Raw genomic sequence first — 72,089 nt, forward strand, 5'->3', positions numbered from 1 at the left:
CATGTTCCGAAGCCCAAAAGAGGATGGAGACCACCTGATGTGGTTTGGAGAGTTAGTATACCTTTTTTCAAATTCCAAGGGTTTATTGCAAGGCTATCACATCACCCATGCATGCCTTAAGAGGGTGACATAACCCTTCTTGATGATGACATCTTGGTGGAGGAGATGTTACTTGGAGATGTACTAATGCACCTTGATGATGTCTATTAGAGTGAGGATCACTCTTGCACCCACTTTGTTAGTTGATTTATGGATATTCGAATTTTTGGATGATAATGTCATGTTGGAGAGCCTTTCCTCCTACACATGTCAAGGATTTATGACATTTTTATTATAATTTATCATTTGTAATGTTGTATTTAGGTCATTTTGTGACCTACTAGCCTAGTTGAATGCTTCAAGAAATTTTTTTATTATGGATTTTTCATTATAAATTAATGAAAAAAGACTTAGTTTCCCTTTTCTAAACAGAGGGTGTTGATACCAATTTTCACCAATTCTGAATCTGGTATTAAGCTACAAAATTACTCTCCCTTGTTGCTTGTTAAACCTGTAAAATTGTCCCCAATTGTTTTTTTGGCTTATCCTAAGACCAAGAGTGAGGGAGGACAACATATGAGGATTAATGAGAATAAGGTTTTATAGTTGAATTCATGTTTCAATTAAATAGAAAAACTTGAAAACTAGGTGGCATGCATGTTATTGTTCTGTTTCAAAATATATTTTATTCACATGTGCAATGAAATGGTTTATAAAGGAAAGTGCACACACCAATATAACATATGTGTGTGAGAAAATGGAAATGCAAAAAGTAATGTAGTAAACCATGAATCTTATGGCACATATTTAAAGGGATTTGTTTATTGGTTGAAAAAATTTATCATAACACCATAATATACAAAATTCATATCATATGAATTCTTGGTTATGAATATATGCATTGTGGCATAGTGAAATATATGGAAACATTTCTATTGAAAAGTTCGCCATGATTTCGGTTACCATTTTTATATTTATTAGATGAAATATGTTATATTTATATGGTTTTATTTGGAAATATAATGCATATATGGTATATGGTGGAAAAGGGTTCACTATGGAAACTTATGTCTTGACCTTACAATGATTGTGGCAGATCTGTTGTGCACAATATGCTTTGCATATGATAACTCGACATATACATTAAAATGGAAATATTAAGCTCATAGTGTAAATTGTGCTCGCAATAGAATTATGAAGAAATTAAATCTAAGGCATGGCTAACATAATTAGGGAAACAACCACTCCTCATATCAATGGTGTGTATCCTTAGGGGTTATGTGATCAACAATCTTGGTTATACTTTCCATCTGACAAGATTTATAGGGAAATAAAATGCACGTGCCTTTGGGAGTCCCCAAACGTGGTAAGCTTATGTTGCGTGTCAAGATCATTCCTCCCAAAAAACTCGAGTCCTTCTTTCTACATGCTCTTAGCTTTGTAAAAAGCCTGCACGCCCATGAATTTCACCTTGATTCTTGTCAAACAATTGATGATAAAAAGGAGATTTTTAATCTCTCCTATTAGCTTAGATGGCTAACACGTGAGGTTTTGGAGGTTTGTGTAGTACACAAAAGAGGTAATTCAAATACTCATCATGGTTAATTATGTAATGTGGTTATGTTTGAATATAGATTAACAAACTCTATTTTCCCCTTACTTAACCCTTGTAACTTGTGTTTCCATTTTTCACTGTTACTGAGTTTAATGTTGACAATATGGCTTTCCCTATCACTGTAATTCATTTTTGCCCCAATTACAATGCTAGACCCATTCTTGTTGAAGATTTCTATTCAACATTTTCCCTAACAAAGTATATCTCTATTTGTGAAGCATTTTCCATTTAAAATGAAGGGCCGAATTCAAGACTTTGGATAATAAGAACCCTAGCATATGATAGAGCATCTTTGTGATGATTACAAGGAAAATTTGACATTTAAAACCTTCTGTTCTAACCAAATTAGTAGAAAATTGATCTAAGTGAAGAGATTTTCCTCTTCTTGTGTCTATGACTCAAGATATCAACATTAAGCCATTCACTTCCTCTCTTCACATTTTACTATTTCCTAACCTTTATAAACACTTCCTCCATCTCTCTATTTCACAGACCCAAAACCTCAAATTATTTTCTTTACCTTTGATACGAGTTGGCATTAACCTCAAAGTTGAATCTACTTCTTGATTGTAAAAAAATGTATTATTCAACGTGAATGGGTTACAACAAACATAAAGGAATTCTAAAAATGGTTATTTTGGGCACAACACTGAAAAGGATGTCTGCAAATCATGGTTTTGTAATAGCCTATCATACATTTTGTGACAAGGAACGAAATTTTATTTTCATTAAAAGGAAACCCTCACAAAGAATGTCTAAATCCCTTCATTCATCCATAAAATTATTCTTTCATAGTCATTCCATTTCGTATTTCTAAAAAATTCCAAGCCCTCCATACTCCATATAATGATTCCTCCCCTCTTTCATTGATTTTCAAAAAACATAATGGTTACCACGAGCACAAATTTCATTCTCTAGTCATGGAAATTACCACATTGGAAATCAAAATTATTTTTTCTTCTAAAGTCAAATCTCATTTCCCTCATTCATAGATTCATGGGTCTTTCCACCTCTACATATTTTCTTGCAAAAGTTCCTTCTCCCTTGAATCGATATATTCATGTGAACATCTAAAGGACTTGATATTGAGAAATTCAAATGGAAATTATTATCCTCTTCTTCTACTATAGTGAATAACGGACCTCAAAAAAATATAATGAGCATTGAAAAAATCAGAAGTTGTTTTTCAAAGGACAGTGAACGCTTCAATGTAAACATGCTGAAAATATTTTAAGTATGGAAGAGGAAATAAAAGATTGTATAGTTCTATTTTATTCCCTATTGCATACACCTCTCCATACACCCTATCCATAACCATTATTTTCTTATTTTCTATACATAGTTCATTTGATTTACCTTTTAAATGTAGTATATTGTAATGATTGAAAAGGGAAAAGAGTTGATACATAAAGTGTTTGTTATACACTTATACTGGCACAAATGAGTTTCTTTTCTCATGGATCAGGCAGAGGGGGTTATGCTAGAGGTTTCAAGCCTTATGATACATTGAAAAATAGAAGAAAGGGGAAGGAAAAGGAAGTTGTTTCAAATGTCAAACATTTAGATTTTTTTATAGGTCATCCAATGCTTATAGATGAAGACCTTTTTCTTAGAATAAATTCCCATTATGTTCAATTTGTATATAAAATTTTAAAATAATAGGGCAGTTGTTGAAATTTTGGAACTTCATTTTAGTTTTTGTTAAACAAATGTTTTTTATACTTTGATGACAATGGGAAAACGATTATTTTGCGCAACAGAAAATACATGTGTGAGCAAGTATTTTTGCACATACATACATACATACATACATACATACATACATACATACATACATACATGTTATAGACAATTTTGTGCCTTGCAGCATCAAGCATGAATTGTCAATAATCCAAGGGATCCAAAGTCTCTAAACATGATGTTCCTACCCCTAGAGGAACAAGGTCAGCAAACCAACAGCTCTCAGATCAGTTCTCCACCTGAAAACACTCAAAAACAAGCAATCCTGAAATCAAAGCAGGTGCTCCACTAGGCTTCTGCGCTGAAACTCAACTCCTCCATGGTGTACCTGCGTTGCAAAGCAGGTAGAACAAAGGCCACCTGCGCTGAGCGAGATGGGACAAGTGGCACACTGAGTCATTGCTCTGGAATCTTCCAAAAATGACACTTGGATCAGGGATTTCGCCTTGTGATGAGTCAGAGGCTCTGTTTCTCCAAGTGGAAGCAAGGTTCTCCAAGTGGACTCAAGAACTGAAGATCAACTGAAGAGAGAGAGGACACAAGGCAGCTACACATCAGTTGCAAGCTGACTCATCCTTTCTCAATTCATCTATATATTGAGCTCTCTCCTATGAGCTCAGGAGGCTGGAATTTTGTGCAAAGTAATGATATGTTGTTGGTTTCACTATAGAACTATTGGGTGATTGCTTGAAGGAGGTGAAGAGGAGAAATTCTTTCTGCTGGGAGGTGTTGCTGGATTGGGGCCTTCAATGGTTGTAACACTCTCAAAACTTTATTTCTTCCATTAATAAAAGCTATTAAGGTTCTTCTATATGCACTTGTTTCAATGATGTGTTGTGATAATTGTATATTTGATTTATGCTAATCCTTGAATCAGTTATGATTGCATGCTTCTTGTAGTTTCCTTCTTTGTTATTTTGCAGGATCTCATTGTAGCTGGGCCAGCAAAAGAGCAAGGAGCTGGGAGCAAGCAAGCAAAGAGAAGAGTTTGGATTCGACATTAAGCGCAAGGCAACGGTTAGTGCATTTCTTCATTCTCTCTTGCTTTCATAAAGAAGTAAACCTTAAGTAGTTTTCTTTACAGTTGTTGCTGAGGTACTATCACCCTTAGAGTGGGATAGGGTCATCCGAGTCGGATACTTTTCCCTACAACAAACTGGCGACTCCGCTGGGGATCGTATCTGTTTGATTGTTTGTAGTATTTTGCTATTCATTTCCTGAACAAAAGAGTACCAAATCGAAAAGCTTTTGACTATATCAAAAGCGAAGTAGAGGGCAGCTACTCTAGCTCATTTCTGAGCATGTTCATGATTTGAAGAGCTGATTTACAAGGATCCTTGTAAGCTCTTAGTGATAGCTTTTCATCTTCCTTGTCATCCCTTAGTGTGTGCTTGATTGATAGCTTCTGATTTGAGCAAAAACTGTGAATTTTTGAGAAAATTGTGACCCGGAAACTGAGAAAACGCAACTTTCGTTTTCCAAAGCAGGTAGTACACAGGCTACCTACTTTGCAACGCAGGTCCCGAAGGGGTTACCTGCGCTGAGAGCCAGACTGGCTGTGCAGTACCTGCGTTGGCCCAATTTTGCCTTGTGCATTTGGGGTTTCCTCCCTTTTTCTTGCCTGTTTTCACTATAGATTTTGCAGCCAGTTACCAGTCTTGTACCTGTTCTGAAACCAACCTTACTTGCCATCATTCCGTCTCTGTTATATAACGAATTGTACTTGTTCTTTTGTATTTCTTACATCATTTACAATTTCCCATAACGAAAGTGAACTAGTCTTGCTTTGGCCTCTTAGATCTGAACCTGTGTTAGGCATTTTGCTGGTCTAAAGAGTTAGCTTGTTTGTTGTCCATAGCTGATTAGTCTTTTTACTTTCGTCATTATGGTTTGATTTCATGTATTTCGAGTGATTAAACAAGTAAATCTTAAGGCGTCTTTTGATTTTGGACAAGCTTGTTTGTTTTCGCTTTAAATCGAAATCAAAGTTAAATAACAACTTTCTTTTTGTAATACATCAACATTAAGAAAGGGAAAAGAAAATACATGCATTGTGCATTTTGCATTTGAAAAAGGTTTGCATGATGATTTAGGAGAAAGTGCATTAGTTTGTGCTGTATGAACTGTGTGAAAAGATTTGCCTTTCTTCTCCCTCAGTAGTTAAGATTTTCATCAGTCAAAAAGATTTGAAAAAGCTTGCTTCTCATCTTAGGCTGCATTTAGGATTTTTGTCATATACATCTCGTGGTGAACCTTGAAAGGCAAACTTTAAAAAGATCAACTTAAAATATACTGAATGAACCTAACAACGCATTGAAACATAACACAAACACATAGAGGTCTAAGCTAGAGACGTGTTCCGGCGTCGTTAAACGTAGTGACTGTCGATCTCTACGAAGGTGGGTGATTCCTCCTGAGAGTCGGTGGCACTAATACGGACTTGTGCTCCCACGTACCGTCGAGTATATATTGGGAGACCCCTATAGGCATATATCCTTTATCCTTAGGAAGCCGTGTCGGCCGCCCTACTGATCGCAATGCAGTGAACACATCATTCACGAAGATTGACCACACGTACCGTAAAACGTATTCCGTGGTTTTGCGAAAGGTTTGGCACACCCTCTGCCTAGATCTCCAGAGCAGTTTCTTTTGGCCTTTTTCAAACTCTATAACTGAAAAAGTCCAACCGAGCATTTGTCACTTCGGGCTCGTTAATACATCGAAGGAGACTAGAGTCATCTTTAAGCTTTTTCTCGACTCTTAAAACATGAAAAAGCAAAGTTATGTTTAAAAGCGTCTAATAAAATTCATTCAAATCGGAAACGCAAATTTTCCCCTTTATATTTTAGTTGATCGAGTAATCCGCAATCGTGGAAGAAAGTCAATTGAATATCCGTCGTTCTCGGAGGCTTGCGAGTCAACCGTCTTTGTCTCCGGAATCGAAAACAGTCCGGACAAAGCGAGCTCGTCGAACCAGTTCAAAATCTCCTTTAAAAGTTAGAACAAGTGTTCCAACAACATCTGAGATTCTGGTTACTCCAAACATTTCCGGAAACCCTGCCTCTATAGAAGAAGTTCAACCGCCGCAGAAGGACAGTAATACTGATCCTAGTCTGGGGGCAAATACTTGTATAACTGAACCAGTTCCATCTGTAACTGGTCCAGAGAGTTTTGTTCCTCAAACATCTGTCGCTGTTGATACAACCCCTTCTTCGGCACCGGAAATCTATTATGGACCTGACGGTCTTCCTCTTCCACCTGGTCTGATTGCGATAGAGGAAATTATAGAGGAACCGCAAGTATCCACTCCAACTGATTTTGGAGTAGGGGTCACTCTATTTCCTGCTACAACAGAAGTTTGTCCATCACCAGTGGAAGTTCCTGTAGAATCGCTAGGCAATCAATTGGATAGACTCAAAATGTCTGAACAACCGTCGACATCTAGGACTGTGTCAAATGACACGGCGACGGCAGAATTACCTGCTGCAAATCCAACAATGTTCGCCGGCATACCATCTGTCCCAACTAGCTCTCAGTCGCTAGAAGGAGTCCACCAAGGGACTATCTCGGCAGTATGGTCTGTTCCTGTTTGTTCCGGAGTAATGTCTGGTAACTCTTATGGTGAGACTCAACAAATTGACCCTTTTGGGAATCAATTTAGGCCATCCAGTCCTCCAGGACAATCAATTGCCTTGAGTTCTGGATTACCACCGTATGGGGGGCAGTACGCCCTTTCATTACCCCCTCCGGGAGGGTACCCATACGGGAGTTCTCAACCTTATTCAAGTTATGGTGGAATTGCAACGAGTAGTTGGGTACCTATGCTATCCCAGCCACCAAGAGTTGTATATTCTATGCAACAGTGTGTACCTGTGATGAACATCCCAACTACACCGGCTATTGTAACCGTGTCGCAAGTTCAAACGATGCCTGTTGTATGTCAACCTCAGATTTCTCAGGTTCTCATGCAACAGCCCCTTGACCCTGCGACCCAACCACAATCGCCTACTGGTGGGGCGACACAAGTACAATCGGGTACAATCACCCCACATCTTGGTCCAATGGTTAGTATAGAACAACAACCCATGGTATCGCAACCATGGATAGTGCAATACCAACAGCCATAATTCCAACAAGTGTACCAAGGTTCTGAACAGCAAATCTTTGCGAATACTGGACAACCATATATCCAAAATGGTCAAAATCAACCACTTTATGGTGGTCAAGTCCATCAACCGTATCAGTCATACCAACATCAACTCCATTATGCTGGTATGCAAAGACCAACTGTTCAGGCAATTCCATCGTACCCTGGTTACGCTTCCCCTAACTTGAATCATCAGTTACCATTCGTGGCGACTTTAGAGTTGCCTGATTTACATCGGTTAACCAATGATCCAATTGCTTACGCCCCATGGTGGCCAGTGATCCCGCACAAACTTCCATCCGACATTCCTAAATTCAATGGAAATCCAGGTGAAGACCCGTCGAATCATGTGATGACATTTCATCTATGGTGTTCGTCGAACACTTTAAATGATGATTCGATAAGGCTTCGCCTCTTTCAGAGGAAATTGACAGGTCCAGCGGCGAAATGGTATATAGAATTGCCAAGAGCTTCGTTCGACAATTTTAGCTCCCTTGCCACGACATTCTTAACCCACTTTCAATTACCGATAAGGTATGAAATGGGAACAGAGATATTGACCAACTTCAAACAGACAACCGCAACTCATATATCAGATCATATACATGAGTGGCGACGTCAACGAAGAATGGTTAAAACATATGTTCCTGATCAGCTTTTAGCTGAGTGGTTTATAAAGTCGTTACTTCCGGCCATAACGGAAGATGTGGCGAAGGGAGGAGTCGTAACAGAAGAGCAGGTTATTGCTCGTGCGCAATATTTGGACTTAGTATATACTCAGTCCGGCACGCTCTATGACAAGATACCAGACGCCCCTAGACCGGAGTTTTCAATCCCTCCTCCTCCTAAATCGAATAGTGACTCTCATGCCGGCGATGGCGTGATTGACACGGCAAACTCGAATCCGAAAAAGGCCCATCAAAAGAAGGCCCGTAAAGATTCGAATCAAAATGCACATGAAGAAGTTCTTGCTTCGGAAGTGAATGCCGTATCGACAGATAAAGGCAAAGAAACCAATCAACCAGGAAGCAAGAAGAAGCAAAACAAAGGGAAGAAAGATCAAAGAAAGTCATCTCCTCGAAAAACTCCTCATAGAGAGGAGAAACCACCTGGGGGGTGTCACATATGTGACGATGATCATTGGACGGCAGATTGCCCGTACAAAGCTGAGTTTAAAAGATTCGTAAAGAATCCGCATACTCCAGCTGTGTTGACTGATCCTTTTCCCGATCCAAGTCAAAATCTGGTTGATAGTGGAAATGCTTCCCCATCACAAGTTATGATGTTGTCAAGTTTTAAGCGCCAAGATGATGCTTTAATTTCAACATTAAACAAAAGCTATGGGAATTCGCAGTTGTTGAATGGCGAGAGAAAAGGTCGATCAGGCAGTTCGACAACAACTTCGACAGAAGTTATACCGCCATCCAATACAAGAAGCATTCCAACAATCCATGGAGGCAATCATCCTCTCCAAATTATCGGAGTGATTTTCCTAAAAGGCCCTTCTTTAATGGGCACTGTTGCCCCACCACCGCCAAGTAATCTGGCTGAAATGGGTGCAGTGGAATATGAAGCCTTCTATCTTTAATGGATCTAAAGCGTCGAGGATAGTTCCTATCTCAGGTCAACCTCGTTTAAAAAATGAAATGAAGAATAAAGAGGATAGTTCTTTACGATGTCAACCTCGTTAAAAAATGAAATGTCCCCTTAAGGATTAGGGGGCATATGCCTCGTCTGCATTATTATGCTAGGGGGCATCCATATCGAGCAGTTTTAGCACACAGTTCATGCTCGTTAAAAAATAAACGCAAGATCCGAGCAGTTTTAGCACATAGTTCATGCTCGTTAAAAAATAAACATAAGGTTGAGCAGTGTTCAAGCTCGTTAAAAAACGAACCCAACCCGGTAAATAACCTTGGTAAATGTAACCTTTGACAGCCATTTAAAAGCCCTTGGTCGTGTTCTTGCAGTCTCACCTCCATCCGTTCATTTGGCCAATCGTTCATCTCCATATGTTGTTTACCCATTTTGAGGAACAGCTGCGAAGAGTGATTTCACTTAGCCATCCTTGTGACACTGCCGTGATTGGAAAATTCCAACCTGTACCTGGAATCTGCTGCTATCCCTGTTTATCACTCGTTCCTCAAAAGACGAGTCTTCTTTGAGCTCTTTTCTCCTGACTCGTAAAATATGAAAAGTTTGCCGAGTTTTGGCCTTCCAGCTCGTTAAACAACCGGAAGAGCTATCCCTCCTCTAGATTTTAATCTTTTTGGACCTGAGGGATTATTGCACAAAAAGATCGAGCGCTTGTTTTGATCGGCTCGTTAAAGCAATCGAAAATTCATCCCTTCTGTATTGTTTTATACTTTTTCGGACTTAAGGGATTAGATGACGAAAAAGGAATTCTGGAGTTGACTTTACGTACCTTTTCAGACTCTCTAAAAATGAAAAGGACCGAGTTATCCTTGTCGTTAGACTCATTAAATTCATTAAATAGCGACAAACTTGTCTTTAGACGAGAACGAGTTTCCCTATCGCTAGGCTCGTTAAAACATAGCGATGGGCTTGCCCGAAGGGCAGGTTATAGAACAAGCATATGTTATCCTCCTCAAGCTTGATAAAAATAAAGAGGTACTGGTCAGCAATGACTGGGGAAAAATTGGGAGAACCTCACAGCTTTAATGGTAGCAAGTCGCTCTTGAACATGACACTTTGTCCTCCGTATCACATCGGGTTGGGTTGTTTCATTCACCGGTCTCATCACCATGGTCCTCGCCACACCATCCACATTTGGGGTAATGCTACCAATCCATCACATCAGTGTCGTTATATGTTCAAGAGATGTTGTTCTGCAAAGAGTCAACCGTGTCCCATCCACTGCCATACATTGTCCTTCATCCATTTCATGACCGCCACCCTGAATCATACATCACAGTTTGTTTTTCACCTCATCACAATCACTAGCTCCGTTCCGTGTCACTGATGTGGGATTCATTAAGGCCCTCCTTTGACGGATCGTTCCTTGTCGACATCAGCTCATTATCCAAGGAGTTGATCTAGGAACAACCCCTTCAGTACTTTGAAGCTTGCATGCCTCAATGGCAAGTTTCTCACTTCCGGTGACAGGTATACATCAATGACATTCGACCAGAGGATTTTGCACGGTGGTCGACGCCAAGTCCTTTATTCCCACCATGTGAATTGTACTGCTGTACCTTGAGGGTCATCATCCTTATCGGTGATTCCTCTCGCGCTTGTTAACGGTTTACATCATTGACCGGTAATCAAGCGATGTCTTTCCATGTTCGACTTCAAGAAATTCTCACATGGATCGACTTGTACATCGAGTGAAGATCGGAAGAGATTGAAGACCCCGGATCTAGTTTCATCCATCCGGGCTGCGATATATATTCAGGATATAAAGACATTTGATATGTACATCATTGCAGCAGATGATCATCCTTCTCAAAGGATGATAATTTCAGCAGAGAATTATCAGTCTATTATCAAACGATCGTCTGTGCTATGTACCAAAATGAATTTATAAAGCTGAGCATGGGAATGCCCGCCTCAGCTAGATCATGAAAAAGAATGAAAAATAATGTATTGTATTGTATCTTATTACAGGACACTTCTCAGCAGATTGAATGAACTTCGGATCCTCCTAATAAAGCATTTCACCCGATAAACGACCTCATACTTTAGGGGGCATCTGTTATAGACAATTTTGTGCCTTGCAGCATCAAGCATGAATTGTCAATAATCCAAGGGATCCAAAGTCTCTAAACATGATGTTCCTACCCCTAGAGGAACAAGGTCAGCAAACCAACAACTCTCAGATCAGTTCTCCACCTGAAAACACTAAAAAACAAGAAATTCTGAAATCAAAGCAGGTGCTCCACTAGGCTTCTGCGCTGAAACTCAACTCCTCCATGGTGTACCTACGTTGCAAAGCAGGTAGAACAAAGGCCACCTGCGCTGAGCGAGATGGGACAAGTGGCACACTGAGTCATTGCTCTGGAATCTTCCAAAAATGACACTTGGATCAGGGATTTCGCCTTGTGATGAGTCAGAGGCTCTATTTCTCCAAGTGGAAGCAAGGTTCTCCAAGTGGACTCAAGAACTGAAGATCAACTGAAGAGAGAGAGGACACAAGGCAGCTACACATCAGTTGCAAGCTGACTCATCCTTTCTCAATTCATCTATATATTGAGCTCTCTCCTATGAGCTCAGGAGGCTGGAATTTTGTGCAAAGTAATGATATGCTGTTGGTTTCACTATAGAACTATTGGGTGATTGCTTGAAGGAGGTGAAGAGGAGAAATTCTTTCTGCTGGGAGGTGTTGCTGGATTGGGGCCTTCAATGGTTGTAACACTCTCAGAACTTTACTTCTTCCATTAATAAAAGCTATTGAGGTTCTTCTATATGCACTTGTTTCAATGATGTGTTGTGATAATTGTATATTTGATTTATGCTAATCCTTGAATCAGTTATGATTGCATGCTTCTTGTAGTTTCCTTCTTTGTTATTTTGCAGGATCTCATTGTAGCTGGGCCAGCAAAAGAGCAAGGAGCTGGGAGCAAGCAAGCAAAGAGAAGAGTTTGGATTCGACATTAAGCGCAAGGCAACGGTTAGTGCATTTCTTCATTCTCTCTTGCTTTCATAAAGAAGTAAACCTTAAGTAGTTTTCTTTACAGTTGTTGCTGAGGTACTATCACCCTTAGAGTGGGATAGGGTCATCCGAGTCAGATACTTTTCCCTACAACAATACATACATACATACATACATACATACATACATACATACATATATATATAAATAACTTTAGACAAAGATAAAAAAATGTAACCGTTTTGTAACCATTCCAAGAGAAGTTATCCAACTATATATTGAAGCTTTCAGATAGGGAATGGATCCCAGTTTTTTCACATAAGAGTGGTATGATCTAGTTTAGTTTCTTTAGTTTTGATAATTTTTTGAGTTGATTAGATTCCTTGAGTCTTATGAAACTTGTGATACCGATTTTATTTTAAAGTAACAATGAATGGAGGTTTGAAAGTATAGGCTTTCTGATAAGGTATATCATTAAATTTGGTCATTCATGAATTTTTTTTAAGAGCTGTTGTTTATTTATCATTGTTGATCATTGATATTTTTATAATATTTATACCAATGTCCAAGAAGTTAAATTTGAGCCAGTTGCAGCGGGTCCTGGGCTATATTTTATTTCTAACTATTTTCATTTAACTCACATAGTCATAAACACTGTCATTTGTAAACAATTACTTGATTACCTATTGTTACAATCTGTCAAGTTTAGACTCATTATATCTGAATAATTTCTTCAAATATATTCAAAGAAGGATATTTATCTTAATTTTTCCATCTTGTGCATTATTTCTTACATTTATTTTCTTCATTTTTCTACTTTTAGTTTCTTTTAGTTTGTATATTATCGTTGTGTTGGTCTTGAATTTCTATTATAGTACAGGTTGTAATTGAATTGTATATTTTGATATTACAGTTCTCTGAATGTTATATTGTGAATATTTATAACCTTTATGATGATGTTAGTAATGATGTTTATTATTACTACTTAGTTTATGTTTTACTTTGTGAGAATCATTTCTTCTTAGATGTCTTTTATTTTGTTTAATTAACATGGCTATTAAATAATGAGCTACGTTCCCATCTTTCTTGGTCTAGACCACTGAGGATTCGAAAGATGTTGCAAGAATAACTTGTAATGTTTCCAAATATCAACAGAGGGAAGCAATTTCACTGGATCATCGTCTCACACACTCATCTCTCTTCTCTTGAGTGAGTGTGCATTAACTCTTTTCTCTTTTCCGCTTGGATGTAGTGGCTACATAAAGGTGGAAATTGTCTTAGGAGGATATCATTGCATAGAGAGACTATTTTATGGATTGACGAAATGATTTTTACTTAAATTACATATGTTTGATTCTATTTTATTCCATTTTTCACACCATTTTTTGAAATTAGGGTTTATCTTGTGCCATATTAAAAAGTGAAATATCTTTCATGAACTCTTATTTCTTTGTAATTATGCAAAAAATTTCATTCTAAAAACCATAAAAGGAAATGCATCCTTTGACCTCAAATCTCCTATGAAAGAAATCCCTAGGTTTCTAAGAGAATAAATTAGGCTTCCACCCTTTATCTAAGTCCTTCCATCATTGTTCTCCACCTAAATGATTCCATCACCCAATTGAACAGAGGCACTAGTCTAGTTGTGGGATCACCTTTTAAAGTTTCTCTCTTTTCTTTAGTTCTTGAAAATTAGGGTTAAGGTTTGGTTTAAATTTTCATTTAATAGAATTTTTGTTCCTGTATGTTCTTGTCCTTTAGGTTTAAATTGCATTTATTAATATTTGGAATGCGAAATATAGCATTTATTGCATGTTTTCACCGCAAATTTAGGGATGTTGTCTAGGGTTTATATTGTTGTTTTATGCATTTTTAATCATTATTAACCTAAAGTTGTCCTATACCTTGCTTACCTCTATGATAAACTTTAATACTTTTTTGATCTCATCATTTATATATAGGTTATTTCTTATCTATTATACGATTTTGTATGTTGTAGATTTGCCCATCTTTGAAACCCTAACTTATAACAACCTTTCCTTAGTTTAAGAGGGTTGTAGGAATGTGTGTGTGCCATTGAATATTTTTTGTTTGTTTGTAAGAATCTATTTGTAGAAATTAATTGTACATGGTTAAAACCTACAAAGAATTCCAAGTGATTTCTAAATGGATAAGTAAGCGGAGGAGAACAAGTATCTCTTTGAAACCTATGCATAAGTAAAAATAATGGTTTCTCTACTCTAAGATACAAAGCCCTACATATAGTTCAAATAAGAAAGATAAGAACCTTCTATTATACTTGGTAATTCAATAAGTGAGAGAAAAATGATTCATGTAAACAACATCAAATGAATAGTAAGTATATATGGGAGAAACTACAAAGAATATATAGTTTAGTATAAGTTTTAGTAGAGTCCATTCTCTTTTATTGACTATAGTAGCGGTGGAAACTAGAGGGTTTTGGATTAAAAAAATTTCTTTGGTGCACCCTAATGTACTAGTATGCTAGTCCTTACAGTCCATTATCACTCATAGATGATTAGTAGAGGCTTTCGAAGAGTCTATTCTCCCTTAATTCCATCCTCCCAATTAACTCTAGTAGAGGTGGTAGTTGGAGGGTTTTGGAGAAAAAGGTGCTTTAGTGCACCCTCATGGTTTAAGAGTGCCAACACGCTGCAAGAACTAACATACTGGCACATTGAAATCAAAGTGACATTGTAGTTAGTGTCGGGATATTTTAATGTCACAAATAAATCCTTTCACAATTCAATTTGGGATGTAAGCTTATGAGTTATAAACACAGTATTTGCAGGAAACACAAGAACTACTATAATTTGTAAGGTAACTAAAACAATTTCTCTCTAATATAATTCAAGAAAGGGATTTCAACTCATATTTAAAACTAATACTAGGAATGTAAATCAATTGATTAATCTAAAAAAAAAAAAAAAAACATATTTGGGCCTAAAATCTATCTAGATCTGAAACACAATCTTTAATTTCTTAGGACAACATTCATGTATTAATTAGTAGTATGGATTTGAAGAATGAAAGTTTATAGTTCTAGTTCATAGCTCCCTAAAATCAAATACTAAAAGTCAAAAGGAAAAGCATTAAATCATAAGTCATAATACTAAAAATAAACTTGTACTAGAGCTATCCCCTAAGGTTTGCTCGAGCAATGATCCTAATACACAAGTTTTAACAAGTCTCAATACATATTGCATGGAAAAGCATAAATAGCATGGACATGATTTACATTACATAGCCACTATACTTATTTTATCAATAAATCACACTCTGATACTCAATTCATAAACACCAATGCTAGATATTATTGGAAAAAAGTACTATATCACTAATAGACATGGGCAAAAAATCCAACGGCAGAATCCAATGAAAGGGATACATTAGAGAAATTTTGAGGTCTAAAATGGGCCTTCTAAGAGATATTATAAAAAATAGTGGAAATAATAAAATAAGATTCGATTATATCATCAAATTTTAGAGGGAAAAAAGAAAAAACTACTTTTTCAGCTCATATTTTAAACTTATCTCTCTACGGTTTTACTCAAATTTCGAATGGGATAAATAATTGGATGTGGAATATAATTCTTCATCCAAGGAGTACCCACGCTGCACATTTTCGATGGACCCTGCTACATAAAAAATGAGAAATACATGAAAAAATGTGATAGCAATCACGTTTTCCATGTATTTCTCATTTTTTGTGTAACATGGTCAATCAAAAGTATTCATAATGGGTACTTGTTGGATGAGGAATTAAAATATGCATCCAACAAGTGCTCTCACTTGAAACTTGAATAAAAATGTAGGGAGATAAGTTGAAAATACGAGTTGAAAAAGTAGTTTTTTTTTAATCTTTTTACTTTTTTACTCCAAAAATGGTGAATCATCCCCCATGGTTGACATCATCATATTGAATCCTATTGGTTCTTATAAATCCAATTTTGGCTGTACAATTATGTTTTGAGTCCCATTTTAGACCTCAAAATTTCTCTAATGAAATCTGAAAAACTGTCGGAAGTTAAATGCTTTTTTTTTTTTTAAATCCCGATGGTCGTCGAATTTCCGATGGGAGTTCCTCTACAGTCGAATATCTGATGGGAGTTCTTGTACCATTAAATATCCGACGTTTGGTCCAATATCAAAAAAATGCCAGGGAATTGTTTTATAACAACCAATTCCACCATTAATGGCTTCTTTTCATTGGACAAAATATAATTTGGGACCACTTTACGTTGAGTTTAACTAATTATAATAAATATAAGATTACTATTATAATTATATATAATATATTAATATATAATTATCTCATGACTGAAAGTTTGGTGAGGACAAATGGCACATAACATTCCTCAAGGAGGCTAAGGAGATGTGGGATCGACATTGGGGGCTTAGGAGGATCGAAAATGTTATTTCCCTGGTAAAAGATGTCAGGGCTTGAATATAAGGAGACTTCTAATAAAAATAGCTAAAAAAGAATTGTAGAGACGATGTACACACTAAAGGTGTGCATGAATATCATCCATTAGTAAGTTATTCATTACATATCTTTGTATTATAGATTGTTTTGTAAATGTTAATATGTATATTGTATTTTAGATTGTATGTCTTTGTATTTTAGATTGTATGTCTTTGTATTGTAAATTGTATTGTATTTCTATTGTAAATGTTTATATTCTTTTGGGAGATACGGGGTTAGGGGTTTAAGGGCTTAGGGGAATGGGGTTAGAGTGATAGGGGGTTAATGTATGTTTAGGGGGTTTATTAAAAAGTTTAAATTTATGAACCACAATTTATTAAAATGTTATGTTCCTAACTACAATTTATTTTACTCATTAAAGAGAGTCTTTCTCATTTTTTAAATAAAAAAATATAGGACACAAGCCTTGCACTTGGTGTTTCAAATTTTTTTAGGTGACTGAATTTTTTAAGCCCAAGTGATATATAAGAGTGAATAATTCTCTATATAAAGTCTCTTTTTGTGATAAATAAAGGGTCTCATTTTTTTAAATTGTGAGAAAAATTGAAGTAATATCAAAGCCATAATAGTTTTAGGAAAAGGATAGATTAATGAAATGTTTCATAAATCATTAACATTTGTATTCATTAACTATTATAAAGCATAACACTTCTAACCCTAGATAGTTAACTCTATAATATGTAATATGACCCTTAACACAAATAACCCAATTAAACCCTTAGACTATGTATAATGTTCCTTAACCCTAAACTATTATCACCCCTGACCCCTATACTACTAATCCTTATAACCCAAGTCATTATAAATTACATCCCTTATAACCATTAAATTATAGTAAACTTGATTTTTCTTAACACTTTGATTTGATCACTAAGCCATATAATGTAAAACTATGGAACTCTTAATCATGTAACTTATATAATCCATGGCCCTTACAAAAAAACATCTTTAAGTCGTAACCATTTTGGTTACAACGTCCTCTATCACATATAATTATTGTCATTGTCACTTTGTACCCTTATTATCCCCATCATTACTAACTATAACCTCCATAACCACAATCAACTATATATGTTATTTACCAAAACTATATACCCCTAAATAGTATTACACCTATATATTCTCATGCAAAGATCAAACTATGATGATTATTATTTCCCAAGATTAGGTGCAAGGACATGAAAATAGTGCACTAGATGAGTGAGAGCAACCGAGCATCATGAAGTTTAAAGTGATAGTCCAATAAACATAAATAAAAAAAGAGTAGGTGAAGATGGTGACCAAAAAATGACAACATAGAAAAGATCATTTAAAGACCAACAACATGAGATTTCATTGATGGAAACACTTTAGCAAGGAAGTGGACTAAGGATTAGAGGTCAACATTTGAGGCATGATGAAATATCAATCAATGACGCATCATACATGCATTCATCAAGACTAAGAAATGTAAGTTACCTAAAGGAGTTGGGGATATCACATGGCCAACATGCATAGCACAACTACCTAACTTCCTCTAGTTGACTGAGGTTGTTCCTGGCATTTACATGACAAACCTAGGAACCAAATTTAGTGTCATGATTAGACCTCCTAGATTCTTGACAAGGGGGGATATTTTGTAATGCTATACACATGGGTTGCATCCCAGGGATTAGGGGTTGGGAAATTTCACATTCAAGGGAACTTAAGTATACTACAGTAACTATTTTTTCTCCATTCTTAATATTAAGAAGCCAATTTCTTGGCCAATATATGTAGAGTAATTCTATCTAGACTATTCTAGGAATAATATGGTATTAAATTGTGATTTAAATAGGTTCAATTTTATATTTATTATATTACTTGCTTCATTTAAGAGATTTACATGTTCTTTGGATTATTTTGTTAACAAAAAATTCTTTTGTATAGTATAGAATATATATGTCTTCTTATTCTTTTCCTTTTAATCAACGTCATTCTTTGGATTCCACATAAGGTTATTTTGGAATATGAAACCAATAAACCCATGCGATAAGAATTTGTGTGCCAAAAAACTATTCTATATAGCCACATGTTCCTTCACATGTTAGATTAGATGAAATTTCCTTATCAATTTAATATTGATTTATTTTTATAATGGATTAGTTCTTTTCCCTTCTACAATTATTCTATAATTATAAGTTGTCATCATGTATAACTCAACTCATCCTATTTGCTAAATTAAAACTTTGTTTTATATTTTTCTCTTTGCTTATTCGTAGATCAATTGTTGTGTTTTAGGGAATGTGGACCAATGCTATTTATTTTTGGTTGTTCCTATTATTTCCTTATCATTATATCTTGTCAAAACTAGTTTCTAGGCCACATAATCTAGATTACTCAACTATCCCAAATAGGGGAGAGTCTAATTGGGCCTCTCTTTTGGGTTGAGTCCCTTGAACTACTTGTCAGTGCATTCTTTCCCTTCAATAATTCTTCTAGCACTAGAAAGAGGGCTAAACCTATGAAACCATTTATGGAATATTTTGACACTCACAATGTTCATCTAAGACTTGTTGAAAATGCAATAAAAAAATCCTAATTTAATTTTGTCCTTGAATTAAATTGTAATTCCACATCTCATGACAACTTGTAACAATTAACTAAGTTAATTTGAATTGGGTCAGTTAATTCGAGTTGTGAGTCTATCTAGGGTCATGTAGAGTGTCTCCTACCTTTTAGGAGCCCTGGTTGTCTTTATTTTGAGTTGTAATTATTTAATTCAGTTTAACTGAGTTAAATTCAATTAAACTAGTTCTAACTGATGGAGGAATTAGTGGGAGATCCAGTAGTGGGGTGTAACCAACACTGATCAACCAGTAAACTGAAGATTCACTCATAATTAACTCATGCATGTCAGATCATAGAAATACCCAGTTGAGATTGGAGTTTAGGGACAATGTACTATCAGTTGTATAATCATATGAATTGTACATGTGGTGCATACGATCAGAGGAAGGCCTATGAGGATTGCGCGATTCATATTTGTGGAATTTCATAATTAAATATGGGTTAACTCCCTAGGAAACTATGCAAGGAAATATGATCTTGGCAATCAATAAATTTGGCTAAGTATTGGCTGGAGCTTGTTTGTGAAGTAGTGAGACATATTGAAATAGTGCACAAGTTACTTAGGCTTGAGAAAAACATTGTAATATTTTCATATTTTCTTATTAATGCAATATACAAATGGAAGGGGTTTTTAGTTGTGGCTTTCCCCAGAAAATTATTTTGGTATGTGTGATTCAATTTATTCTCTTATATGCTTTGTGATTTCATCGATCATTTATTGTTTCCACTGATGAGTAGGGTAGATTCAAGTCAATTGTTTTAGCATATTACAATCTGTAGTTTAAATCTACAAGGAATTTCTACATGGCATCGAAGCTGAAATCACTATAGAAGAAGAGAATACGAGTTTGTCTTTTGCAATAAGAATCAAATTTGCAGTATCATACTTTAGAGCCAGTAGGATGTCATTCTACGAATTGAGACTCGAATATGTCATTGAAGGTAGTTCAAACTATATTTCTTGGAAGGATAGGATGGAGGCAGTGTTGGAAGACAATAGGCATAAGGAATTCATAGACAAATATATTCCTAAATCAACTGATGCTTAAGATCTAGAAGAGTGGAGAAAGTGTGTGGAAAAGGTGAGAAGGATTATCCTAGAAGGAGTTCGATATCATATTATATCAAATCTCCATGGTAAGGAAACTCAATTTGCAATGTGGAAGGCCTTGACATACCTGTTTCAAAATAATAGTGACCACATGAAGCTAGAACTAAAGGAAAAGCTTAGAAAGATCAAGTTGGAGAAGGGAAACAATATACAAAAGTACTTGACCAATTTCACCCAATGTCGGAATGAGATTGGAAGTGTCAGTGTTATAGTTGTTGAAGACCTATCACTTCTAGGCCTTACGAAGAACTGGCACAGTTACCGAGTCTCAGTTAATGGGAGGGAGAATCTACTAGAGTGGGAGTGATTGTGGTTTGACTTGGTACAAGAAGAAATTCATTGGAACACCAGAGATGTATCCTCATCCAAGCGTGATGATGAGGAGAATTGTGCCTTAGCTGGAAACATGAAGAAAGGGAAGGGGAAGTCATACCATTCCAAATCAGATTCCAGTCAAGGTGACAAGAATAAGGACATGTTGAATATTAAATGTTTTCACTGTCATGAGTTGGGACACTATGCCACAAAGTGTCCGCACACGAAGGTCGGTAAGGAGCCCTCAGGAGGAGCGACAAGTGAAGCTCTTGCTTCACATTTCAAACTAGATTTCACCCTAATTGCATGCATTGTGACATTGATGATCGGTAGTGTGTGGTACCTGGATAATGGAGCCTCATTCCATTTGAATAGCAACAAAGAGTTCTTTAGTAGCTTAGAGGAGAAGGACCTCTAGATGCACATCGATATGGGATATGATGGGAGGTATAGCGTGACCGACATTGGTATTGTTACCTTTCAGAGGGAGACTAGTTCTCCTCTCACATTAAAAGATGTCATGTATGTTCCAGGTTTGAAGAAGAATTTTGTTTCAGTTTCCATGTTCGAGAACCATGGGTACGGTGTGGTATTTAGCAAGGGAAATGGTTTCCTGCGTCACATAACCTCAGGACAGGTGAAGCAGATTGGGTTTGGGTGAAGAACCTCTACAAATTGGATGTAGAAAAATGTATTGCTTTGAGCACAAAAGCAGAGAAGGTGCAGAGCCAAGACATCGGTGAGTTGTGGTGTTATCATAAAAAAATGATCACCTAACCATTTCTAACTAGGTGGATCGAAATACGCCATGTAGGATTAATTTTACCATAGTAAAATCACTTTCACCATGGGAAATAATTTAGAAAACCATTTTTATTAAATTATTTTCTGATTAAGATTAAAAAAACCCATGAGAATAATTGAATAAATCATTATTTATTTAATTCTCTCTAGGAATAATTATTGAATCATTGTTTGATAATTATTCCTTGTCACATTTGACTAAATCCTGTAGGAATAATTAAATAAATCACTATTTATTTATTATTTCTTAATCCATTATTGGAATAATTTTTTTTCCCGAAGAAAAATCGTAATTTTATTAATGAAAGCAAAATTACATGTTGTAGATGCGAGACACATTCATCAACGAGTCAAGAGACTGCTGATCAGATGTTCATAGAAAGCAAAAAATAATGTACAACTCAACCTTACACCACTCCCCTTGAGTCAGCATTGAAGATACAAATGCAAGCGAAGTGTTAACCTTAGGTTGAGGATTGTCCTTATCCGAATCAGAATTGTCTGATGTATGTATTCTCTTGGATCCACTGGTGTCCATTGTATCTGGTAACTTTGTCGGTTGTGAGTCCATCGGATCTTGTGGATTTAATACTTGTACTTTTGGTTCTTTGTCCATCTGGTTGTTTTCCTTGGATATAGGATGTTCTGCATCATCTTCCTCCTCATCATCAAATAGTGGTGGGGGGAATTTCCATCCCTTGGGTTGCTCCCCTATTTTTTTTCTTTCTCCAGGTATCTTTTTTGGCTTCGGGGCATGTATTTTGTAGATGTCCTATTTGCTAGCAGATTCTGCATCTCAACGCTGTATTTTCATAATCTAGTATTTGTGTCCAACATCTCTGTTTGTGTTTCATTTGTATGGGGTCTGGCAGGCCTTTGCTGAGATCTACTTCCACACAAATTCTTGTGAAAGTGAAAATTGTTTCCTCTAGTTTTTGTGTGTCCATTTTAATGTATCGCCCAATGGTGTTGCCAATACCTGCAGGGACTTGTTGGTTCCAAAGATGTAATGGGAGATTATGCAAGCAATCCCATACAGGCATCCTAGATACAACCATAGTATTTACATCAAATTTTGGAAACCATGGTGTAATGAAGAGTCCCGTAGATCCCTAGAACCATGATCCTTCCTGTAATATAATGTCTCTTGCCTCTGTTGAAGGGAAATTTACAATGAAGAAACCCTTGGAACATAAGTGAGTTTCACAGTAAGGGGTCCAGTTTGTGAAAATCCAGTGAAAGAGCTCAACAGGTTTTGGCCAGAAACAGTTGAATCTACAGATAATAGCTTGTTTTTCAAAAATATTACAATGCTCATCTATTTCTGGTATATCTATGTTTAATTCTGGGGTATAATTTAGTTGTTACACAATATATGGACTAGGTTCGATCCCTGCTTGCTTTGGTGTCACTGTAGTAGTGTTTTTTCCTTGGAGGATGTTCTTGAAAGATAGTCCTACATTTTTGTGCTTCTGTTGTGTTTCTATATTTTTTGTTGAATTTCTCTCTATGCCACCTCCTATTTGTTTAGTTTTACTGAAGGTTGTTGCGCCACCTCTTAGCCACATATTGAGTGTTATAGTAGACGCAGAAAAAATGTTGTAGTCCATGAGAGGTCTGGTATCCTAGAGGGATCTGCCCCCAAATATTAGATATTGTATTCCGACTAAATATCCAATATGGTGGGAGTTGCACCCTTCATATGCAGAATAGAGTCAGTTGCGAGAACCCAAACCAAAATAGATATCCCCAAAGGGGTTTTAATAAAAAATTTATATCACTGACAGTTTACCAGGGGTTTTGTTTCTGACTGGAGGTTGCTAAGCTGTGCAGGGTCAGATGCACTGCCATGCAATGGGTTCTCTGTGACCTCCTTGAGGTATCTATTGTCTAGTTTTTGGTAGCTAGGCTCCTTTTTATGATTGGTAGGCCACACAAATGGAGTTAGTCTGAACGTTGTAGTAGTCCATAGAGATTGCAGGAAGGTGGAGATTTTTGTCTCCACATATAGTCCATAAAGCAAGACCCGCCAATGAATGGTTGAGTGTTTGTTCATGAATCGTTGGGGTGTTGAGCAAGTCTGGTAGCCGACAATTGCAGAGGGATGCACTATGTGATTCCACTGAGATGGTTTCTCCATTAAGCCCCTGCCCGGAGACAAAATCCACCATCGGCCTAGAGGATCAACACCCCTGTAGCCCAATGATCTGTCCAAGGGATAGTATGTGGCTGCCGAGCCCAAAATACCATTGTCACTCAGAGAAACCCTAGCTCTGGATTCCAGTTTCTCTCTCTCGTTTGGATATCTGCACTTGTGGCTAGTTGTTTGATCTGTTTTCCGAACCTTCTCGATCTTGCGTACAACCTCCAAGCCCTTTACAACTTGACCAAAAATGACATGCTTACCATCTAGCCACGAGGTTTGTGCAATACGAAGGAAGAGCTCGGAGCTGTTAGCATTAGAGTCGGCGATGGCCATTGGAGAGAATGTCAGGTCTCGTTTGTTTCTTTACAAAGTTCTCATCCGCAAACTTCTCCCTATATATTGACTCCCCATTGGTACTGTTGCCCATTGTGAAGTATTCACCCTAGCACATGAATCTTGGGATCACGCAGTGGATCGATGAACCCTTGAAGTGAAAGGGCATGCCGGATCAGCTAGTGCCATTCTCGCTGGTACACATTGCGTAGAAGTTATCGTCCATCTCCGACACCACATCCGCATAGAGCTTGATCTCGATCTGGCCAACTGGGGCACTATTGACCTGCAAATCAATGAAAACCTTAGGGTTCAGTATCTTCAATCTCCTCCTCTCCAGATTCTCCCCTTTTCTTCATTCCTCTTTAAGAATATTGGAATAATTGTTAAATCACTATTTAATAATTATTTCAATTTCAGACCATTCTTTATCCTCATGAAATAATTAATAAATCATTCTATTTTTTAATTATTTCTAAATAAAGATATTTTAACATTTTGAATATCTTTTCCCTCTCCAAAAAATACAATAAAGTATTCCCAAATGTTAGATCTTAATTTGGTCAATATAATTTTATTATTCTCCATTTTCGAGATTAACTCAATACTTTGTTATACATAGGAGGGCTTTCCATTCATTCTTCACCATGATCATTATCATCATCACCATTATCATCTCTTTTCACTTGAGCTACCATTTGAGTTCTCCATGTTGTTTTGGGGTTTTCACATATTGAGAGAGAGAATCAATTACTGAAGCATCAAGGACATTAAAGGACCCATCCCATGGAGGGGGATTTGCGGACCCTTTTTTTAAATCTCCTTCACCATGTGTTATCAATAAAATATTTATTCATTTTAAAGTATTTCAATTTAGGTTATTTCATTGGATATCTATATTGTTGTTTTTGTTTTGGATCATATAAACTGTTTTGTTGTAGGTTTTCCAAGTTTTATTACAGATTTGAAGTGTGAGCAGCCACTAATTGTTGTTAGGGTCATGTGTCACCTAGTGACTTAAGTGAAGTGTTTTTGGTACACCTTCCAAAATATTTCACACTAACATGTGGCATAGAAGATTGGGTCACTTGCACCAAAGAGATTTGAAGATCATGCAACAAATTTCTATAGGACTTCCCAAAGGGTACACCATAGCAGAGAGACACATGCAAAGGGTGAACATTGGGGAAGCATATGAAAGATTCCTTTCATGATAAAGACAGTCGAGCGCAATCAATCCTTGATAAAATTCACTCAGATGTGTGTGGACCATTCTCAATTACATCCACGACCAAGCACAGGTATTATGTAATATTTGTTGATGATTTTTCTCGTAACTGTTAGATTTTCTTCATGTAGAAGAAATATCATATATTCGCTAAATTTTGTGAATTAAAAGCACTTGTCGAGAAAGATACTAGCATAAAAGTTAAAGCTATCAGAAGTGATAACGGTGGAGAATATGTGTCGAATGAATTCAAGAACTTCTGTGCACTAGAAGGCATTCGAAGGGAATTAATAACACCTCATAACCCACAACAACATGCGGTGGATGAAAGGAAGAACAAAAGTATTGTGGGAGCGACACAAGCGATGTTAGATGATTAGAGCCTACTATTGCACTTGTGGGCTAAAGCATGCAACACAGTTGTTTATTTGCAGAACATAAGCCCTCATTGAATTCTCAGGATGAGTACATCAGAAGAAGATTTTTCAGGTAAGAAACCAGATGTGGCACAATTCAAGATCTTTGGTTCATTAGTCTACTGTCATGTTACCAAGGATGCACAAAAGAATCTAGAGCCAACAACTAAGTTGGGCATATTTGTGGGGTACACTGATACACCTCACAAATATCGGGTGCACCTGCCATCCAATAGGATGATAGTGGTTTGTAGAGATGTGAATTTCAATGAAGAGATGGCCATGAGATGTTCCCTTGACAGGGTGATTTAACTACATGTAGATGAGGAGATTTTAACTCCAAAGGAGGAACCTCAGGATGATGTGGAGTAGACACCTGAAGGAGAGGAGTGAGTGGAAGCACCCACTCATGCAAAGACTTCTAGAGATGGAAGGCAACACACTAGAGAGGTTGATAGATTGATGCATGATGCTAGAGAGAATGTGGGAGCACCCACATCACAGTGTCAACAGAGTAGATCATCGGTACACTGGCTACATGGATCTGATGAGCGAGAGTGTAGAGGTTGAGCCATCCTCATTCGAGGAAGCAGTGAAGAAACTAGTATGGTTTGATCCCATGGTTGAGGAGTATGACTCAATTATCAGAAACAATGTTTGGGAAGTGGTCCCAAGACTATCTGACAAGTCAGTAGTGAGTTCCAGATGGCTTTACAAGGTAAAGAATGTCACATATAGGATTGTGGAGAAACAAAAGGCTAGATTTGTAGCTCGAGGGTTCTCTCAGGCGGAGGGAATTAATTAGGAGGAGACCTTTTATCTAGTAGCAATGTACTCTTCAATTAGATTTATTCTAGCACTATCAGCGTAGATGATATGGAAGATACATCAAATGGATGTGAAGACAACATTCCTCAATGACATGATTGAGGAAGAGGTTTATATTGAGAAGTTGGAAGGATTTGACACCTTCAATGGAGAGTCACATGTGCACAGACTCAAGCGAGCATTGTATGGAATAAAACAAGCACCTCGTGCTTGGTACACCAGAATCGATAGCTATTTCACCAAGTTGGGCTTCACCAAAAGTGAAGCAGATGCGAACCTTTACCATATTATGGTTGAAGGTAAATAGTTTATTATAGTATTATATGTCGATGATTTGATTCTAATAGGTGATGAGAAGATGATAAAATCTTGAAAAGAGTATCTTGTAAGAGAATTCGAGATGAAGGACCTGGGGCTCATGCATTACTTTCTTGGTATTGAAGTATGGCAAGGAGATGAGGAATTGTTTGTCTCTAAGGGAAATTATGCCAACGAGATACTGAATAAGTTCCACATGGAGAGCAGCAAACCCATGGAGACTCCTCTAGTAGGTAATTAGAGGGAAGAAGATGCTACTTCAGGTGAAGTAGTGGAGGCTACTATTTATAGAAAACTTGTGGGTTCACTTATGTATTCAGTGAACACATGACCAAACATGTGTTTTGCAATTAACTGATTTAGTGAAGCCATGATTAAGCACCTCAAACATTATTGGAAGGTAGCTAAACATGTGTTGAGATACCTCAAAGGCACCATTTAGTTTGGTCTTTGGTACAGACGAACAGAAGGAGTGAAGATTCAAGGCTTCACAGATGCAGATTGAGAAGGGAGTCCATCCTACAAAAAGAGAACATCAGGGGGAATCTTCAGTATTGGGTCAGAAATAGTTTCTAGGTACAACAGAAAGTAGAGATCAGTTGCACTCAGTTCAATAGAAGCAGAGTGCATGGATGCTAGTCAAGCATCTTGTGAGGCTATCTGGATGAGGAAAATCCTTGTTTGGTTATTTGGTCAGAAAATGGATCCTACATTGATTTAATGTGATGATTAAGTTGTATCAATTTATATGAGAATCTAGTTTTCCATGATCATTCCAAGCATATCGACATCGAGTATCACCATCTACGAGAACGTGTGCAAAGGATAATCATGTTGTTGGAATGCATTCTTACAAAGGAGAACGATGCATATATTTTAACAAAGTCATTGTCAAGATGAAAATTCAAGTTTCACAGAGGCAGAATCGGGATAGCAGATAATCCATCTCTTGTTGAGAGGGAGTGTTGAAAATGCAACAAGAAAATAATAATTTATTTTTTTCATTGAATTAAATTTAGGAATTAAATTGTAATTCCACATCTCATGATAACTTGTAAAAGGTAACTAAGTTATTTTGACTTAACTGGCTTAGTTAATTCGAATTGAGAGTTTATCTAGAGTCATGTAGAGTGTCTCCTACTTTTTAGGAGCTCTGGTTGAGTTTATTTTGAGTTTTAATTATTTAATTCAATTTAACTGAGTTAAATTCAATTAAACTAGTTCTAACTAATGGATGAATTAGTGGGAGATCCAGTAGTGGAGTGTAACCTATAGTAGTGGGGTGTAACCAACACTGATCAACCAGTAAATTGGAGATTCACTCATAATTAACTCACGCATGTCAGATCAAAGAAAGACCCAGTTGAGATTGGAGTTTAGGGACAATGTACTATTAGTTGTATAATCATCTGAATTGTACAAGTGGTTCATGCAATCAGAGGAAGGCCTATGAGGATTGAACAATTCATATTTTTGGAATTTCTCAATTAAATATGGGCTGCTTCTGTAGGAAACTACACAAGGAAATAGGAGCATGGCATGCAGAAAATTTGGCTAAGTATTGGTTGGAGCTTGTTTGTGAAGTAGTGAGATAGATTGAGATAGTGTAGAGGTTTCTTGAGCTTGAGTAAAGCAGTGTAATATTGTCATATTTTTTGATTAATGCAATACACAGATAGCAAGGGTTTTTAGCTGTGGCTTTCCTCAGAAAATATTGTGTTATGTGTGATTGAATTATTTCTCTTATATGCTTCATGATTTCATCGATAATTTATTGTTTCTACTGATGAGTAGAGTAGTTTCATGTCAATTTTTTTATCATATTACAATATACACTTTGAATACAAGGAATTTCTACAAGACTACAAGGAAATGAATATGAATTTGAAGTCCCAATTCATGAAGAAAATATCTTTCAACAAGTTACATGCTAATATGCCAAGACACTTGGAAATCTTCCCATCACTCCTCTCCTTCCTCACTAGATTAGGAGAAGAGTACCTAAGAGATCATAGAGAGGCTAGATCTTTCTTTGCAATGTCAAATATATGGTAGATCTATTTTTCTTTAATATACAGTACCCTATGAATTAGATCTCTCCATTTCCTACAGGTCCATTTAAAATAGAATGTTCCCGAAAGGAAGAAAATAATATATATTACTAATCTAATCAAAAGGATATAGGATTGATTCTCGGGTCATTGAAAAGGAGATTTCATTTTGGGGATGACATGGGAGATTTAAATAATCCATGGTTTGCCAAGGACACAATTGTAGTACTTGAAGTAATATATAGTTTTTCTAAACATATTGATAGGATACTACCCAATTTTGACCAAGATATATTCATAAAGCCTAAATATCATAGTAAGAAATTCATCTTGGCCATTTAATTGATGAATTCACAACATGAGAAATATATAATATATAATATATATAATAGAATATAAAATATAAAATATTATATATATATCTATATATATATATATATATATATATATATATATATATATATATATATATATATATATATATATATATATATATATATATATATATATATATATATATATATATATATATATATATATATATATATATAGCGACGAGAGCATTCACCAAACACTTAAACACTGCAAGTGGTCTATCAAGGGCTCGTGGGCATGAGGGCACGAGGACACAGGTGGTGTAGAAGAGACACCTATCTTCAAGGGAATGAGGGAAAACATATGGTGATAAGTATTCTTCTTATTCTCACGATAGCTTGAGCATGGAATTGGGGTTTTCAAAACGAAATTCAATAGAATTTAGAAGGCATAGGTTCCTATTCCCCTATTGCTATATGTTTCATGAGAAACATGTAAATTTTTTCAATGGCCTTCCATGGTCGTTTACTGGTTTAAATCGAGAATCCAAAAAGTATTTATTTGTGGGATTATTGGACCCAGTTAATTGAGTAGAAAATTGTTACGACGATAGAAATTTTTGGTGCATCTATTACATTCCTCAAACATGAAATTCTGTGTGTCATAGGCTTCTAAAGGGTTGAGTGAAATTATTCTTATTACCTACTTCCATCAAGTGTTGTGGGGGATACGCACAACATTATCACTAACATAGTTCACCCTCGATTGAGGATTGGATTAGGAAAAACTAGCATCAATTTATATATGAGTCTCCTCTAGATAATATATATAAGTTGGATATAATTTCTATCTCTAGGGAGAAAGTTACCACACCAAACCACACGAACACCATTCTAGTAATCTTAGTATAGTGGTGAAACCTACCAGAGAGAAGGAGAAGAACATGTCGCAGGCCTTCAAGGCATTGTTGCTCCCATCCGTAGCCTATTTTCTACTGTCACATATTCCATTTTGAAGCTTACTTATTGCAAAACCTAATCACAGGTCAACACAGAAAAATAAGCCCTAAACATTGATAAAATAACACTTATAATCACAAGTGTTTTGGTTCTCATCTCATGCATTTTTTGTGACTAATTTTGTTATTAGAGGAATGATATCATTACTACACTTGACAATTCTGAATATACAATAGGTTGATCTCTATTTGCAGTGGTATATCAGTATAAGCTTCCATAGTAGTAGCATCCCAGCTTCACCACTATCACCTCTCTTTGTTCCAAATCCATATCCCAAGTGAGTAGATCCCGGTGACCACACTTCAATAGTTAGAAAGCTAGCATATCTACTCGTTATAGTGATAATTTGTTATTCTGATTTAGACCCTTTCCCACCAATAGGTTTTCCCATGTTTCCTTTGGTAGTGCTTTTGTTTCTTTCACTTGGTCAACTGCCTCTTAATCCCTAATGAATGGGATTGGAACTCAATTCACTTACTATGACGTCTTTTCGTATGCCTCCAATGGTTTCTATGCCCTTGTCTTTGCATTACTACTTGGAACTTAAGCTTATGTTAGAAAACCTATAAGAACTTGGACCAACTCTTCAACCAGAGTATTCACATCTAGATATGCTTGAACTGGATCTACTACTACTTTTTCTCAGCCAATTGGTTGATCTCTCTCTATAGTGGTATCTTAGTGGCATATTTACATTGTTTCTAGCACTAAAAGTTGCATTGGATTTCCTTACATTCTGAGATTAATTGTGAATGATCTTTGATTGTTTATCTCATCATAGTGTGGTATGATACATTCTTGACAATGTTTACAATAAGCCTATCTTTTCTTGACAGTGGCATATTGGAAATATAGCACATACTTGAATTGGTAATTGATACATCTATTGGAATTTGAAAGGGAAGAGTGGCATTTGTTACTCATTGGGTATTGACATTTCTCTTGTCATAACTGTCTTGTTTGGTTACTAACCATCCCTCTCTTATTTCTTTTCTAATCACATATCATTGTGCATTTCATAATTACCTTGTGAGTCTATAGTTATGTTGCATTGCATAGTGTCTCTCTCTTGCAAAGCACATTACATCGTTGAATATCTTGTTGCATTTCACTATCAAATGTCACTGTTAGCAATCTCATCTAAATTGCTTGTGGTTGTTCTCTTGAAATATTGGAAGACTTATCTTGTTCTAATTCACAAATATCATAAGTGAAAGAGAAAGCATAATAAGCACAAAATAGTAATAAGGAGGAATTTCCATAATTGTTTCATTGAGCAACATTAAGGTGATTCTCTAATTGATTCTTGTAATCTTGATTGATAAGTGATATTTGGCATATTGGTTATAAGTGATCTTATCTTGTTGTCGTCATTAGAGAAATTTTATCATTGTTATAAATATCATTGGAGCATCTCTAGTTAACTCATCTCTTGCATCAAGGAAAATTTTAAGGATGAAAGTTTATCTTAAAGTTTAGAAACCTTGGTGAATCTTACTAGTCTCTAATATGGAAATTGTAAAATGTTTGGCAATATGTTTATACAAATATTTAGGTTTCTAATGATTTTATATTAGTATATATAAAACTTTGGTGTTTTTAGGGTAAAATAATTTTATACTATAAAATGTGGGTGAATCATTTAAAAAAAATGGAAATTTGTGAATCTTTTTTTTGGAAAAAACATGGAAAATTAGCCCCTAAAATTTTCCCTGTCTCGCATTCTCATCCTAGATTAGAATAGCATAACTAAAATTTACCTCCAAGCTAGACTCCTCTTCCTCTTCTAAGCCATTTCACTCTTCTCTTTCCCGTCGATTAGACTAGAGATGTGTGTAGTTTTCTTTTCTCTTCCAGGAGGTTGAAGTCTTCCTCTTTATAGCCTTCTAAGGGCTTGAGTAGGACTCTCTAGGCCGATGTGATATTGGGGTCTTTTTAGACTCTTCTAAACCTTAAAATATTTTTTTATTTTCTTGTTACAAGTGGCGAATTGGGTCTTTTACAATATAAAAATGACCATGTCTTATGAAAATAGACTAGGAGCACTCAATGGGTGCTATGACCTAATGATCAATGACTTTGAGCATGAAATCCATGCTTAAATAAATAAATTTGCTTTTATAAAAATAATTTATTTTTCTTCTTTTGAAAAGTACAAAATAATTACATCATGTCATGATCCAAATAGCAATTATGAAGACCGATAATAGTTACACTTTTCAACATAACATTCACTGGAAAGTACCACCAAGAAAAATATACAAATACAAGAGCATGATCATGATTTTGACAATCTAGGGATACTTTAGGGAGGGAGAATTCTTAGAGATTTCAGATCCAAACCCTAAGTCTTTTGATATTACTTTTAGAAACATCAACCCTACGCTTTGAATCTCAAATCCAATTCTATCATCATTAAGGTTTTCCATTTCACCCTAGACTCCCTACAAACCCTAGAGACCAAAAGATAGGGTTTTTATAAGAGAATAGGGTTCATTAGAGAAATTTTGAGTTCTAAAATGGGTCTCCTAAGAAAATTGTACAACCAAAATAAACTTTATAGAACCAATAGGATTCAAGATGATAATGTCAACCATGAAGAATGATTCACCATTTTTGGAGTAAAAAAGTAAAAAGATTAAAAAGTAATAAAATAATAAAACTACTTTTTCAACTTGGGTTTTCAACTTATCTCCCTAAGGTTTTATTCAAATTTTGAGTGGGATTACTTGTTGGATGAAAATTTTAATTTCTCATCCAAAGAGTACCCATGTTGTATACTTTCGATGGACCCCTACACGAAAAATGAGAAATACATGAAAAAACGTGATTGCAATAACAATTTTCATGTATTTTTCATTTTTCGTGTTGCAGGGTCCATCAAAATTATGAAACATGAATACTCATTGGATGAGGAATTAAATTTTGTATCCAGCGAGTACTCCCACTCGAAATTTGAGTAAAACCTTAGGGAGATAAGTTAAAAATATGAGTTGAAAAAATAGTTTTTTTTCCCTCTAGAATTTGATGATGTAATCCAATCTTATTTTATTATTTTCATTATTACTTCATAATTTCCTTAGGAGGCCCATTTTAGACCTCAAAATTCCCCTAATGAGGTTTTTTCTTATGATTAGGGTTTCCAAATACCAACTAGGGTTTACAAAAAAACTTAGATGTCAACAACTTCCAACAATATGAAGACTAAAAATCCTAGAACCAAAAAGGGAAATCTTAAAAACCTAATCCAATTTAGGCTAGACCCTATATGGATAAAAACAATTATATGTACCTCAAGGACCACATATCTTAGTCCTCTAATATCACAAGAATTCCACTGTAATGGTTTCTTCAAGATGCCAAGATATTCTTACTTCTTTTTAAGAATGGATACTCCAAAGATGTCGAGGTCAATGACTTCCTTCAAATGTAGTGCAACTTTCGTTGATTTCAAGATATTCTCAAGAGCAATGCTCTACACAAGGTGATTGACTGAAGCTTCATAATCCTTCAAGCTTGGTACTAATTTCTTCCAACCAAGCATAATTTCTTCACCGATTTGAATTTGAATATAAATATGGATACAACTTGCTTCTCATATTCACTTTCTAATCTCTGAAGATTGTAATAATTGTAAATTTTCTTCACATAAACTATATGATAGTCCTTTATTTTAGAATTAGGCTTTACCTATGGTCTTAGGTTGCCTTAATTGTTGGATTGTAAGTCTTGAAATGTCACTTGCATAATTTTGAAATGCATAACAATGATTCGTGTATTCAAGTTACGAGATAGAAAAATGTTGCAAAGATGAGTTAGCACCAATGGAAAATACAGAAATGAGCAATAAATTAAAATCTACAAGGAAGGTAAGATATAGCAGTGTGAAACTTGCAATTATGAATTAAGCTGACACTCCCAACTATCAATGATCAAGATGCAAGGCGAAATGCAAGACCTAGTCTAGGATGAGAATGCAAGATGAAAAGATTAGGAATTACTTCAATGAGATCGCAAATTTGAAAAGTGTTCTAAGAACAATCATTTGTAACCAATATATCCCAATTTCCAATTATCAAGCAAGATTACAAGATCCAAATACAATTTAGAGAGACACTTAAAAAAAGAAATACTTAATGAAGCTATGATAGCAATGCTTCTTGATTACTTATATGTGCTTATTATTATTATTTCACTTATTAAATTTGGTAATTAGGACAAGATGAATCTTTGAGATTATAGGAGCATAATTATAATCAATTAGATGAAATTTCTAACAGTGAAATTAGATGATGAAAACTCATGGGGCGGGGGGCGGGGGGAGGGGTGTGTGGGTTTGTGCAGCTCAATTAGGAATATGAGATATGTGAAATTGTTGAAACTTAAGAGCCCAGGTACACATCCCCATATTTACGGCCCAATTTAAGAGGAGGATGGGTCGTAGACCCCCAGAGGTTTAATAGTAGTTACGTGTCAGGTAGGCTGTTGGGTTCTCGTGGGTCACAAAAAAAAATAGATGATGAAATGCAACAAAAATATTTAAACTCGCTAACAGTTTCTCTCATTTGATGGAGTGTTAGAGGACTTTCAAACAAACATGTATTTGTCAGATTTATCTTCGTCGAGTGATGGAAGTTTAGGTAGGATAGAAAAAATTGACCAAAAATCTGCTACGTCATCTAACAGATGAAGATCAACTGGAGGTGAAAATATTAGAATACAATTCCATAAATGCATGGAGATTTTTCTCACTAAAGGGGGGTCATGTTCTTATGATAATGAGAGCGTAGATGAAATTGAGGCACCCTTAAGGTACAAACATCTAGTGAAACAATGGGTACCCAAGGATCTTCCTGAAATAAACACTAATGTTTCTATCAATGAAAGGATATACCGCATTTCCCCATCGTAATTACATGGTTTAGGGCTATTTTCTATGGATAGCATAAAGGTATGTTACGAAGGATTAACTAAATTGATGGAGTATGTCAGATCCTATTAAGTCAACAATGATTCGCTACGACTAGTCCAATATACCAAAAGTATGCGAAGATATGGTGTGACCACAAATTATATACAAATAAAAGACAATGATCAAAATAAAGGTGCAACTATTTATATTGATGGAAGGCCAAAAGCAGTATGGAGTATTGCGGTTTATAAATAGTACACGGCCCATGAAAACAAATAAGAAACCCAATTGCACATTTGAGGGGCGTGAAGGAAACCATGAATTTGTGTGTGCCATAAAATCAATAGTTGTAGAGGAAGATTTTCTCATTGGTTACAATTTGAATCGAATAGATAAAAACATTGTTATTATGGGGGTGGTATGTATTTTATTTTACCCAACTTTAAACATATGTCAATAATTGTTTTCTTATTAATATAATGATGATTAATTGTGGACGAATTGCATGATTTATTTTTTAATGTGTCATCATGAACTTTCAAGATATCATAATATTTATGAATTTAATTGGATAAACTTCCCTCTTATGTAAAAAAGGGAATTTTTTTATTAATCTAAAATGTTTAATCAAGTTCAAATCTTTGAACGTGGAAAAAAATTAAGGATGGCGATCTTCAAATTTTTAGAATTAAGGATGGTGGAAAAAAATTACAAATTACACTTATTTGATCAACAGGGTGACAAGGGGAACACACTAGCCTTAGATCAGTCCATAGATGTTCCCGAGAAAGTGCTTAGTGACGAAGCAAATTTTTTGTCCACCAATTCGATCCAAACAATAAAGAAGCTTCAAATGAAATTAAATAAGAAGCTTAGTTCTTTAATTATGATTGAGCCACAGACAAAATAGATAAAAGGCCAAATCAAAACCCTAATGGGCCAAATTAAACACTATGGGGTAAGAAACCCATTTAATTATCCCATTAATTTATTTACAATTTTAATTATCTCATCCTTTATAAAAAAATTATTTATTTTATGCGAGTTTTTGAGGGAGTACAATCCTCATGGTGTGACTATGGGGGCAATGTTGGTAGAAACATTGATGCTCTCCCTGTGAGTGTTGAACCAGTCACTGAGCCCAGTACACCCACTGAACCACACACACCATCATTTACACCCCTCAAACAACATATGCAAGGATTTGTACATGATGCTATGGATGGAGAGTGTGATCCCATCATAGATTTTGAAGCAATCTTTCCTCAACCTTCCCGTGTTACTAGCACGAAACACTACCAATTACGTTTTTGGTAGATGATAACCATGTACACATGAAATTAGAAAATATTCCAGGTATTTAACAAGTGTCTTAAATATTAAGTACAATCTAGTTGAAATTTATGTATAGTATGTGATTATTTTAAACTAATGATAATATTGTTTTGCGGGAAATTATGTATTTTGTAGGTGCTTGTATGACCTGACATTGGAACTTTTTGGGTCCACCATTTGCACAAACTGGAAATCCCAAAGTTCCAAGATGAAGTATCAACTTATGAACAAGATAGTTGTCCTATTTGGTGAGGGTACCTTCAACAAAACTGGAGTTACCTCCAAGGCAGGCTTACATTTAAAACATCTGCGGGACCAATATAGGTCTCATTTGGAAAGGAACAGGTCATGTGAGCACCTTCTAGTGATTCCAAAGAGGGGGTGGAAATCCCTCCTAGAAGATGCAACTCAGAAGGAACTTCAAAAATCAGGGAAGACACCACCTAGATCAGGAAGGCATGAGGCACATTTAATAATGTAATTATGATGTTTTATCGTCATTGTGACATCTAATTAAGTTTTTCAATATTTTAAATATATGATCCTAGATACATCCAAAGAAACGATGTCTAAAATAGCTAAACATGAGAAAAATCATCTTGGCCCAGGTGGTTACTCAAAAATAACCACAAAAATTGTGAGTATATAAAAAATTAATTTGCATCAAAATTATAAATTATTAACAATTTCAATTTAATATCATAGAAGAAGAAAAAATCATGTTGTCATGCAAAATTGTAGGGGTCACAATTAAAAGAGGCTTCCACAGAGGAACACTTGCTTGCTTTTAGGCACGATTATCAAGTCGTGGTTGAATGTAGGACAAGCTTGGGGTATACACAACCTTCTGGCACCCATCTTGACACTCAGGTAAATAAAAGAAATGAAGAGCATTTGTAGATTATTAGTTGTACAATCTATTATGGTTATTATTTTTGGCCATAAAGTAATGTGCTTAATTGTAAAAATAAGGCAAGCAATGTTGATACAACACATGAGCCTAGTGATAATGGAGTGCCTCTTGAAACCAATGTTCATCTCGGTACCAAAGGTATTTCATATGTTATTAAAAAATTGTAGCATGAACTACAATTAAAAGTACTTAAATGCAAATGGTATATCAATTTTAATATTTCTTGTTTCTAATCCAGAGCATATACAAGATGAGGCTAGACAAGAGGAGGAACATATGGCCATGTCTGAAAGTACTCTGCTTCCCTCCATAACCGAAGCAGGCAAAGAAACCTATACTAATCTCTTTATTAATGAAACAATTGTAATAATGATAACTTTTTTTTTTTTTTTTCCACTGGAAAAATCCGTAATTTTCATTAAGATAGAGAAAATTACATATTGTAGATGCAGTAGCATATGCTGTAAACAGTGTCGTCCATCGAGATACACCACGCAGGGTGATCTGGCTGATAATACAAAAATGTTGTTTATATAGACAGTTTAACAGTCTAGTTAATAAAAGCCTGTACATGACCACACAGGGTCCATTATCAATGTGTCCTTCTATATATATCAAAAAGATTTAACAAAATATTTTATGCTTCAGATCTTGTCATTTAATCCTTGCTAAGATCAGGGACTATTGTCCCTCTGATATCGCTGGTCTATATATGGCCTGTGGTAATAGCGATATTCCTCAGTCCCTCGCTGTTCCAGTATTAACCATTCTCCTCTGGGAAGTAGCGCGGCCTCCTTGGATAATTGATCAGCGCTGCAGTTATATTCCCTGTATATGTGGATACAAGAGATATGGTTAAATGCTGCCTTAAAAGTATGAGTTTCATACAATATGTTGTTGAGTGTGTGAATGTGACATATTGTAGAAAGATTGAACCAGTTTACAACATTCTTTGAATCCCCAAAAATGTTAAGATATAAACACTGATGTCCTAGAGAGAAATGTAATAAGTGGCGAAGGGTCATGAGTTCCGCAAAATTGTTAGTGCCCGCACCGAGTCCCAACTTTACTTTGAATCTATGGTGTTCATTGATGTGGAGTATGAAGCCACCCCCACAGCCATTTTGATTCGCGGCCCCATCGAAGAAGGCCCAAGGGACAATTTTGTCTATGATGGGGGGTGGTTGGATGCGTCTCTCCCTAGGGGGAGGAGGGTCGGGCAGTTCAAGGTATGAGGAGATAATGCCAGCTTCTGTGTGAGGCCAACACACCGCCATGTTGTCAAAGATGTACCTATTGCAAACCTTCCATAAATGCCAATTGACCACTAATGGGAGGTTCAGTAGTTTTGATCCTGGATGTCTTCGATTCCAATCCTCCCATGCACTTTGTATATCGTCACCAGTCCAAGACCCAGCAAAGCCAATAGATGTGGAAATGTTTTGCCAAAGAGAGCGGGTTGCTGTGCAATGAAGGAAGAGGTGTACTGTAGATTCCGATGCCTCTTTGCACAAAATACACCAAGATGGTCCATAAATCGCTCTATGGGTAAGGTGCTCTCCTGTGGGGACTATATCCTTAAGAACACACCAGAAGAAAAGTCTGGTACGTGGGGGAGCCGTAAGCTTCCAAATGTCTCGCCACCAGTGCATTGACAGATCAGGTTTTTTATGCTGAATGAGGGAACAGTATCCAGGCTTTGGTGTGTATATACCATTATCTGCCAAACACCATACTAATTCATCAGGCCCCTGTTTGATTCGAATATGCGATTCAGATAATGCTGAGGTATATTCAAGCCACTCCTGATGCCATTGAGGAGGGAGGTCGAGTTGTAGGGCCGACTTCCATGCCTGTGAGAAGATATTTGTGTTCTGTTGATCAGCGATGTGTGCAAATACCCTGATCTCTCGTGCATGTAGGTGCCTGATGAGATCTCTATTCAGAATGTGTCTTCCCCCACTTCCAATCCATGGATCTTGTCCAATCCTACCCAACGAGCCATCATTGATTCTCCAGACCAAATTGTCTCGTATGAGGGGAAGGGAATGGATCAGTGCCTTCCATATCGATGAGCATCCCGCCACCTGCCATGATGGAAGTCTGATCCAGTCCAATAAGCTCTGAGGCCATATGTATTTATGGAATGATATTTGTGCCCAAAGATTCTGACTTGTCATCAGTGACCAGCCCATTTTTGCAGCAAGTGCTTGAGCAAAGAGGGGAAGGTCCTTGAGCCCCCATCCGCCCCATTTCTTTGGAAGGGCTATCTTTTTCCAGCTAATCCAGGAAGAGAAGAGGAGACAGTGGGTAGCCTTGCCTCAGTCCCCTTTCAGAGTGAAAAAAGGGTGAGGCCGAGCCATTGATGAGAATACTGAAGGAAGGAGATGTAATACAGGCCATAATCCAAGTGATGTATATGTGGGGGAATCCCAGATGGATAAGAAGCATCTTGATATAGAGCCAACTGACACGGTCGAAAGCTTTGGATAAGTCAATCTTGAGAATGATGCTCTTGAGATGCTTGGACCAGATAGAATGGATGGCTTCTTGAGCCGAACCAATGGCTTCATGAATCTGTCTGGATTCGAGGAAAGCAAATTGTTGAGGGGCAATATGTCTGGAGAGAATCGGTCTGAGGCGGTTGGCAATGGTCTTGGAAATGATCTTATAAAGACAGTTGCATAAAGAGATAGGTCTATAATCATCAAAAGAAGATGGGGAGTCGGATTTTGGGATGAGAGCTATGAAGGTCGAGTTGATGGCGTGATAGATGGATCCCGATGTTCTGCTCTCCTCCACGACATTCAGAAGATCCTGCCCTAGGATTTCATAAAATGCCAGATAGAATTCAATGGTTCATCCATCCGGACCTGGACTCTTATCTTTTTTGAACCATTTTAAAATACCTTCTAGCTCCCCTGAAGTAACCGGAGCATTTAGCTCTTCTGCATCATCCTCATTCACAAATCTCGGAAAATGTCTCGCTACATTGATAATATCAAGAATATTTGCTTCACGGGGGCATTTGTAAAGATCTCTGAAATGTGTGATGCCAAGGTGGGCAAGCTTATTAAAAGAGTCAGCCATGTCTCCCTCTGGAGTGGGGAGTTTCCAAATGGTGTTGGACACCTTTCTACCCTTGGCATAGCTGTGAAAAAACTTCGAGTTATCATCCCCTGCTTTTAGCCAGATAGCTCTACTCCTCAATCGCTGGGATTCTTCGCGCTCCTTTAGAATATTAGCCTTCTTGTTTTCCAATTCTATCAGTTGACCCTTGTCCTCTGCTGTGATGAAACCCAGGCCCCATTCATCGAGTAGTGAGCTCAACTCTGATTCAATATGGGTGAGCTGAGAGGTTTCTCGCGCATTCTTTTCCTTTGCCAAATTAATGGAGAGGTGCTTGATCTCAGAGAGGTTTTTGCAGAACCCTTTTGCAAGTGATTCTGCTCCATTAATGGGATGAGCAATCCAATAATCAGAAATCATCTTAATGTATGACGGGTCTCTCAGCCAGGTGTGATTGAACTTGTAAGGGGCTTTTGGTTTCTTAAAAGGCCCCTGGATTTCCAGATATATAGGCGCATGATCTGGAATGCCACCCATGCCCACCCATTGCTTGTAATGATGCAACCGATGAAAGAGCGAATCTTTCATGATGAATCTGTCAAGTCTGCGGGCCAATGCTGCATCACCCACTCTCCTGTTCCTCCAGGTAGGAAGGAGTTTATGCATGGGGATATCCACAAAGTTTGTCTGCTCTAACAGATTAGTCATATAATCTGTGATAGAGTCAATTTGTGTCGCCGATCCCCATGATTCCCTGTATCCCAATGAAAAATTGAGGTCTCCTCCTATTATAGTCTGCTCTGAATCCATGAGGGAGAGATGTAGGAGTCGCTGCCAAAATTGTTCTCTTTGATTACAAGGGGAATATATATTCATGATCCTGAGATTCATGCCTAGATTAGCAGTGAAAATGTCCAGACCCAAAAAGCCTGACCCCCCCCCAGGATGCTTCAACTTTTATGGAGCGAGGGTTAAATCCAATGGCCAGTCCTTCAGATCGACCAGCAGCATCGAGGGCTACAAAGGACCACCCAGGGGTCAAGGATTTAAAGGATTGTGAGATTTGTTCGGTCGAGCAAAGAGTTTCTTGGAGTAGGATGATATCAATAGGTTCAGTCTCAATGAGCTGCTTCATGGCTAGTTTTTGGAGGCACTAGCCAAACCTCTGCAATTATAAGATAAAAACTTCATGGGGAAACACTACGAGGGGTATATCCTGCTCTAAGGACCCCGTCAATGGTGGATTGATGACCAGATACGACCTCGGCCCCTACTTTCTTAATAGCCTTTGAGAGGTCAAATTTCCTGCCTCTGGTAGGCAGAGGGCCGACTCCGGGGAAAGAGATACCAAGACCCGACTGTTGGGCCGACAAATCTTTGGAATGAGATCTAGACTGAAGGAAGTAAGGATGAGGGGGAGAGGTCTCGGAGGATGGCCGGGGTGAAGAAGATGAGGAGGGAGAGAGCAAAGAGGGACCAATGGAAGCTATGAGGGGAGGGGATGTCATAGTACAGTGAGCCATAGATGTCTGGAGAGAGGCACCTGTATCATTTATAATATGATCAATAAAAGAGAGAGGAGGGTTCAGAGGAGTACCCAAGGTTGAAACTACTTCAGCTGCAGAGCGAGCCCTGGTCATCGGCGGCGAGGAGTGCCTGAGTCCAGGGTCGACCGCTGGTGAGGTAGCCCCCGAAGATGGACTAGTAGGAATGGGCCGCGAGGGGACCGGTGAAGCAGCCCTGGAAGGAGCAGGAGTGTTCTTCGGGGTGTCCTCAGCTTTTCGGTTGAGTGGGCAGTCTTTGAAGAGATGCCTGACCTTGTGGCACCGCCTGCAACGGAACGGGACCCCCTTGTAGTCTAGTATCTGTACTCTGATGAATCTCCCCCACTGTAGTGTAATCTTTTCCTCCAACCCTTCACGAGTATCCAAGTGAACCAATATACGCGCGAGGGTCCTGCTTCTTGATTCCACAAATGTGCGGTCATGATCTAGATAGGTACCCAGTGCATTACCAATCCTGATGAAGACTTCTTCACCCCAGAACTGCAGTGGAAGACCCGGCAGGCACACCCAAATTGGTCCAGCTCCGATTTGTTCACGTTCAGGGTCAAAAAGAGGACTCCACCTCTTGAGGAGGACCGGGGCCATTTCAATGTGCCAGTACCAGGTCCGTGTAACTCTCCTTTGAGAAATGTAATGAGAACCAGCCTCTTGGCAAGACATGGACTTCTGGCAGATCTATAAGAAAACCTCCCCAAATCTCCTTCACCCATTGTGTCAGCCTATTGGCCGAATATGCCCTGCCCCGGACATGCCCCACCAACATAGTGCTTGCCATGTTAGCAAATTCGCCTATAGCCGAGGTCTCGCCGAACCTGATGGTGATATCCTTTGAGGTAGCCTTGATGCACTTCGACTTCCTTTTACTAGTACGGGGTGCAGACGGGTGGTCCACCAGTGGATTTGGTATGCCTTCCTGAGGGAACGGTTTAGCAGGTTTTACCTTAACAGCAGGAGTCTCGAAACACCCAGAAGGTCGGGCTCCCACACAAGAGGTATGCGTCGATGTAGTGACCGGAGGGTTGACAGAAGGAGCAGTAAAAAATGATGAGGAAAGCGGGTCGAAAGAGGGCGAGGGAGGGGTGTGAGAGGATAAAATATGAAGGGTACCCGGAGAGAGTGGAGGGACCTTGAAATTGGGAGATTCGATAGGGTGAGACCCGATGAGGGGGGGAGCAGAGCTGTGCCGCGGAAGGGAAACAACGGGAGGTCGATGAGATGATTCCGGGCCAGCAAACGGCGAAGACGATACAATCGGAGGGGCAGGAGTGAAACTAGGGTTATCAAAGATGACTCTGTCTGGGAAAGGCTCCTCCGAATAATCAACCACTTCCATCTCCATGTTGTCGTCCATATCTATCCACAGGTCGGAAACCGAAAGCGACGGGTGTAGACTGCTACGATGTAGGGTGTACAGTGCGCCTGTCAGTGACCGTGACGGTATTCTGCAGAAGTCAGGCAGAAACCATAGTTAACCTAGTCCTTCACGAGCGCACACCATCCTTCTTCGTCGAAATATAATCCGTCTAATAATGATAACTATAAATATGAATTTAACATTTATTTATTATTGAAGTTGATGTTGCGCCCCCCTTGGAGCAGCATATACATATGACTAGGTCTAGAGAAAGGCATACAGATCCCATAACAGTTAAAGCAAAAGATGAAGTCCTTGCAAAATACCTAAAAATTAGAAAGAGACCAACAGATAAATGATTGTACTTATTTATTTAGAGCCTGACTTTTTGAGTATCACATTTTTTACTAATAGGATGTGATCCAGGTGGATATTGGTGGCCACCCATGTAGTATACCTAAGGGGATATTATGGGGTACAAAGGGAGGTACCCAAGGGAATAATGTAATAATGAGATGGACCATAATTAATAAATAAAGTGGTTAACCCACATCATGTAAGGGGCCACAAGTAGTTAACAATAATGTGATAAGCTCATGGTATTAGATATATGGTATTGAGATAACCATAGTAATGACCCATGGTATTGTATGTATGAATCATATATAGAGGCTAGAGACTCCCCATTGGAAGATGTCAAGGATTATTGTATTGGAAAGCATATGGATTGTGGAGTGTTCTCCTTCCTTAAGGAGTGATTATATGTTGTTACCCTATCTCAAGGGTTTTGATATTGATATAGAGAAGCATTTCTATGTTCATATCTTGTTATTTCTAGGTATATTTGTATTATAATATATTTGTAGGTCAAATCTATTACAAGTGGTATCAGAGCACTTTATTGGGCAAAGTGGAAAGATTTTTATTTTTATTTTTACAAGTTTTTTGGGGCAGTGAGTTTTCAGATCAGATCTGAAGTTTATGGGGAAAATTTTGTAGAAACAAATTACAAATCTGCATTATTTGTGAAAAAATACCCAAATTCAAAAAAACAAATCGGCCGAATCGGAGTCTAGATAAGTGAGATATCACTTATTTAAAAATTAGCTGTGTGTAGAAATTTTTCTAACGAAAATTCGTGGATGGCGGATCTCCATTCAATTTTTGCAGTTTTTGTGAAGAAATTTGAAAAAATAATTGCAGATCTGGGAGCCTCTTGAAAAATTACTCAAATTGAAAAAACAATCGATTGAATCAAAGTCCGAATGAGGGAGATATCACTGATTTAAAATTAGCTCTTTTTTTAGAATTTTTTGTGACGGCGGGACAATTGCAACGCAAATATGAATTCCAGAGTACCTAGATCGGGATTTCTATTACATGGGAAGATGCATAATGACTATTCCATTTCCAAAAACAAGCTATAATAAGGATTCTACGCCATATTGATCGAGTTGTGGCCATTTTAAATTTGCCTCATAAAGTAGGTAATTTTTTTTCTTCTCATTCTATTTCATGGCTTCTACTGCTCTAATTTTTACAGGAAAATATGATGGCCTTACTATTGAAGAATTCATAAAAAGGGAAAAGTCAGAAGTTGGGAAATATTGGAGACCTTTAACAAGGTTTAATTTTAGGGAGGAGGCTGCCATGTGGTGGCAATCACTTGACTGCCAGAAGCATTTAAGCCTTCCTGATGAAGAGTTTGAAAAAGTCCTTTTAGACAAATGTTCTCATGCTAGAAACTAGGAGAATGAGACATGTAAGGGGGGTTATTTTTTGATGGTATCTCCTTACTACATGTTCGTGGATGTATTCAAAAAGAGAAGATAATTGTGTCTATCAATCCTAATAGCATGCATAATTTAATAAATGTTAAGTTGGAAAAAAGATTGTAAGTACAACCAAACAAATAGAGCACACACATGTTAATAATGGGCAGGTGCAAGTTTATAAAGATTTGAAAATTTCTATGGATAAGTATGTATTGCATTTTGATTTTTATGCTTCATATATGGATAATGTGGATGTTGTTTTGGGATACCCTTGGATGGAATCTGTTGGTACTATCAATATTAATGTGCAGAATAAATTTCTGAAGCTCTAGTATAAAAAGAAGAAAATTACATTACAGGATATTTCCATCACTAAACAAGTAGAGTCCAAGGAGGCTGAAGCAAAAGATGTTGAAGGTACTGACACATCAGATGAGCAGTCTGTGGTTGAAGTAATACTGGAAGATAAACAAAAATTGCAGGCACCACAACATGTACCGAATACCCATCAAGCTCCATTAGGTGGTGAATTAAAGAAAGATGCACCATTGGTTAAAAATTCAGCATATCACCACCCACATCACCCAGCGAGAAAACAACCAACAAGATGGAAACAAATTAGCAACAAGGTCAACAACCCCTGCACGACAGATAGAGAGGTGCGAAGATCCAACCACAGCACATCAATATAAAGGAACCGCCAGGATCAACTCCCAGCTCAAGCGAGTGAGGCACCGCTAGATCGACTAATCACCTGTCTCTGGGATGGCTAGATGCACGTGCATGGTACCAGTGGGCTACTCTTTTGAGTAGATCTTATTATTTGCATTCTTCTTATGTTTCGGGAACGAAACATGTTTAAGGGGGGTGGAATGTAGTATACCTGGGGGGATATTATGGGGTACAGAGGGAGGTACCCAAGGTAATAATGTAATAATGAGATGGGCCATAGTTAATAAATAAAGTGATTAACCCGCATCATGTAAGGGACCACAAGTAGTTAGCAATAATGTGATGAGCCCATGGTATTAGATATATGGTATTGAGAGAACCATGGTAATGACCCATGGTATTGTATGTATGAATCCTATATAGAGGCTAGAGACTCCCCATTGATAGATGTCAAGGATTATTGTATTGGAAAGCATATGGCTTGTGGAGTGTTCTCCTTCATTAAGGAGTGATCGTATGGTGTTACCCTAGCTCAAGGGTTTGATATTAATAAAGATAAGCATTTATATATTCAGATCTTGTTATTTCTGGGCATATAAATGAAAATATTAAAGTGGTGGGATAGATCTGACCTGCAAATATATTTATATTTTCATATATTTGCAGGTCAGATCTACAAACCACTTTAATATTTTCATTTATATGCCCAGAAATAACAAGATCTGAATATATAAATGCTTCTCTTTATTAATATCAAACCCTTGAGGTAGGGTAACACCATATAATCACTCCTTAAGGAAGGAGAACACTCCACAAGCCATATGCTTTCCAATACAATAATCCTTGACATCTTTCAATGGGGAGTCTCTAGCCTCTATATAGGATTCATACATACAATACCATGGGTCATTACCATGGTTCTCTCAATACCATATATCTAATACCATATACTTATCACATTATTGCTAACTACTTGTGGTCCCTTACATGACGCGGGTTAACCACTTTATTTATTAACTATGGCCCATTTCATTATTACATTATTCCCTTAGGTACCTCCCTCTGTACCCCATAATATCCCCCCTAGGTATACTACATAAGGTAGGTGCTTCGGAAATCGTTTATTTCAATGCTTCAAAAGATTTTTGGCAATCAAAATTCCAAATGAATTCACAATATTTTGTAAGTAATTTGAAAAGTGGAGAGGCGATCTTTGTGAAATTATTTATGAATCTTCTGTAATAACTTTAAAAACCAAGAAAACTTCTAACATCTCTTTGACAAATAGGAACTGATAATTTGGAAATAAGTTCTACTTTAGATGCGTCCAGTTTAATTCCATCTACTCAAATGTGGTGGCCTAAAAAAATTCCCTCATTGAACATCATAAAAAATTTTCCTGACTTAATGAGGGATTTGTTTCTTTACATCTAATGAGTTTTTTTTCTAAATTTTCAAGAGATTCCTCAAAAGAATGACCATAGACAATAAAATCATCCATGTAAACTTCCACACAATCATGAATTTGATAAAAAAAAAGAAGCCTGGAAATGCTCTTTGGAATGTTGCAGGTGCATTACATAATCTAAAAGGAAGTACTCGGTAAGCGTAGGTTCCCCATGAAAAGGTAAAAGTTGTTTTGTCTTGATCTTCTAGAGCTACCTAGATTTTTTATATCCACTAAAACCATCCAAGAATGAAAAAAAAAAAATTCCCTGCCAATGTATCAAGAACTTGATCTATAAAGGGAAGTAAAAAATGATCTTTCAAGGTAGCTTTATTCAATTTCCTATAATCAATGCATACTCTCCATTTTCCATTTTTCTTTGGAACAACCACTAATGGTGAGACCCACTGACTGTCTAATATTGGGTAATGAAATTCACATTCAACAGTTTTTGTAACTCCTCTTTAACAATTTCCCTTAAGTTTGGATTCATCCTCCTTTGGGGTTGTTGAACTAGTCTGGCATTTTATTCAATATATATATGATGCATACAAGTGTTAGGATCAATTCATTTCATATCAGTGTATTGACATGCATAAGCAGAGGAATGTTCTTGTAACATCTTTATCAATTCTTTCTTTTGGGATTCTTCCAAATTATTATTAATGTTAAAAGTTTTACCTGGAAATATTTCTATTAAAGAATTGTCAATTTTTTCCATAGAATGTAAAGCCATTTGATGAGATGATAAATATTCAACATTGTATTGTTCTTGAAAATTTTGGTCTTGTTCACAATATGAAGAAGAATCATTATTATTCATTAGATTTAAATTTGATCTTCTTCATCTATTTGCGAAGTAGAAAATATTTTTTGTATATCAAAATCTTCATTATCATCATTTATCCACACTTCACTTTCTACTTCTATTGTTGTTTTTGCAGGAGGATATAGTGTGAATTTCTTAGTAGATCTTCCATCAACGATAAACATATCACGAGATCTACAACTTATAAAAGCATCAGTTGTAGCTAACCATGGTCTGCCTAGAATCAATAGATGTCCTCCTAAATTATTCTTGGGAGTTAAGATCATAAAATCAACAGGATATTCCCAAATATCTAAGGAGACAGATACATATTCTATTGCACCATCTGGTTTGATAACATATATATCTACTAACTGTAGTAATTTTGGTGTGTATTGAAGATTAGAAAGTTTTAATTGATCCATAGTTTGTTTACTCATGATATTGATAGTTTCTCCTAAATCGATCAATGTGTTTGGAATCTCAACATCATAAATAAGGGTTTGTTTATAGTGGGACTACTTGGATCTAGATACTTTTAAACTATTGGTTTTCCCATCATAATATCTCAAACTTGTCCAACTAACTAAACTTTTTAAACTTCTTTTATTCTTCTTCTTGGACTTTTAATGCTTAACTCCTTGATTGTCTTTGCAAATATCGATATTTCCCTTATACTTGTAACATACGAATTTTGATGCAAACATTTTTTAGTTCATTTAACATATCATATTCAAGCAACACAATTTATTTTTCTATTCCTTTGTCAATTTTTAGCCTTTCAAGAAAGGGTGGATTTTGAATAGAGACAGCAGGTTGTTCTACAATGGGAGTTGAATTTATTGATGTATCATGCATAAGGGCGCTCTCTTCCTGAGAAATTTTTTCATGATTAAGATTGTTTCTTTTTCAAGTGGTTCATCCTCACCAGATTCCTGAATAACAACAGATGGTAACTTCTTTTCCAAAACTCTAGTAGATCTAAGTTGGACATTGTTTAGATCTAATTGAGCTATCATGCAAGCTTGGAAATTATGAACTTCTATATTGTAAACAGGTTGTGAATTTTTATTATTTTGATTTGGAAGTGGCTGAGTAGGTAGTTGATTGGTTTTTTGGGGGTATGATGTGGATAGTAATTGAAGTGGTTGATTAGAAGGCTGAGTTTGATTTGAAATTGTGGATTTTTTTATTTATTGAGGAGGATAGTATGGAGGTTGATATGGAATAAATGGTTGTTGAAAGTGATTATACTGAGGCTTCCTAGGAGGATACTTCCAACCTTGTGTCCATTATGGATTTTGAGGTGGACAATTTTTCCATGGCATTGGAGTATTCCAATTGTTTTGAGGTTATGCAAATGATTGGTATTGACGATTAAGACCTTGTACCATATTTGGTTGTTGTGGTGGCCATGGTCTTTTACCAATAAAACAGAGTGACTCAGCGTGGCTTGCTTGGACTTCATTTTGTGATACTACTTTAAGTCCAGGAATTGAAGGGAATCCCTTTGTGATATGACTTTCTTCACAAAATAACATATACTTCTACACTATCAAGAGGTAATTATCTTAGAGCATGTTTCGTTTTGCATTTAGGATAAAATATTGAGATTGCAACATTTTCAGCTTTTTGCTTGTTTTGAACCTTAAGAGTATCTATTTGTTCACTAATACTTCCTAAGATATATGTTTTGAAGTTGTCAAGAAAATTACCTATTTCTTCTTTGCTTATTGTCCTAGTTTCATATTTATTAATCCTATGCATAACATGGTCTCTTGGAGTTTTCTCGGTTCTTGCCTTTCCTCTTGAAATGTGTACACACAATTCACAAATTTCTCTAAATTATAATTGAGAAACATCTCCTTTGCCCATTAAATTGAGAAGATCTACCCACTCATCTTTAATGGTTTTTAGAAAAAAAGCTTTTAGAGTTTCTTCATCTAGATTATGCATTTTAACCCTTTTAACATTATAAGCAAATCTTTCAACAAAATATTCAAGATTTTCATCATCTTTTTGCATCATTTTAAAGACTTCATCTTTAAGGTTATGAGGCATACAATAGTCTTCGTATTTTTCTAAGATAACATTTTTCATTTCTTCCCATGTTCTTATGGTATTTGTTTCTAATCCCATAAACCATTTAAGTCCTCCATCTTTAAGAGTGGCTGGAAACAATTTCAATTTTTGAGAATCAAGAAAGTAGTCATAAGATTTACACAAAACTTCAAGCTCAAAAAGAAATGTTTTAGGATCCTTACGTCTTACTTCTTCGAAATTAGGGAGAATGGAGGGTGAGATATTCTTGATTGTAATTGTGGTATCTTCATCTAATATGGGAAACCCAAAAGGTTTTGGTTCTCCTCTACCACATCTTCTTCCAACTCCTCCTCTACCTCCCCCTCTACCTCTTCCTCCATTACCTCTTCCACCTCCAATCCTAAATTCACCATTCAGATTATGTACTTCTCCTTCTTCTTCTCCTACAATTGTAGATTATTTAGAACTAATGTAGGGTTCTTCATTTGGATTTTGTAGCTCCTCTTATGGTTCTTCCATCAATGGAATAATATAAGTTTATTCTTCTCCTTCAGTAAGGACTTCCAATTCTTGTCCTATAATTGGTTCTCCAATTGAAGATAAGAATATTACTCCTTTTGTTGGGGATGTAGGTTCGTCTACTACAACTTCAGTAGAAGAAGTTGGTGAATCTTTCGGTTGGATTTCAGATCTTTGTACCTTGGGAAGTCTAAGTCTACTTTAAAATGATGGAATATGAGTTTCGGTGGATGGTTTGGAACTATGAGGTTGTGATGGGGTGAGTGGTGATGTTGGCATGAAATTGTTAAAATTGGAAACTAGGGCCAAACTCCATGTGGGTCATCTTATTCATGGCTGATAATATTTTTGTTAGATTCCTCCCGTCGAGAGGTGTAGGATTGATCTAAAGATCATCCGATTCCAATATATATTTATGGAGATATGAATTTATTTTGATTATGGAATAATTATCAAGCTGACCAACAACTCATGTAGGCTCAAAAGACCAACAGTCGCATCTATTCAATCATCAATATTTGTGTATAAATACAGGAGGTATTTTTCTCATTTGGACTCACTCATCTCATCACATCTCTCTCTCCTGCGCAAAAAAGAGGCTCTTCTCCTACTGCGCAGAAAGAGACTCTTCTCTCACACATGTGGAAGGAAGGACACAGTTTTAGGGCTACAACTGCAAAACCAATGTTTGACCAGTGTTGACCATCAGTCTGCATCTCATAACTATGTTGTAGGTGAATATGGATCTCCTCTGAAGGCCGCATTTTTTGGTGAAGGAATCAAGCCGATTCGACGATCGGTTTGCAAGATATTGTCTGCCCTAGTTTGGTTGATCTGGGGTTTGTTGCTGCTGATGTAAATCAGATTTATGTACTATTTCTCTCTGCTGAATTATTGAAGATAAAGGAAGATTTAATCAAAGGGTTTCCCCACATTAGGGTTTGTCCCTGGCTAGCCGCCACATCTTGTGTCTCTTGTCTTGGCTTGTTTTGTGTCGATTGTTTAATGTTTTATCTGCACTTTACTTTACGTACATGTGATTGCTAATCTGTGGATAATAATAATAAAGATAAGTAAAATGCTATAAGCATAGAACATACCATAAATCAACATGGTATCAGAGCTGAGGTGAAGACAAAGCCCGAGCAAGAGCAAGAGCAATCACTGAAGAGAAGATTGGCAAGGCTATCCTAAAAGAACTATGGGGTCCTCAACACTCTTTCCTGCCGAAGACAAGTTCTGTGAGAAAGCTGACTATCACGGATGGAAGATGTCTCTCGATCTAACCTTAGAAGATCAAGGAGTGTTGGACCATGTGAGAGGAAATATTGTTGAGCCTCCATCAAATGCACCCACTGCTACCAGGAACAAATGGAAAACCGACGAAGTCAAAACAAAGAAGATCATCCGGGACTCTATCGACAAGCACTTGGTGGCCTACATCTCTGACTTGAACGCCTCCAAGGAAATCGACAATAGATTGGTGAGTTTATTTAAAGTTAATGATGCAAATCAAGTCTTGTTTCTTAGAAATAAGCTGAAGGAAATTAAGAAGGGAAAAGATGAGAGTATGCAAGCATACTTCCTAAGAATCACTGATATTAGGAATGATCTCCTATCTATTGGGGAGACTATTACTGATAGGTAAATGGCACTAACGACTCTTGGAGGATTACCATCTGAATGGTACATGTTCAGGACTACTCTTCTGAACAATAATGTAATTCCTGGTTTCGAGGAATTAATGGCAAGATGCATTCAAGAAGAAACAAGGGTAGAAGAGAAAGAAATTCCGATGCCTAAAGGTCATCTTGCTGCCTTTTCTTCTCATGCTAAGAAAAAAAATAATTCCAGGACTAAATAAAAAAAAGGTTGGACCTAAAGGTGGAAGAAAAGGACGATATTACATTTGCGATAAAGCAGGTCACTATGCAAGGGAATGCCCTAATAGAAGGGACTCACACCGGGACGATGATCAAAATCCCTCTAATGGAAATCAAAGGAATGGAAAATCTAATAGCAGAGGTAAAAGGAGTGTTAGAAATCAAGGAAGAGGACAACCATTCAAGAAGGATAGAAATTCCAGGTATGAATCCAACACTGTTGATAATAAGCAGGATGAATATTATCTACCAGCTGCTCTATCTACCTCTGCTCCTTCGGACTTAATGGGAATTTGGTTCATTGATAGTGGTGCCTCAAGGCACTTCACTGGTTACAAAGAAGTTCTCCATAATCTGATAGAGAAAGAAACTAACCTGGAAATTGTCCTTGGAGATAATATGAAATATCCCGTGAAAGGTGTAGGCGATGTCTCTCTTAAATTGAATCAAGGTAATACGATCCACTTACGGGATGTATTATATGTGCCTGACCTCAAAAAGAACCTGGTGTCCATCTCGATAATGGAAGACAAAGGCTACAAGGTGACCTTCAGTGATGGCAAGGTATGTATATGGAAAAATAATGTTAAAGATGCCTTCACTCTTGGGTTTCTAGTTGATTCATTATATCAGGTCAGTGGAAGTCCGCTAGGTGTCATGTCTTGTGACACATCTCTTCAGTCCAAACTTTGGCATAGGAGGTTTGCCCACCTTCATTATAAATCTCTACCTGATGTAAGATAAATGGTAACAGGGATGCCTGAATTCCGAGTAGAGAAAGAAGGTGTATGTTCGGGATGTGCCGAAGGAAAGCTCAAAAGGGGACCATTCCCCTCAAGCCAAAGCAAGACCTCTAATATATTACAACTGGTTCACTCAAAAATATCTGGTATGATGCTTGTGAACTCCTTGGGAGGATATTCATATTACCTTACTTTTACAGATGACTATTCTCGAAAGACTTGGATATACTTCTTGAAAAAGAAGGATGAAGTGTTCTCTTGGTTTCGACACTTCAAAGCCTTGATCGAGAATCAAACCGAAAAGAAGATCAAGATCTTAAGGACTGATAATGGGATTGAATATGAATCTAATGAGTTTCATGACTTTTGTAAAGAGGCTGGCATCAAGAGGGAGACTACTACACCATATACTCCTGAACATAATGGTGTAGCGGAAAGGAAGAACCGTACGATTGTGGAAGTTGTTCGTGTCATGCTTCATGATCAAAGACTTCCGAAGTTTCTATGGGCTGAAGTTGCAAACACCGTCGTATATGTACAAAACCGATGCCCCCATCAAGCATTGGGTTCCAAGACTCCTGAAGAAATGTTAACCGGTAAGAAACCTTACCTAACTCATTTTAGAATTTTTGGAAGCCCTGTATATTTTCATGTGCCGAAAGAGAAAAGGAATAAATTGGGTGAATCTAGAAAGAAGGGAATCTTCATGGGCTATGTTGAAAATACTAAGGGCTATAGAATCTATGTAGCTGGTCAAAGGGAAGTCGTGATTAGTCATGATGTCACCTTTGACGAAGATATGGCTCTCAGCAAGGTGGACAATCTTCCGACTTTGAGGAGCTCTCAAGAAGTCGACACCAGGGAACCGAAAGAAAAGGATGATGAAACAATGCCTGATGTGGAAGAACTCATGGATCCTATTGATCCACCTGATCCTTACTCTTCTAGGAAGATGCCCTCTTGGCTTAGGGGGCTACTCGATGATGGTGAAGGACACACTACACCCCGAGGAACCTTCCGTGAAAGCAAGAAACCCAACAGGTATCAGGGATACCTGACCATCATGAGCACTATCATACAAAATGAGCCTTCATCATTCTCAGATGTCATCAAGAATCAAGTATGGAAGGATTCTATGACCGAAGAATTTGAGTCTATTATGAAGAATTATGTTTGGGAAGTAGTTCCCAGACCCCAGGACAAGACAGTTGTCACTTCTAAATGGATTTACAAGATAAAGCATGCAGCATATGGAAGTACAGAAAAATATAAGGCTTGTTTTGTCACTCACGGCTTCTCCCAGAAGGAAGGTATAGACTATGATGAGATATTTGCACTTATTACCAGATATACCACCATCCGCTTGATCATAGCCCTTGCGGCTTCACAACGATGTAAGCTACATTATATGGATGTCAAGACCGCGTTCTTGGATGGTTTGATCAAAGAAGAGGTCTACATGGAGCAACCCGAAGGATTTGAGATGTATGATCAAAAATCTCATGTATGCAGGTTGAAGAAGGCTTTCTATGGGCTGAAGCAAGCACCCCGAGCATGGTATGAGAGAATCGATAGCTACTTGATGAAGCTAGGATTCACTAGGAGTGAAGCCGACCCTAACCTTTACTTTAAGGTTGAAGATGACAAACCTCTCATACTGGTGCTGTATGTGGATGACCTATTTCTAACAGGTGCAGACCCTCTCATTCACAAATGTAAGAGGGAGTTGGCTTCTAAATTTGAAATGAAGGACCTAGGACTAATGCACTATTTCCTGGGACTTGAAGTGTGGCAGAAGCCAGGGGAAATTTTCCTATCTCAAGGAAAATATGTGGTGAAGATATTGGAAAGATTCGGTATGGTGGACTGCAAGCCTATAACTACCCCGATGGAGCTTGACTTCAAGAAGTTAAGCGGTAGTGCTACTGGACCTGTCTTACGAAATGCCACTGAGTATCGGCAACTCATCAGAGCATTAATGTTCTTAGTGAACTCTCGTCCAAATATATGCTTCGCAGTCAACACGTTGAGTCAACATATGGTTGAACCTCACCACATACATTGGATTGGTGCTAAGAATCTATCGAGATATCTTCGTGGCACAATTACTTATGGGTTAAGATACACTGCCGGAGATGTGAGACTACTTGGATACACTGATGTTAATTGGGCAGGCAATGTGGAGGACCGTAAGAGCACTTCCGGGTGATGTTTCTCCTTGGGATCTGCTTCGATATCCTAGATGAGTAGGAAGCAGAAGTCAGTGGCTCTAAGCGCCACCAAGGCAGAGTATATTGCTATTAGCATGGCCTCCTATGAGGCAGTCTAGTTGTGAAAGCTCTTCAGTGAGCTGTTTGGATTTAGATTGGACACCACCGTGATCCTATGTGACAACCAAAGTGGGATTCATTTGTCATAGAATCCCATATTTCATGATCGCTCCAATCATATCGATATCAAGTACCACTATATTCGAGATATGGTGCAGCGGGGAGCTATAAGGCTCCAACATATCGGTACAGATGAACAGGTCGCCGACATTATGACAAAGCCCCTAAGAAAGGTCAAATTTTAGACTTTCTGAGAACGACTTGGTGTCATTCAAAAACCCTCTGATGAGGGTCCTATATGATGTATGGAGCTCTTGTAGCTCCGGGGGGGTGCGGGGTACTTCTTGGAGTGACATATGACCATAGGGTAAAAGAATCAAAACTTTCCCTGTAACACCTCGTGGCGACTATGTAGCAGGATGATTAGTTCTCCTGTGAGGTCTGGATGATGTGTTCTCCATGACAATTATGTAGCAGGATGATTAGTTTTCCTGTGAGGTCTGGATGATGTGTTCTCCATGACAATCTTGTAGCAGGATGATTAGTTCTCTTGTGAGGTCTGGATGATGTGTTCTCCATGAGGATTGTGTAGCAGGATGATTAGTTCTCCTGTGAGGACAGGATTGATTAGTTCTTCTGTCGAGGCATCCTACCCATGCAGTCTGGGACTCATGGGAAGTACCTCTCATATGATCAATGATCAGGGAAATGAGGATAGGGACCATAGTAGTACCGATGGATGCATCATTGTATCTACCGTACTCCCTATGCTAGGATGACCTTCATTGATCTGGGATCAATGATACTGGTCTAGGACCAGTGGTAGGAGTTGTACCCACCATGACACTGACTTCGGGTCGGTTGAGGACTGGTCTGGGACTAGTGGTACACACTCTGAGACTGACTTTGAGTCAGTGGAGGATGATACTAGTCTGGGACTAGTGGTAGAAGTTGGACCCACTATGACACTGACTTCAGGTTAGTTGAGGACTGGTCTAGGACCAGTGGTACACACTCTAAGACTAACTTTGAGTCAGTATGATACATCCTCAATCATTTCTTCTTCTTCATAATTCAGACAAAGCAGAGCAGAACAGAGCAAAGCAGAGAAGATCAGAACAGGGAAGAATAGAACAGAGCAGAGCAGGCATGATAGAGTAGAGTAGGGCAGGGGTCAAGCTGTACAGGGCAGTGAATTTGATGGATGAATAGTAGTGATCGACAGACGAATTGCAGATGGAGTTCTCCCTAGTTGAGAGGGAGTGTTAAAATTGGAAACTAGGGCCAAACTCCATGAAGGTCATCTTATTCATGGCTGATAATATTTTTTTTAGATTCCTCTCATCAAGAGGTGTTGGATTGATCTAAAGATCATCTGATTCCGTTAAGTATTTATGGAGATATGAATTTATTTTGATTATGGAATAATTATCAAGCCGACCAGCAACTCATGTAGGCTCAGAAGCCCAATAGTCGCATCTATTCAATCATCAAAAGTTGTGTATAAATACAGGAGGTCTTTTCCTCATTTGGACTCACTTATCTCATCACATTTCTCTTTCTCTCTCTTGCGCAGAAAAGAGGCTCTTCTCCTAAGCGCCGAAAGAGACTCTTCTCTCACACGTGGAAGGAAGGACGCAGTTTTAGGGCTGCAACTGTAGAACCAAAGCTTGACTAGTGTTGACCATCAGTCTGCCTCTTAGAACTATTGTGTAGATGAATCTGGATCTCCTCTTAAGGCTAAATTTTTTGGTGAAGGAATCAAGTTGATTCGACGGTCGGTTTGCAAGATATTGTCTGCCCTAGTTTGGTTGATCTAGGGTTTGCTGCTGTTGATGTAAATCAAATTTATGTACTATTTCTCTCTGCTGAATTATTGAAGATAAAGGAAGATTTGATCAAAGGGTTCCCCACATTAGGGTTTGTCCCTGTCTAGCCGCCACATCTTGTGTCTCTTGTCTTGGCTTGTTTTCTATCGATCGTTTAATGTTCTATCTGCACTTTACTTTATGTACATGTGATTGCTAATTTGTGGATAATAATAAGAAAGATAAGTAAACTGCTCTAAGCATAGAACATACTATAAATTAATAGAAACTCATACCTCTACTTGTAAAACTACCCCTAGAATATCTTTCCCTATTCATAAATATGTTTTTATCTTTTTTTTAATGAAAAGACTCCTAAAAAAATTGAATCTTATATACACTTCCCTTGCAATGGTACCAAAATGTTTGGTAATTTAATTGAGCTTAAATTAGTGCGTAAATTATTGACCAGGGCTTGTAAAATGATGAAGTGTATGTGCACCAGTTGTGGTATAATTCTTTATTAGGTGAGTAAATTTTTGAATGAAATTAGGATGTTTTCAATGCACATGTTTTATCTAAGAAATGGTCACTCTTGAAACAAAGGAAAATAACACACTAACAAAAAAAAAGCTAAATTGAAATGCATAATTAAATAGAAAAATCAAATCCAAATTATCTTTACGCTTGAACAAAAAAAACTAATCTAACATTGCATAAATAAATATCACACCAGCAAAATTAAATCTACTTCTCACTGACAGAAATGAAACAAATCTTAAGTATAGAAATAAAATATCACATTGACAAATCTAAATCACACTGATAAAGCCTTAAAAGAAATTATACTTTTGCAATTTGAAATTAAATTATTATACTCTTAACAATATACATGTGCATAATAGATCCCATTTTTTATTTATTTTCTTCATCCTTCACACAATGAAATGATTAGAACTATGAAAGAAATCTTTAACAAACTCTGTTAAAAAAAAATTCTCACTGTCATAAGAATTCACTATTGAAAGATTAGGTGAAATAATCTAATGCTACAAAATTAAAATACAAAGCTGAAATATTAACTAAAAATAAAATGAGATCTTACGGATTCGAAGGGACCCTCCTATGAGTTGTAGGTATGCAACGATCAATGGTGATTAAATACACATTAAAACACAATACACAGAGGACTATCTAGCTCTCTTTTATAAATGCAAAGAGTATTTCAAAATAATAACAAGTCTGTGTGTATCGTGCTAAGAGGCATGTTTTATAACCTCCTTCAATAAATTGTTTGGAGATTTCTAAGCCTATCCAACTCGATAGAAATTCTAAAAATAACATGAGATAATATGAAATAGCAATTTTTCATGATTTTCTAGTGGAGAAGCAAATCATGAGGCAAAATATCGGCTTCATCCTTATCATCGATCTTCACACTCACCTGATTCGTCTTTGGCTCCTTTTCTGCTATGTTTACTTCCACGTTGACCTGATCATATGTCACCCTTATCATCTTGTTGGATCATGAAGGTAAGTGGATATCATTATGTCGGTTGTCAACTACCTACCCATACATTTCGTTCCTCAACTAATGTTTCAAAACCTACAAATTATTCAAGTAATCTGCAAAATTGATCATTAGTTGCAGAACTGATGCAATTTGGTAGCTTATGTAAATATTAAATCAAATAATAAGGAAACAATGAAACTATGAATAAAATATGATTAGGTACCTACTTTTTCCAATAACCTTACAAGCTAACACCTTATTGAGATTATTACAGTAAAAAAGGAAGAGAATGGAGTGAATAGAATTTAGCAAAGGTGTCAAAAGGAAAAATTTTGGTCTTCATCATACCCCAATAGAACGTAAGTCCTTTTAAATGACAATTTCTTCTACAAAATTAAGAGCCAAAGTATCCTTCATAGCACACTTAACAAAAATGGAAATGTCAATGGGCAAGCCGGCAATATAGTAATCCTTAGAAATTAAATCATGAGGTTGCAAATTAGTGGGGAACTTATACAAAATGCATTTAAATTTTTTATGAAAATCTTTAACCTTTTCTTTATTTCCCATCTTAATGTTTCTGAGTTCTTTAAGTAACATGATGGGAGTTTTATCATGAGCAAACTTTTCTAAGAATAACTATATAAACTACCTCCAATTATTGATTGAATTTGGTGGAAGGCTATGATACCAAATTGATGCTCTACCTTCTAGAGTATATGGAGATAATATAAAAGAAACATCATTGAAACATACCTCTAACATTCGTAGATGCAAGTAGAATCCATCAATGTGATCTTTGACCTTTTCTTTTTATCTGAATCGTACTTTGTAAGCAGCTTTTCTAGGTGCTTTGGTAAGCAATGGAGATTTATTGGAAGAGAAAGAGGCCCTTGGGCCATCCAATCTAATTGGTCATCATCCATGTCTTTGTTCTCCTCCTCCTCCTCACTCTATGATTTTGAAAACTCTTTTCCCTCACCATTCAATTTATCCTTATCATCTAGTTGTTCATTATCTCTTAGTTGTTCTTCACCAGAAACATAAAAGTCCTCCCTGTCTCCTTCCATATCTACCCAAACAGGTGGTAGAGGCTCACCTTGATGAATGGAATCTTCAAGTGACATAGCCAAATCCTCAAGAGTGGTAGTGATATTCTTCCATCGAAGAGACTAAGACAGCACGACGGGTTGTCTCTTTTTTGATTGCTTATGAGGATGAACAGATGTGATAAGAAGTAATCCAAGAGCTCTAGTAAACCAATGAGTGATAGGCTGAATCTGATAGATTTGATCATAAGTAACTTCATATGCATGCTCCAGACCTTGGTGAGGGGACTCTCCTTTCTCAAACAAATGAGTTGTACTTGGACTTGGACAATTACTACCTTGCATCGAAGGTTATTTCTTTTAATGTGGTGAATTATTAATGATAAAAGGGCTATTATCCTTCTAGCTTCAAAACCATTGACGGTGTAGGATGCTACCAACAGTCAGGGGCGTCTCCCCAATATGAAGTCTTAACTAGACCTCACATTGTTTGGAATAGGAGCCCCATCTGGGAAATGGGACTTGCTACCATATTCTTAATGATTTTCCTTGGTTGCAATAAACAACACAAGAGAAAACGCATATACTTTCAAGATAAACAAGTAATTTAGTGTTGTGATGTATTCAATTGCAAAGTGTGTAATGGTTCTTTCATAGAAAGGAAGAGAAAGTGATTCTTTAAGAGAAGAGTAATAGTACTATCATAGTAAATACACACACACATATCTAAAATACTCATTAACTATTTAGAAAAATAGTTCACAAAGGAATAACGATCATGAAAACAAGGACATATAGTTAAAAGATGCATACTAAAGCCAATGAAATGGTTCATTTTCATCAGTATTTATAAACATAAACATACATCATAAATAATGAAAGAATAGTCTTACAATCATTCACGACATATGCATGAAAGTATGTCGGCTGCAAGAGCTTTGAATTATAAAGTTAAAGTCCCAAGATATACCATTACAATGATACAACCCTATTTCCAAAAGTGGAATGTTAAGCAATTACTTGCTTCTCAAAATACCAATCTTCTCTCCTATGCCTAGCTTGATAATCCAAGGTGAAAAGTTTTTTCCTTGAACTTTTAGGGTGTATATATAACAAATTAGGTGACATTCAACCTCCCTTGTGACTCTTGACCTCCCCTCATGACTCTTGAGATTTCATGTGACTTTTCAAATTCCTATGAAACCTTTCAGCTTCTACATGAATTTTCACATTCCATGTGTGACCCTTGGGCTTCCAAACGTTTACATTTCTCATTTTCAAAATACAATATTACATGTCAACATATGATGTAGAAAAATCAATGACAGATAAGACTCTTGAGGTGACATTGGGAAAATCCATGACATGGAACTTCATTGTGGAGTGTCAAGGCCAAAATTATATTCTTGTTGTTATCTTCAAATCTCCATGATAGGTCTTACACAAACTTCATCCTCATCCTCCAAAAGTTTTGAATTATATGGAGTCTTCAATGTGATCTTGATCTTCATTTTTTTGTCGCAATCTAGTGTCCCTTAATTTTTGTGCTTGATAATATATTTGTGTTTCTAGTTTCATAAGTGTGTTCTTACATCATCTTCTTAGAATCCTCCTTGAGCATCATCTTTTCATGTCAAGCTAATAACAACTGTAAATGGAATTCACTCATGGTAAGATGACATCAGTCCCGAAATCTCCTAATCTATCATGTTTCTCATGCAATCAGACTAACTAGGTTGGGAAAACGTACTAGGTTTAGGAGGAGGCCCATAGATTGCATAGTGCGTAGGAGCAAGAGACAAGGAGTGGGGTTTATGCTCTGTGACTATGTAGTGCATAGTTTTTGGGCACAACGGAAGGATGATTATGTAGTTGAGGGAGTCAGGGAGGCAGGCTTGCGCACTATGATTGTGTAGTTTGTAGTTATGGAAGGAGGAATTAGTGTATTACACAATCGAGGACTACAAAGGTTGATACAAGGCTTGATTTTTGACTGAGAGTGTACATTTCATAGTGGCATCCTAACTGCGAAGGGATTATGAAGTGGGAAAGTCCAGTTGATAGTGATTGTGCATTGTGATTGCTCAATGCGTAGATGGTGGAGGTATTGACTGCACAATGCATAATTCCAGGAGGTAAGGATGGATGACTAAGGTTTGTGACTATGTAATACACAATTTGAGGAGGTAGAGGGATGGTTAGCTGGTCGTGCAAGTTGAAAAGGCAAGTAAACTCTAAGATTGACTAAGTGGGGGATCAACAAGGCATGAAGATCACACCAGAGTATGTAACAATACTTGAACATGATCACACACTTATCGATGACCATTTTCATTTCAATGAGACACTATGTACCCAAAATCAACATGCATCCATTAAAATGACAATAAAATGACACTTACATCCAAGTGCAACACTTAAGATACACTTTGCGACACAAGCCTTGACTACAACAAGAAAGTGTGCAATACCTTAAGAATGAGTCTAGTAGATGTCTTTATGATAAATAGAATCCATCAACTCAAAATAACACACTGGAGGTGCCTCTTAAAGGTGTGATATGACTATCTTTCATAAAGAATGAAACTTCCCTTAACAAAACATGACACTTGGAATTCCATCACAAGGGTACTTCTAATGTTAGAAAGAAAGTGTAGGATGACTCACACAACTACAAACAATAGCTCACATGATCAAAGGGAGGCTTGAAAGTTTGAATATAGGCCAAAATTTGGAGGGTGTTGTAGTACCGATAACACTACTCTAATAGATTTCATCTCAATAAAATATTATTTGAAAACAAAATTTCCATTCTTAGATTCATGCCCTTCCTCCTCAACCTAGACTTAAGTCCATGTACAAACATTTGAAGTACTTCCCCCCTACTCAATATGGATATGTATCTCTCAGTTCTCCCAAGTCTCTATAGAGGTGGCATGCTTTATTGACCAACCCTTGATACCAAATACCAAGGCAACTTGAGTAATAAACTAGACTCAATGATTCAATTTCCATAAACCTCTACACAAGAGCATTAAGAAAAAAAACAAACAATGGAAAACACAACACAATACACAACAATTTACTTTGGAAACCATTAACTGAGAAAACTAGTTAACCTTTGAGATTCATCACTCTTGTATTCTCCACCAAATATTTATCCAAATTATAATTAAATTCAACTATGATCCACTCCTAATACCTACGCTCTCAGTACATCATCCAATCTTTATCACTCGTGAATAGCTCATTTTATTACACAACATCACATCATGCTTGATTTATAGGCACAAAAACCCCTAATATGTAGCACTTGAATTAGTTACAAAATATTGAATCTCATTGGAAAATATCTCAGGAATCCCTATATTGGTAACCATTTCTAACATAGCTTTATTGTAGTTAATTCCCACTCAAAAACCAATGTGAATCCACTATGCACACCCCCAACTGTAATTACTTTTGGTTGCCCCATTGATTATTGAATTATGTTGACTAATCTATCAACTTTGACTATGATTTTCGTCTTCAACTTTAAACTTTATTGTCAACTTGCTCAAATTTAACATCTCATTGATCCTTCTCTTAGTTTATTTTCTCAAGTAGACCATTAAGGTTCTTCCCAAACGATCCACCTTAACCAACTAGTGGATTGAGCTTACTGTGCAAAAAATATAACCCCTCAACATTCTTACACTTCTTGTATTCTTTGTAGGAATAATATTTATTGTTCTTTAGTGAACCATGGAAACAACACATGTTTCCTCTTTACACCAAGAGAAATTCACAAGACTTACAAACTTTATCTAAGCATCCATAATGTTTCCCAAAGTGTTTACTTTCTCTAAGTATACATTATTGTTTTCCACCATCTCCCTCATGAAATGGTATTGCATATCAATGCATTTTTTCTTTGAATGGTAAACCATGTTATTTTCCAATAATATCGCACTCTAACTATCACAACATATCCTTACAACTTGTTGATAAAACCCAATCTTTGAACACAACCTTTGCAACTAGACCACTTCCTTTCTTGCATGGGTGGATGCCATGTATTCAATGTCCATCATCAATAATGCCATGACTCACTACCACTTCCTCAACTAGTTGATAGCTCCACTGAACAATTTGAACATGTACCCACTATTCAACCTTTTTCTATAGATATCACAAGTCCAATTCACATCGACAAGACCATGTATTATTCTCTTCCTTGTCAATTCTAGGCACCCCTTTGTAGTAGATCACATGATAAGTTGTGCCACATAAGTACCTGAATACTTTTTTGATAGTTTTCTAATAGTGTTCTTTCCAAGTGTCATCATGTGTCTACTCAATACCTCCATTTGATGAAAATTTATGGTCAAGTGGAGATCATTACATACATAAAACTACCAACAATATTTGCATATGGAACACATGCCATGTCCTTTATTTCTTCCTATGTCTTTGGAAATTATTCAACAATTTTACTTATCCCTATAGGAATTAGTACCTTTACTAGTTTTCACCCTTCCATGTTGAAACATTTCATAATTTTCTTAGCATACTTCCTCCAAATCACTCAGAGTTTACTAATTACTTGATCTCTTTTAATATCCATTCCAAGAATAAAATGCCTAGCACGAAGATCCTTCATGTCACATTTAGATGATAGTTTCATCTTCACCTCCATGAATGCACCCATGTTGATTCTAAACAACAACATGCCATCAATATATAACACTATATATATGAAACACTTATCTGCTTACTTGGAATATACATAAATATCAGCTTGGCTTCTAAAAAATCCCAATCCCTAGATGTACATGTTGAACTTATGGTACCACATCCGAAGTGATTTCTTCATACGATAAAGGGACTTATTTAGGTCGTAGACCAACTTCTCCTTTTCTGTTACTCAAAATCCTTCAATATATTTCATGTAGATTTCTTCTTCCATGTAACCATATATAAATTTGATATTTACATCCATTTTATCTATCTTTAGATCAAATGTTGTAGCCAAAGACATTAGAACTCTAATGGAAGTTAATTTTGTAATAGGGGAGGAAATATCACCAAATTCAACTCCCTTGACCTAGGAATAACCTTTTACTAGGAGTTGAGCCTTGTACTTCTCAACCTGACCTATTTCATTCAACTTATTACTAAACACCCAATTGTAACCAATGGGCTTAATTCCATCAGGTAATTGGAATAAATCCCATGTATCATTCTTGTGTAACAATTCCATTTCTTCAACCAGAGTTCATCCTCTATTGAGAATAATTCCTCCCTTAATTACTTAGGTTCATCTTCAACGGTAGATAACACAAAATAAAAACAAAAATAGGGTGTATCGTACCTTTTAATTTGTTTACTTACTTGACTAGTCCTCCTCAAGACTAGAGTCTGTGGTTTCACCTCTTTGTCTGCTTTAGTCAACTAATCTTCATAACTTTCCTTAATTTTTAAGTTGAACATTGCCTTTTTTAGTCCCTCCTCCTTTGGAGCATATTTTGTCTTGTAAGTACACCTAACTTCCCTAAAAGTCACATCTCAAATATTAACTATCTTCCTTGTCAACAAATCCAATAACTTATATCATTTAATTTCATCCTTGTACTTGATGAAAATACACTTGACTACCTTATTGTTTAGTATTCTTCTCTTCTCCTTAGGAACATGGAAAAATCTATCACATCCAAAGAGCCTAAGATGTGACAGTGATGGATATTTATCAAACCATAAAAGCCTCACATCCAAAGACACTAAGATGTGTGAGTGATGGATATTTACCAAACCTACTTCATGTGGAGTCTTGCCAAGAAATGTTAATTAAATATATCTATTTACTAGATAACATGTCGTGTTGATTGCCACTGCCTAGAACTCTTGTGCCAACCATACACCCCTAAGCATACTCCTTTCCTTTTCCATCAACATCCTATTTAGCCTTCCAATGACTCCATTTTGTTAAGATGCGTAGGGAGTAGTTTTATAGCATACTATTATGTTCTATTAGTTGAACCATTCAAAATATTTACCACATAATTCACCTTTGTTGTCAATTCTTAGCATTTTGATCTTCCTATCTATCTAGTTTTCCATGAGATTTAAACTCTTTGAATTTACCAAAAAAATATAACTTTTTCCTCAAGAAATATAGAAATTTAATCCCAAATAAATCATCTAAGAAGGATACATAATAAAAATATTCTAATGTTATTGAACTAGTACTAAACCAAACACATCATTATGTACCAATTCAAAAATTCTTATGCCCTTGTAGTGATAGATGAGAATCATACATGGTTATGATTACCATAAATACAATTTCCATAGAAATTAGCTTCCAAAGAACAACCAAAAAACCCTTATACCATACATTTTATTTGCATATCTCAAATACCTTTTCCTCCAAGGTGTACCATCCATTGACACCACAACATGGTATTGCCGACTATACAAGAGGTTGTCACATCTATTCCATGAATGATTGCATTGTTGCATCCATTAGGGTTGACATCCACGAACATGTTATATCGGTTCTCAATATAAACTCCTCTGATCAATACCATCACTCTGTGAACCATCTTGCATGATTACTTCTCAAATATAGTGTGCACACCTTCATCATCCATTCTAAGGATGGATATCAAGTTTCCTACCAAACTGAAATATCTAGCACTGCTAGCAAATTTCTACTCCTCCCATATTTGAGAATTAGTTAAACTCAATCTCATATGGCTATGCTCATTGGTTAATGGTCCCCCAGGTGGACATCACCTCTATCATATTCTCCATATTCATAAAACCATTCCTTGTGAGGTGTCATATGGTATGGTTCTTTTCAGTCCATTAACAATGCTTCATGATCTGACTATGTACTCATTGAAGCTAAGTACAAAACCCACCCTTCATTCAAATAATTCCTTCCTTTAATACATTGTGTCTCACCAAATCCCTTCCTCAACTTAGAAACCTTCAACATACAACACCTTTTGTAATGCCCTAATTTACCACATTTGCAACATCTTCTTGTCAACTGAACTGAAAGACTTAGATCTTCCCTTTGACCTAGATCTCCCTTTAGATAAATTACATTTACCTATATCAATCAGTTAACCTTTACCCAAAAAACCTCCTTAGTTGATTGTTCCTTTCTCTTTTTCCTCATCTCCCCCAACAATGAAGATACCACAATTATTGTGTACGTTTTATATTCTTTGCATGATTAGTCATGCTTGGACCCCAGTTCCAAACATGAGAGGATTCCCCACCATATAACTATTTCCATAGAGGGTCCAAGGGGAAACTATGACATTTTTACGGATACGTCCCCCCCCCCAACAACGGGGGAATTCAGGGGCAGTGCCCCTGAAGCGAGTTTTTTTTCAAATTTTCCTTGTAAGTTATTGTAATTACATTGTCAATATGGACCAAATTTTGTCATTAGGTCATAGATATGATGGTAGGTGTTATGTTAGGTATTTTTTCCCTATAAGGAAACCCTATTTGAAGAGGGATTTGTGTAGCAGATATGTAATCATAGAGACATATAGGGAATTTAGTCTTGTTCTCTCGGTTTGGGTTTCCATGGTAAAATATCTGTGTGAATTATGTGTGTGTGCTTTTGAATCTTTTATGTTTTCTATTGAAAATGTATTTGTAGGAATTATGTGTGCAGGGTTGAAAACTACAACTGTATCATTAAGCATTAGTGTGGTCATATTATTCCCAACGCCATGACTAAATCAACCCATGAGCCTGGAAAAGAACGCAATATATTGATACATTTATCCTCCTTTAAAATTGGAATATCCATGGAAAATAACTAATTGATCATAATGTTGAATGCATTCAAGTGATATGTGACCAAGTCACTCTTTCTCATACTTAGAAGATATAACTTATTCTAAAGAAAAAACTTGTTAACTAAGGATTTTGATTGGTACAAGTTCCTCAAATTTTCCCATATTTATTAGTAGTGTATTCCCTCGAGACATTTAATGACACTAAATTGCAATACAAAGTCGAATCATGTTCCTCACTTTTATTTTGAGTCTTTCTAAATCCTCTATTAACATACCATTCAAAGGTGTTTCAAGATGCACAATGACCCACTACTCTCGATCCACAAGGAGATAGATCTTCAATTTTAAGCTTCCACAACTCAAAGTTTTGAGCATTAAAATTATCAATCTAAATTCTTATGTTGTTAGCCATACTTATTTAACCAAAGAATTTTCTTAAATACCCTATTCGAACTAGACTTATTCCAAATACAATAAAAAAACTAGATCCCTGTCCAAGATCAGACAACCCTTAATAATAGAGGTGTCCCCCAACAACCAAAATATGCTCAAATACCCCTTGTATATATAGTAGGCTCTATTTACCACACTTTGATACCAAATATCAAGTCTAATTGATTAATAAACTAGATTCAACGATTCTATTACATAAACATTTACATAAGATAATTAAGAAAGAAAATAAGCAATGGTAAAGACAACATAATACACAGAGATTTACCCTGGAAACCCTTGACCAAGAAAACCATCCAACCTTTGAGCTTCACTACTCTTATAATATCCATTAAATGTTTATCAAAATTACAATGAAATTAAACCTTGATCCACTCCTAATATCAATAGCATAACATCATTTGATCTTAGCAATCATGAATCTCTCATTTTCTTACACGATCTTACATCATGCTCTATTTATAAGAATAAAAAACCGTAATATCTATCACCTGAATTAGTTACAGAATGTTGAATCTCATTTGCTAAGATCCTAGGAGCCTCAAGGTTTCTAACAATTTCTGACACAATTCAACCATAGGCATTTTCCACTCAACCATGATTCAACCACTAATCTCAATCGACCACACAAACACTCAACTGTGATTGTTTTTTACTACTTCATCGACTATTGACTTCCATCGATTGCTTCGTCGAATTTAATTTTGATTCTTATATTCAAACTTCAACTTGACCATCATCTTGTTCTCAACTAGACTTTTGACCATCGACTCAACTTAACCATATCGTCGATCCTTCTCCTAGTCAATTTTCTTGACTATATCATTGAGGTTAATCCTAGTCAATCCACCTTGACTAGCGAGTTGATTGAATGCACTATAGTCAAATGAGCTTACTCTTTAAATAATATAATAACTAAATAGTATCCAAACCCTCTCATAGGTTTTTTCAACGCAATTTGATGAAACTTAGATACTAATCCCTCTCTAGAATATTTTAAATATAGTTAGCGATTGGTCACTAAGGTCACCCTAATGGTCCCTCTCCCTTCCTCTTATCTATGTTCACCCAAAAAGTGCTCCTCTTATAAACCTTTATTTATCACATGAATTTCCCCTCTCTTTATCCTTTGTGTTTTCTCCATGTTGCTTGGCACAACCCCTCCTCTCCTTGATTTCATATTCTCTTCTCCAAAAATTTTATGCTACTCTTTCTCCTTTCCTAGATTCACATGCTTCCCTTCTCTCTCCCTTTTCGCTCACCCCTCAACCACCAAGGTTAAGTCACATGCCTATTCCTTTCCTCCTGATTCTCCTTTTGTTATCATATATCTCCTTGGTCATCTAGTCAATGATTAGTCTCCTTTATGTTTTTATCTTAAATCTCACTTACTCAAGATGACTTTTCCTAAGTTTATATCAATCACCTCTCCTCTTAGTCTCTTCCCTGATAATTTGGTTTTTGTAGGAGAATATTGTAATGTAAAACTATAAGGTCAATCCCATTTATAGCCTCCTTCCTTCATTAGTTCAATATTAGCAATGTCTAGAGTGTATCCCCTTAGCCTAATTGGTACTCCATGAATGTCATTGTTCCCCATGTATGTCACTTCCCATGCTTTCATTGGTGATCAAGTCATATCATTACCACTTGTGCATGCACTAGCTTTGTTCTAGTGTATAATCCTTACCCATGTTGCCCCCATATTAACATATTTCATCCACGTCTTTGATAATTCCTCACTAGCATTGTCACCTCCATGCTCTCTTCAAATCCTTTCCAATTTGTTTGCCTCATCCCTTCAATAATGTCATACATAGAATTGTCCCTTGTTGTCTCTTAAATTATATATTTTAGCCCTATCTTTTCTAACCCCCACATATTTCATGTCCTTCCATTTGATTTTGCCCACATTATGCCCTTCCCTAAGAATTAGTGTTGTTGTCCATTCCCACCTAGGGAAATACCGCAAGTTTTAAAAATTTATGATAAAGTTATTCATACACATTCTTTATAAAATAGAAAAGTAAACAATAGCAATCACACACAATACTAGGATATTTACCTTAAAAACCATTAACTGGGAAAACCAATAAGTTAGAGTTGCACTTCTAACTTTCATCATCGTTACCTTCATCATTTACAATATAATATATAGACTTTTATGACATTCAAAACTTTAATCCATTTGTTCTAGATTAGATCATTTGTAACAGTGCCTTGTTGATTTTCCATGTAAATAAAATAATACCAAGGTCATGGGACACGTATTCCAAGCTGAATGTTGGGAAAATCATATTGATGGGTATCACTTGTGATTAGTTTATGGCTATGGAAATTGGAAAAGGCAAAGAGGCAATAATTGGCATTTATTTATGAAAATAAAGAAAATAGGAGAAAACGAAAGTAAAGAGACATAGAATCACATGAAAGGGAAATTAGAGGACAAATGAAGGAAAATGAAGAAAAAAGAGGCTTAAATAATAAAAAGGCTTCTAAGGATCAGTTCACAACCTTTTGTCAATCCAGTTTTGGATCTCTCTTTCATTATCGCATACTCTTGCACACTTAGAGAAATCTTGGAGCATTCTTGAAGCATTTTGACATTCACTAGGATTTGGAGAAAGAAGGCAAAGGAAAGCAGGGAATGCAAGGAAACAGTTGGATCAATAGCTACAGGATTTATTTGCAGGAAACATGTTGCATGTGTGATTTCCTAGCTGATTTTTGGATGCATGGTATATGCATGTGATTCTCTGGTTATGTTTGGTCATTGGCATGGAGATTTGCCTGGATTGATAGTGGTTTAACCTTCCCTTGCCATTTCCTGGATAATCATGGTGTTGTGGGTTTTTCCACTTGATTTTTTTATGATTGATTCTCATGTTTCTTGTGGCGATGGGTTGGAACAAAGGCTCTCGAAACCTTGGAATAGCTTGGGTTGAGTTACTAGTCTTGGAGCCTAGGTTGGGATAAATTATTTGGAGCCCTTGGTGGGTTGAGTGACTAGTCCCTAGAGCCATGTTGGAAAAATTCTCTAAAGCCTTGGAAGGATGTGGGTTGAGTTACTGGTTCCTGGAGCTCTAGACAACTTGGGTAAAGATAGATTTGGTTGGTGTTAGTCATGTTTGACCATAGAGATGGAATCATTGTGGTTGAAGGTTGAGGTGGTTTGGCCTTTGGAAGCACCGATTTAGTTTTTTCTTGGTTTATTCCATGAGATACCACATTCATGCTTGGAATATGGTGCAGGGGCGATTGGTTGAAAGAGATACTTGGTTCAGCCCAATTTATGGTCAGGTAGTACGTGGAAGTCCTTGACTTGGTTGGTTTTTTCATATATTAATAAGCGTTATTCTTCTACTTTGATTCTTGTATACTTGTAGTGATTATGTTGGTGATCTTACGGATGAGATTCCATGGTTCCTATGTTAGTTTATATTATGTTTATTTTCTATTTATATGTAGGTTATATGATGTGTACCATTTGTGGTTGTTGTCATTAATTGTTTAGTTATTGATTAGTTGATGAATGCATGGACTAATAAGTGTCATTGCAGCTATGTGGAGATGGCATAGAGACTTCTTGATGATTCTTTGGTGAGCTTATTGAATTAGTGAATAGATATGTATTTATAACCTACAGGTAATATGTACACAAAGTGTTTGCATAAATGAGTAATTTGGACCTCCAACTCCTTGGCATATGATCTCTTTTTGACTATTATAATACCTCGTTTCAAAGATCATCATAAGGAGGTCGAGTACAAGATTTTTCAAAAACATTTTCATACTTTTCTAGTATTCCATTTTCCTTGAAAATGCCATTTAGGCCCTCAAAATAGCCTCAGAAGTTTAGAACCCAAAAAAACTACCAAAAATAGAAAGTTGTGTTAAATTTAAGGAAATGAAACTGAAAAGAAATAGTGTTGGGTCAATTTAGGCTGATAACAGTTTGAT

General features: G+C 36.7%; 1 protein-coding gene across 1 annotated transcript; it reads right to left on the reverse strand.

Annotated features, from left to right (window-relative positions):
* Nucleotides 1-24,133: 24,133 nt before the first annotated feature.
* LOC149262755 (uncharacterized) lies at nucleotides 24,134-41,172 on the reverse strand. The gene is made up of 2 exons (XM_089381847.1): nucleotides 40,225-41,172; nucleotides 24,134-24,244 (listed from the first exon to the last, which is right to left on the reverse strand). The coding sequence occupies exons 1-2, from the start codon at nucleotides 41,170-41,172 to the stop codon at nucleotides 24,134-24,136; spliced, it is 1,059 nt and encodes a 352-aa protein (XP_089237973.1).
* Between the last annotated feature and the right edge of the window lie 30,917 nt (nucleotides 41,173-72,089).

This window comes from Pinus tabuliformis, chromosome 6 (assembly GCF_031772625.1).
Source record: "Pinus tabuliformis cultivar Carrire ecotype Pingquan chromosome 6, CPIR1, whole genome shotgun sequence".
In the NCBI taxonomy this organism is placed as follows: domain Eukaryota; kingdom Viridiplantae; phylum Streptophyta; class Pinopsida; order Pinales; family Pinaceae; genus Pinus; species Pinus tabuliformis.

Excerpts from the sequence above, each read along its gene's own strand:
- LOC149262755 (XM_089381847.1), bottom strand. The coding sequence starts at position 41,172 with ATGGATTCAGAGCAGACTATAATAGGAGGAGACCTCAATTTTTCATTG. Across the intron at positions 24,245-40,224 it reads CAGAAGAGCTAAATGCTCCG|GTCAATAGTGCCCCAGTTGG; the intron begins GTTACTTCAGGG and ends ATTGATTTGCAG.